Source organism: Carassius auratus, unplaced genomic scaffold, assembly GCF_003368295.1.
Source record: "Carassius auratus strain Wakin unplaced genomic scaffold, ASM336829v1 scaf_tig00040184, whole genome shotgun sequence".
Taxonomy (NCBI): Eukaryota; Metazoa; Chordata; class Actinopteri; order Cypriniformes; family Cyprinidae; genus Carassius; species Carassius auratus.
In genome coordinates, this window is record NW_020526576.1 from 6,124 (window position 1) to 78,212 (window position 72,089).

At 36.8% G+C, this 72,089-nt stretch overlaps 3 protein-coding genes across 4 annotated transcripts in view; all 3 read right to left on the reverse strand.

Annotated features, from left to right (window-relative positions):
* Positions 1 to 13,971: 13,971 nt before the first annotated feature.
* LOC113084555 (choline transporter-like protein 1) lies at positions 13,972 to 18,601 on the reverse strand. The gene is made up of 3 exons (XM_026254883.1): positions 18,093 to 18,601; positions 14,802 to 14,888; positions 13,972 to 14,311 (listed from the first exon to the last, which is right to left on the reverse strand). The coding sequence occupies exons 1-3, from the start codon at positions 18,114 to 18,116 to the stop codon at positions 14,102 to 14,104; spliced, it is 321 nt and encodes a 106-aa protein (XP_026110668.1). The 5' UTR covers positions 18,117 to 18,601; the 3' UTR covers positions 13,972 to 14,101.
* A 1,008-nt stretch (positions 18,602 to 19,609) lies between these two features.
* On the reverse strand, positions 19,610 to 52,861 carry LOC113084554 (ATP-binding cassette sub-family A member 1-like). Of its 2 annotated transcripts, none has more exons than XM_026254882.1 (50): positions 52,702 to 52,861; positions 51,062 to 51,161; positions 50,377 to 50,470; positions 49,485 to 49,626; positions 49,276 to 49,394; positions 46,015 to 46,136; positions 44,301 to 44,492; positions 43,152 to 43,241; positions 39,570 to 39,813; positions 39,336 to 39,475; positions 39,052 to 39,168; positions 37,797 to 37,991; positions 37,208 to 37,413; positions 36,945 to 37,121; positions 35,562 to 35,784; positions 35,260 to 35,481; positions 34,376 to 34,580; positions 34,173 to 34,286; positions 33,836 to 34,007; positions 33,619 to 33,750; positions 33,366 to 33,505; positions 32,828 to 32,965; positions 32,515 to 32,747; positions 32,348 to 32,420; positions 31,461 to 31,663; positions 31,311 to 31,359; positions 31,105 to 31,218; positions 30,207 to 30,355; positions 29,997 to 30,121; positions 29,814 to 29,912; positions 28,903 to 29,089; positions 28,713 to 28,807; positions 28,590 to 28,622; positions 28,398 to 28,503; positions 28,194 to 28,268; positions 27,304 to 27,473; positions 27,038 to 27,215; positions 26,837 to 26,952; positions 26,153 to 26,297; positions 25,932 to 26,055; positions 24,975 to 25,104; positions 24,777 to 24,897; positions 24,544 to 24,606; positions 24,336 to 24,442; positions 23,994 to 24,135; positions 23,767 to 23,901; positions 22,777 to 22,880; positions 22,606 to 22,698; positions 22,271 to 22,514; positions 19,610 to 21,211 (listed from the first exon to the last, which is right to left on the reverse strand). In XM_026254882.1, the coding sequence occupies exons 2-50, from the start codon at positions 51,125 to 51,127 to the stop codon at positions 21,071 to 21,073; spliced, it is 6,804 nt and encodes a 2,267-aa protein (XP_026110667.1). In that variant the 5' UTR covers positions 51,128 to 51,161; positions 52,702 to 52,861; the 3' UTR covers positions 19,610 to 21,070. The 2 variants fall into 2 exon arrangements, with proteins under 2 accessions (XP_026110667.1, XP_026110666.1); XM_026254881.1 differs by having other exon boundaries at positions 28,903 to 29,092.
* A 10,503-nt stretch (positions 52,862 to 63,364) lies between these two features.
* Positions 63,365 to 72,089, reverse strand: part of LOC113084556 (neuromedin-K receptor-like) — a 10,234-nt gene continuing 1,509 nt past the window's right edge. Inside the window, exons 2-5 of the mRNA XM_026254884.1 lie at positions 71,371 to 71,559; positions 70,750 to 70,900; positions 65,488 to 65,684; positions 63,365 to 64,693 (exon numbers count right to left, since the gene is read on the reverse strand). Coding sequence (XP_026110669.1) covers positions 64,408 to 64,693; positions 65,488 to 65,684; positions 70,750 to 70,900; positions 71,371 to 71,559 — 823 coding nt within the window. The 3' untranslated portion in view covers positions 63,365 to 64,407. The remainder of the gene's footprint in view (positions 64,694 to 65,487; positions 65,685 to 70,749; positions 70,901 to 71,370; positions 71,560 to 72,089) is intronic.

A 72,089-nucleotide genomic window follows, 5' to 3' on the forward strand; every position in this document is an offset into this window, starting at 1 on the left:
AATAATATTAGAATAGCACAACATATTGTGGAATACTATATTAAGACTTTATATATAGGCTTTATGAACAGATAGGTTTTGAGAGATTCTTGAAGTACTAGCATCACCTCCTCTTGTACGACGGTTTGAGGAATATATTTTCCAGATAGTACCGCCGCTCCCTATATGCAGAATACGCAGTCTTCGTAGGGCACCAACTCCCAGAGGGGGCACCATCCCAGTAGCTAAAAAAAAATAAAACATGCGCCATTCTCCCATCCGCGCTCGCGACCGCTCGGACATTTGCGGATGAATGTTCGTAATTGATGGATGGACATCTATGCCCGGGTAAAAGATATCAGCAATCCGGCACAGAGAAAAGAAAAATAAAGTAAAAAACAAAACAAAAACAGGCATAAAGTTGGCTTGGCATTGGACATTCGAGAGTCTCAAATTAGGGCCGTCTCTAAAGTTCATGTAATATTGTTATACACTTTTCTAACGTCAGTAGCATTTGAAGAGAATGACTTACAGTCATAAAAACAACTGTAATTGTTCATCTAGGTGACAGCTATAATGCACCATTAAATTGAATGTTTGATATTTATTAAAACAAACTGTAAGTCATATGTAAATTATGCTACTTTTTCACATGGGCTCAAAAGCAAATTTGAAGCTCAATAGCATTTGAGGAGAAAGACTTGCAGTCATAAACCAATTGTAATGTGTTCATTTAGGTGTCAGCTACGATGCACAACTTATACATTTTTTTATATATATTAAAATAAAGTGTTACTAAAGTTATATATATTGTTCTGTGTATGTGATTTCAAAGTCTAGACGGGTCGGATTAACCCTTTAACTGCCATATCCCTTAAAATTTGATTGCCAGAGGGTTACTGTAAATGCTTATGCCCGCTGGGCACAGTTTTCCCGATGCCACCGGGGTGGTGTTGCACTGACGGCTTGAGCCCGCCATCGCTGCTTGCAGCTATATTTTAGGGCTCAAGCCCGAAGGAGCGAAGAGCCCTATTGTTCTTCTAAGGATTATTCTTTTATTATTATTATTTTTTTTATTTTTTATTAAACCTTCCGGGGGGTTTTGGGGGCCTTAACATGCTCAAAAACTCTTGAAAATTGGCACACACATTGGAATCTGCGGCCATCAGGACGCCGCAGAGGCTGGGACCCGGGCGTGGCACAGGGGCTCTACAGCGCCCCCTGGAACACAGTCAGAAATCTTGAACCATAGCTCACACACACTTGCATATATTTATATGAAACTCAGTACACTTGTAGATCTCATTGAGCTGAACAACTTTCACGCTTTATGTCATAGGCTCCGCCCAACAGGAAGTCAGCTATTCAGGGCTGTTTAAAAAAAGCATGTTCTGGAATTTGAAATACTCCTCATGAGGTTTTTCAACCGTTCGCCACGAAACTCGGTGAACATGATCTCAAGACATTGTGGATGAAAAATTGCGAGGGGATTTTTGATATCTCGAACGGTTTGCCCGTGGCGAGGCGTTGAAATTATGGCGAGAAAGTGAGGAACAGGAAATGTCTAATAACATCCACATACATTGCCTGAATTTGATCAAACTTCATGGGTTTGTTCGATGTATGATACTGATTGTATATATGTGACTATTAAGAGTCAACGTTATAGCGCCACCAACTGGCAGCAGGAAGTGTGTCATTTTCCAAAATGCTTTGAATTCAGCATCTTATTTTTACTCGATTTACTTCAAACTTCATCAGAATAATGACAAAACACGGCCGATGTAAATCTGTTGTGGGGATATTGATATCTGATATATTGTTGCCATGGCAACGTGTCAAACTTGAATATTCTGTTATGGTGATTTTGAGGCAGACAACAACCTCAGATTTACATGAAACTCAAAACACATATCAGTATTCTTGATAGCTAGACAATGGAAAAAGCTTTTAAAAGGGCGTGGAAGAGGCACTCTATAGCGCCACCTTTTGTCAAAAGTGGGGGGGTTAGTTTTAGCTACAGACACCAAACTCGGTACAAAAATTGTTCTTATCAACACGGACAACTTTCTAATTCACAGTCATCAGCTACGATCAACAGGAAGTCAGCTATTTTGATTTGAATGTGGATTTTTTTTTTACATTTAGCTGTGAATTAATGCATACTGCTCAGAGGAGAGTAACACTATACACACCAAACTTTGTCTACATGATGCCAAAACATTTTAAACAACTTAAATTGCCAATGGATTTTGGATAGCTTGAACGGTTTTGTCATGGTGATTTTTTTAAATGACAATAAAAATGGAATTATTAATTGTCCTGCATTTTTAAATTCCAAACACTTCAAAACCTTTTTTCATACAGAAAAAAAGTCATTCTGAGTAAATATGGATAGTTTCACGACTTTACAACACTGTATGGATAACAGAAAATTAAAAAACTGTCAGACATCTCATCTCACTCTGTCCCTCTGTTTGAGTATATGTGCTTCAGACTTCCATTGTCTGAGAGAAATAGCGCCCCTACAGGTGCAATTACCGGACTTTTACTTTCACTTTTAAATCGGTTAAAAATACAAATACATACTTAGATTTAATTCACACTGACAAGCTAAACCAACATATCTGATTATTACCGGTTCAGGGCTCATGGATAAATAATTTATGGCCAGAGATACGTGAGAAATAGGAGAGATGAATCACCGCTCTGATCACGAGCGTCTGGAGTAAAGAGCTCAGAAAAAACGAATTTATTCCTGTTTTAAAGCTTTTAAAAATAAATTATTACAGCGATATCACACAATCAACCAATTAGAACACACCAAGAGCTAAATTCAGATGTTTTTGAACTGTTTGTGTGAAAATGAAATATTTGTGGCTGCCTATCTGAAATCACCGCCTCCGATCAGCGCTTACAGTGTCGAGCTCAAAACAAACGAATTTATTCTTGTTTAAGAGCTTTTTTAAATAAAATATTACCACAAATGCACACAATAAACCCATTGTAACACTGCAAGAGCTAAATGCAGGTGTTTGTGACTCGTTTAAGTGTGAAAGACTATTTGACACCGCGACTGGCAGAATAACATATATCTCTCGAGCTGCAGGATTCTGCCTTTCGTCGTACGAACGAACACATCACGGACAAGATTATTTCAAAAAATAGCTTGGCGAATATGAACGAAAACAGCCAATTGAACATAAACTGTTGAGAAATAAATCTGAAGTGGATCTACTGGATTTGAATATTAAGTGACCGCATATACCAGCTGCTTCTGTCTTCAATTTGAATCTATAAAAAAAATGAAACTCATTCATCTTGGCTGCTTTTTTAATGTGTGTACGTATGTATTTATTATTTTGCTCTAACAAGAATTAATCTATATTTAATTAAATCAATTACATTTTATTTTACATTTTATTTGTCCATTTCTGCATCTAAACGCCTAAAAACATAAAACATGATCTATTATACTATTGTTAGCAATTTCTTTATCGTCCAATTTTTCTGGTGTACACACTTTTATTTTCATAATAAACTTGTTTGTTAGATTATACACAGTTACAGTGGTCTATAATAAATATTGACAGGTTTTATTCAAGCTGTTTAGAATGATTGCAGTAGGCTAATTTTTTTAAATGTAAATCCAAAAAAAAAAAAAATAATTAATAAAAAACATTGGAAAACAATAACTGTTGTACTTTTTTTATACATTTTGTATAATTTCATAGTTTATGCATTATAGTTATAAAAACAAATAAATGTAGCCACTCACATAGAAATAGGCCTTATCCTTTTCTGACAGTTTTAGGGATTTTTAAAAATCCTAAAAAACCTTATTTGTGCTGCAAATAATAATTTCAAACTCAAAAAGTAAATAGTCAGTTCATGCTTTATAAAGCCTTGTCCCAATATTAATAGTCAGTAGTAAGCAGTTTATAAATACAGCTATAAATAGCTTGTTTTTGGTTTATAAGCACATTTGTTAAAAAGGAGAGTAAAGGGTCAGTTATCTTCCTATGAAAAATAAAAAAATAAAAATAAACAAACAACAACACTGATTGATACAGAACTCAGAAATTCTATTGTGGATTTATGATAAAATCAGCCTGTAAATGATTTCATACTCCTCCAAGAAGACACAAGTAGTTCACACCAAACTTTTTTTAACATGAAGCCAATATACTGAGATGTTAAATTGTGAATGGGTTTAGGATAGCTTAAATGGTGTGGTCATAGCGATTTATTAAAGTAACATAAAAAAAATACAATAGTTATTTTACTATATCTTTAATTTTTTTCATTCCAAACTCTTCATATTTTTTATATACGTAGAAGTCATCATTTGAAGGAAGCACAGTAAGTTTAATAGCTTTATCATTTTCAAGAGCCAGCATAAAATTAAAACTATCATAACTTATAAATGAAGCTTGCAATTCTTAGTACCAATAATGGCCACCAGATGGAGGTATAGGATTACTTTTAAATAATTATTGTAGAAACAAGTATGATTTAAATCATTTATAGAAATCTTTCAAAGAAAAATAATATGAATTTTATGTATTTTACTGATAAAATGACCCTCACTTAATTAGAATAACAAGCTGAAATATTGTGAACTGTATATTAAGAATAATTCTTTATAGGCTTTATGGACAGACACGTTTTGAGTGACTCTTGAAGGTTCAGCCCCACATCCTCTTTTACCACTGTTTAAAGAATTTATCTTACAGAACAGATGCAAATTAATTTTGGATAGCTTGAATGGTTTTGTCGTGGTGATTTTTTGAAATAACAGTAAAATAGTAACCAGTAAATGTCTTTTATTTTTTTAAGTGCAGCTTCTAAACACTTCAAAAAAATATACACATAGAAGACAAGTCATTCTGAGGAAATATGCATAGTTTCATGACTATACAACACTATATGGATGATAGAAAATTAAAAAACTATCATAGATCTGATGTCACTCTGTCCCTCTGTCACAGTGGGTAGTGTGTGTGTGTGTGTGTGTGTGTTTGTGTGTGTGTTTGTGTGTGTGTTAAGTGAATTAGGTGTGAAACTATCAGGGAGCATTTAGTCTCCAGCGCCAACATTTTACAGAACTGACACTTTCCTGGAGTCTCAGAATTACTCGGCGTCCGGTTCTGAGAGATCTAAGATTCCAAAAAATGATTTAATTAGAATACCATGAAGTATTGTGAAATACTATATATTAAGGCTTTATATATAGGCTTTATGAACTGATTAGAGTGACTCGTGAAGGACCAGCACCACCTCCTCTTGTTCGATGGTTTGAGGAATATATCTTCCAGAATCCAGGATTAAGATTTAGGAGCTCATTTTTATTCCACCTCCTTTCCTGAAAAGTCTGGCTTGCAGAATTGACTAAAAATTAATCTTTTTTCACATTAATTCCTAATTATTTTGCAATTCTTTTTGTCAGTTCTTCTTGACCTGTTTTTCTTTTCCAGCTTTCCTGGAGTATTGTATAGCACTCATAAATGATTAAATAAAAAATAATGGTAGTTATTAAGATTGATATGGTTTGGAATTGGTAAAATGTGCTTGGAAAAAAATCACAATAAAACAATGTTTTAATGTTTAAGTTTGGAATATTAACTGACATGAATGAATGCTATATAAATATTGTTCATGTTAACATAATGTTTATAAATGGAATCTTATTGTAAAGTGTTACTAAAGTTATATATATATATATATATATATATAATATATATATATATATATATATATATATATATATATATATATATATATATATATTGTTCTGTGAATGTGATTTTAAAGTCTAGATGATTCGGATTAACCCTTTAACTGCCATATCTTTTAAAACCACACTGCCAGAGGGATATTGTGAATGCATGTGCCCGCTGGGCACAGTTTACCTGATGCCACCGGGGTGGCGATGGCATTGGTGGCTTGAGCCCGCCATCGCTGCTTGCAGCTATATTTAGGGCTCAAGCCCGAAGGGCGAAGAGCCCTATTGTTCTTCTAAGGATTATTCTTGTTATTATTATTTTTATTTTTTATTAAACCTTCCGGGGGTTTTTGGGGGCCTTAACATGCTCAAAAATCTCTTGAAAATTGGCACACACATTGGAATCTGCGGCCATCAGGACGCCACAGAGACTGGGACCCGGGCGTGGCACAGGGGCTCTACAGCGCCCCCTGGAACACAGTCAGAAATCTTGAACCATAGCTCACACACACTTGCATATATTTATATGAAACGCAGTACACTTATAGATCTCTTTGAGCTGAACAACTTTCACACTCTATGTCATAGGCTCCGCCCAACAGGAAGTCAGCTATCCAGGGCTGTTTATAAAAAGCATGCTCTGGAATTTGATATACTTGTCATAGGTTATTTACTTGATTGCCACGAAACTCGGTGAACATGATCTCAAGACACTGGGGATGAAAAATTGCGAGGGGATTTTTGATATCTCGAACGGTTTGCTCGTGGCGAGGCTTTGAAATTATGGCGAGAAATAAGAAACAGGAAATGTCTAATAACATCCACATACATTTCCTGAATTTGATCAAACTTCATTGGTTTGTTCGTTGTATGATACTGATCGTATATATGTGACTATTAAGAGTCAACATTATAGCGCCACCAACTGGCAGCAGGAAGTGTGTCATTTTCCAAATGCTTTGAATTCAGCATCTTATTTTTACTCTATTTACTTAAAACTTCATCAGAATAATGACAAAACACGGCCGATGTAAATCTGTTGTGGGGATATTGATATCTGATATAGTGTTGCCATGGCAACGTGTCAAACTTGAATGTTCTGTTATGGTGAGTTTGAGGCAGACAACAAGCTCAGATTTACATGAAACTCAAAACACATATCAGTATTAGTGATAGCTAGACAATGGCAAAAGCTTTTAAAAGGGCGTGAAGGAGGCACTCTATAGCGCCACCTTTTGTCAAAAGTGGGGGGGTTAGTTTTAGCTACAGACACCAAACTTGGTACATAAATTGTTCTTCTCAAGACGGACAACTTTCTAATTCGCAGTCATAAGCTACGACCAACAGGAAGTTGGCTATTTTGACTTGAATATGGATTTTTGGGAATTTTCTTTTGGGAATTAATGCATACTCCTCCCAGGGGAAGTACACTATACACACCAAACTTTGTCTACATTAAGAAAAACCATTGAGGAACTTAAATTGCGAACGGATTTTGGTTAGCTTGAACGGTTTTGTCGTGGTGAATTTTTGAAATGACAGTAAAAAGGGAAACATTAATTGTCTTGTATGTTTAAATTGCAGCTTCCAAACACTTCAAAGCATTTTTTCATACAAAGATCAAATCATTCTGAGGAAATATGCATAGTTTCACGACTTTACAACACTGTATGGATAAAAGAAAATTAAAAAACTGTCAGACTTCTCAACTGACATGATCTCACTCTGGCCACCCTGTCTGTGTGAGGGAAGGGAGGGGGAGAGGGAGGGGGAGTGTGAGGGGGTTGGTGACTGTGACAGTGTGTGTGGACTGTAGGGAGGGGCTGTCTGGCAGAGAGAGAGAGAGAGAGACCTAATCATCCCTTTAATAATCAGGAAAAAAAAATCTATATTTTAAATTGTTATTGTTTTTGTTGTTGCTAATGGTGGTGTTTTTTCCTTTCATTACAGGTTAAGAAATCTCTTAGGCCTTATCCTTTTCTGACAGTTTTAGGGATTTAAAAACATCCTAAGAACCCTAATTTGTGCTGCAAATAATAATTTCAAACTCATTTGATACTGACCTATGACAACCTGTGACGTGACATGACATTTATTAATCTCATGGATGTAACAGTAAAACTCTTCAACTGACAGATAAAGCTGCAATGCAAGCAAAACTATTTCACAAATGCTTATAGGTCATTAAAATCATTACAAAACACTAATACATTATTTAAGGATTTGGTAACACTGTAAAATAATGTCTAATTTGTTAACATTAGTATATGCAATGGTAACACTTTATAATAATTGCACTCATTAGCTAAGCATTAGTAAATAGTTCATGATTATAAAGCCTTTTCCCTTAATAATAGTCATTATTAAGCAGTAATACATCCATAAATAAATTGTTCTTGGTTTAAAAGCACATATATTACAAAGGAGATTAAAGTCTCAGTTGTCTTATAAAATAAATAAATAAACACAACCCAGTTTGATTCAGAATTCAGAAATATTTATTTCAAGATGCAATAAAAGGAAACTGTACACTTGAATAGCTTTTATGCGATTCTTGAAGGATTAGCATCACCTCCTCTTGTAAGATGGTTTGAGGAATATATCTTCGAGATTGTACCGCTGCTCCCTATATGCATAGTATGCAGTCTTCTTAGGGCACCAACTCCCAGAGGGGGCACCATCCCAGTTGCTCAAAAAAAAAAAAAAAAAAACATGCGCCATTCTCCCATCCGCGCTCGCGACCGCTCACACCTCATGTTTGCGGCTGAATGTTCGTAATTGATGGATGGACATCTATGCCTGGGTATAGGACATCAGCAATCCGGAACAGAGAAAAGAAAACTAAAGAAAATAAAACAGGCATAAAGTTGTCTTGACATTGGAGTTTCTAGAGTCTCAAATTTAGGGCCGGTCTCTAAAGTTACATGTGCTATTGTTAAATAATTTTCTAACGTCAGTAGCATTTGAAGAGAATGACTTACAGTCATAAAAACAACTGTAATTGTTCATCTAGGTGACAGCTATAATGCACAATTAAATTGAATGTTTGATATTTATTACAACAAACTGTAAGTCATATGTAAATTATGCTACTTTTTCACATGGGCTCAAATGCAAATTTGAAGCTCAATAGCATTTGAGAAGAAAGACTTGCAGTCATAAAACAATTGTAATGTGTTCATATAGGTGTCAGCTACAATGCACACCTTATACATTTTTTATTAATATTAAAATAAAGTGTTACTAAAGTTATATATATTGTTCTGTGTATGTGATTTCAAAGTCTAGATTGGTCGGATTATCCCTTTAACTGCCGCATCCCTTAAAACTTGATTGTCAGAAGGTTACTGTAAATGCTTATGCCCGCTGGGCACAGTTATCCTGATGCCACCGGGGTGGCGTTGCACTGATGGCTTGAGCCCGACATCGCTGCTTGCAGCTATATTTCTTTTTAGTTTTAGTCAAGTTTTAGTCATCTGATTTGTTTTAATTTTAGTCTTATTTTAGTCGACTAAAATTGCTTGGTATTTTAGTCGACTAAAATAAGACTAAAATCAATAACAGATTTACTAGTCAATTTTTTACAGCTGGTATAGGAAACAAACTTAACCAAAATATATAAAACACAAATTCAACTTTATTTCAACACAACTGTGTCTTTATTTCGATTCAAAAGCTTTTATGCAGCAACAAACACTGTCATGATAATGTAAACAATAACTAGCTGCCAATTGACCATCAATAAAAGAAAAATAAAGTTAGGTCCAGGACCTTAAAGCTTACAGCTGAGCTGAACAATAAGTGGATACATTTAAAGTAAATATTTAATAAGTTGGGTGGATAAAAAAAGTTACAAGATTTTATAAGGTATTCATTTGTCTAGCAATATTGTATGTTTTAAATACTAAAATATTGCTAGATTTGTATGTATAATGATAGGATGTGAACATTCACGTTTCACATGACTAATATAGAAATATTTGTGATATTGTCAACAAGTAGAACATTATAAAATATACTAAACATTAGTATTAATCAAATGTATTAATCATAATATTACGTATTATTATTGTGCTCTCATCTAACTTGAAGAAGGTGCTATTTTACAGTACTTTTCAGTTCGTAATATTTAATGCTACAACATCCACGCACTGCAGTCTTCCAATTTTGCTTAGCTCAATAAACAAAAGAACATTGTTGTGAAATTACATTTGAGAAAATGTCCAGGTGGCTCGTCTGTAAATGTCTTTTCAAATTGGTTGTGTTCTTGCCACGAATGAGCTCTCCGCGTGCTTTACACTTTGTTTTGTTTTGTTCGTCGTCAAACGTGAAGTGAGCTGTGGACATTTTGTCGCTCTTTTAGACATCACCTCTTCGAATGACGACTTCCCGGGAGCTCATTTAAAAACCTTCGCTTCACGTCTCAATAAGTCAGGCTCGGATTGGTTCTCTTCTCTCATGCAGTCTCGCCTGTTCTGTTTTGCTGGTTCTTTTGTTGATTCCTCGTATCTCTCCCGTCTGGTGATTTGATTTTCGTCACAGTCTATTTTCGTCTCGTCCTTTATTCGTTGACGATAATGTCAATCAATTTAGTCATAGTTTTAGTCTCCATCAGTGCCTTCTTTTTTAGTTTTCGTTTCGTTTTCGTCCGCAAAAATATATTCGTGACGAAAATATTTATTCAACGAAATTAACACTGTCTCAAAGCGCTGTACAGAAACAATTAAAACAACAAAGAAGAAAGAAAATACAGCACACAAAAAGATGTAATACACTGTAAAATAAACATAAAAGACAATAGATCAATTAAAAGCAAACCTAAAAAAATGAGTTTTAAGCTGTAATTTGAAAATACCAAAAGATTTAGCTTGCCTAATCTCAATCGGTAGAGAATTCCAAAGTTTTGGAGCAAATGAAGAAAAAGCCCTGTCTCCCATTGATTTTAAACGAGTTGAAGGAACAGTTAAAAGACCAGATTCCGAAGAACGAAGATCACATTTTGGAGTATATGGAGTTAAAAGCTCGGTCAAGAATTGAGGTGCTAAACCATGCAGTGCCTTGTAAGTAAGCATCAGAATTTTGAAGTCCACCCTAAACCTAATGGGAAGCCAGTGCAAAGTCTCCAAAACGGGAGTAATATGATCATGTATATTAGTTCTAGTAAGGATTCTGGCAGCTGAATTTTGTAAGACCTGCATTCTGTTTAAGGTAGCTTTTGACACGCCAGCTAACAAGGCATTACAGTAATCAATACGGGAAAACACAAAAGTGTTTATCAATCTCTCAGCAACATGTCCCTCTGACCTCTACTACTATGCTCTCTATTCCAGTTGGTCTCTGGAACTGCCAGTCTGCAGTTAACAAAGCAGACTTCATTTCTTCTATTGCTACTCATTCCGGTCTCAACCTCATGGCACTGACAGAGACTTGGATCAAACCTGAAGATACTGCCACCCCTGCAGCCCTCTCCACTAATTTCACTTGTTCCCACACTCCTCGCACCACTGGGAGGGGTGGAGGTACGGGTCTCCTTATATCCAAAGAATGGAAATTTGATCTTCAGCCATCACCTACAGGTACTGGTTCATTTGAATCACATGCCATTACTGTAACCCACCCTGTTAAAATCCACTTTGTGGTCATTTATCGTCCCCCAGGTCAACTGGGAAACTTCTTGGAGGAGTTGGATGTGCTGCTATCAAACTTTCCTGAAGATGGTACTCCTCTGGTACTGCTTGGTGACTTCAACATCCACCTAGATAAACCCCAGGCTGCTGACTTCAAAACTCTGCTCACCTCATTTGATCTCAAGCTAGTGTCTACTACAGCAACTCACAAATCAGGCAACCAACTGGACCTCATCTACACGCGCTGTTGCTCTGTGGACACCTCTTCAGTTGCTCCACTGCACACCTCTGATCACTTCCTCATTACTGCTAACCTAGCACTTACTCCTGAAGTGGCACACACTCCAACGCAGGTCACCTTTCGACGGAACCTACGCTCACTCTCTCCATCTCGCCTATCTGCTGTGGTTTCATCCTCTCTTCCACCATTCTCTCAGTTTTCTGCTCTGGACACGAACAGTGCTACGGACACTCTTTGCTCCACTTTAACATCTTGCTTGGACAACTTTTGCCCACTGTTGTCTAGACCAGCACGCACTGCCCCATCTGCCCCCTGGCTGTCTGAGGTTCTCCGTGAACATCGCTCTAAACTAAGGGCTGCAGAGAGGAAATGGCAGAAATCAAAAAACTCTACGGACCTCAGTGTGTATCAATCTCTCCTCTCTTCCTTCTCTGCAAATGTCTTCACAGCTAAAACATCCTACTACCACAACAAAATTAACAGCTGCAGTGATGCTCGGACACTATTCAAGACCTTCTCTTCTCTTCTTAATCCGCCGCCTCCGCCTCCTCCATCGACTCTTACAGCGGACGACTTTGCAGCTTTCTTCACAAATAAGACAAGATCCATCAGTGACCAATTCTCCACACCGCAGACCGAGGACAACGTCACAATGACGGATGCACACACTTTATCCTCCTTCTCCCCACTCTCAGAGATGGACGTCTCCAAAATTCTCCTGTCCAATCATCCTACTACTTGTCCACTTGATCCAATCCCCACTCACCTCCTTCAAGCGATCTCTTCTTCAGTCATACCTTCACTTACTCACATTATCAACTCCTCTCTTCACTCTGGAACATTTCCCTTAGCATTCAAGCAGGCTCGGGTAAGCCCACTGCTCAAGAAACCATCTCTAAATCCAGCGCTTCTTGAAAACTACAGACCGGTATCCCTTCTTCCATTCATTGCAAAGACACTTGAGCGAGCTGTGTTCAACCAGCTTTCTATGTTCCTTGGACAGAACAACCTCCTGGACAGCAACCAATCTGGCTTCAAAAGTGGCCACTCAACTGAGACTGCTCTGCTCTCGGTTACTGAAGCCCTGCGACTAGCAAGAGCAGCTTCAAAATCCTCGGTACTCATCTTGCTGGACCTGTCTGCTGCTTTTGACACTGTTAATCACCAGATTCTCTTGTCCACCCTCAGAAAGATGGGCATCTCTGGAACTGCTCTCCTGTGGGTTAAGTCCTACCTCTCTGACAGATCCTTCAGTGTGTCTTGGAGGGGTGATGTTTCAAAGTCACACCACCTTGCTACTGGGGTTCCTCAAGGCTCAGTACTTGGACCACTTCTCTTCTCCATCTACATGACATCTTTAGGATCTGTCATTCAGAAGCATGGCTTTTCTTATCACTGCTATGCTGATGACACCCAACTCTACTTCTCATTCCAGCCAGATGACCCGACGGTAGCTGCTCGCATTTCAGCCTGTCTGAGTGACATTTCTAGCTGGATGAATGACCATCACCTTCAGCTTAACCTTACAAAGACTGAACTCCTGGTGATTCCAGCTAACCCATTGATTCATCACAACTTCTCTATACAGCTGGGCCCGTCAACCATAACTCCTTCGAGGACAGCCAGAAACCTAGGTGTTGTGATGGATCATCAATTAAGCTTCACTGACCACATTGCTACAACGACCCGGTCCTGCAGGTTTGCCTTATACAACATTAGGAAGATTAGACCCTTCCTGTCAGAGCAAGCAACCCAACTTCTTGTCCAAGCTCTTGTTCTCTCCAGACTGGACTATTGTAATGCTCTCCTGGCGGGCCTTCCTACATGTACTGTCAAGCCTCTGCAAATGATCCAGAATGCAGCAGCGAGGGTTGTCTTCAATGAGCCAAAAAAAGCTCATGTTACTCCTCTCCTCATCAGGTTACACTGGCTACCAGTAGCCGCTCGCATCAAATTCAAGGTACTGATGCTTGCCTACAAGACGACCACTGGCACGGCACCAACTTACCTAAACTCACTGGTTAAATCCTATGTGCCCTCCAGAAGTTTGCGCTCTGCAAGTGAACAACGCCTTGTGGTGCCATCCCAAAGAAATTCAAAATCACTCTCACGGACCTTTTCCTGGACTGTGCCCAGCTGGTGGAATGACCTCCCAATCCCAATTCGTACAGCTGAGTCTTTACTAATTTTCAAGAAACGTCTGAAGACTCATCTTTTTCACCTGCACTTAACCTACTAACACCAGTACTTTTCATTTTCTTTGTTCATTTAATTAAAAAAAAAAAATCCTGGCTATGCGTTCTATACTAGACTAACTGAGACTTGTCATGGCACTTGTATACTGTTGTTGTTCTCCTGTTGACCTGACTGCTTCTATTGTTCTCATTTGTAAGTCGCTTTGGATAAAAGCGTCTGCTAAATGATTAAATGTAAATGTAAATGTAAACAGTAAACGATAGCATCGGATGCAATCTGGCAATATTTCTAAGATGGAAGAATGAAATTTTAACAGTATTCAGAACATGTGGCTCAAACATTAGGTTGGCATCGAAAATTACTCCTAGATTCCTCAATTTTACTTTCATACTTTACATACTTTCTGGACGTGTGGTCGAGGCCGCTGAGCTCTATTCCCGGGATTTTGGCGTTCTTCTGACCGCAGGTGTTCCCGTAGCTGTCGTACCCTGATATGAGTCTGGACGCGGCCCCTGTCGCAATGGCAAAGCCACAGATGCAGAGCTGCCACAGAAACACAAGATGATGATCAGCACATGGATCACAACTGGTTTTATGAAGATTTGATCTGAATATCTGAATAAATAATATTTCCATTGATGTATGGTTTATTAGGATCGGACAATATTTGAAGTTTTCCAAATGAATTCTTACCAATGCATATTACTAATCAAAACATAAAGTTTTGATATATTTATTGTAGGAAATGTACAAAATATCTTTCCTTAATATCCTAATGATTTTTGGCATAAAAGAAACATAATAAGATAATTTTGACCCATACAATGTTTTTTTGTTTTTTTTAGCTATTGCTAAAAATATACCCAAGAGACTTAAGACTGGTTTTGTGCTCAGGGTCACAAATAAAGGTATTTTTACCATATAAAACAGACAGCATACCATTTAATTCAAGTAGTTAAGTTGAACAAATGAATTAAAAAACACTTAATTTAAAATTAATTTTGTTTTTAAATATGTGAACTGTATTTCCTACCATGCCGATATTGAAGAGGATGAACAGAAGAAGCCATGGGATATCTGTGCACTTCCTCTGCTCTAAGGGTTTCCACTCACGGCTCTTCTGTAAAGGGAAGTTGACATAGTTGACACATACAAACTCTCTTTTAACATAAAAATATAGCTAAATAAATACACGCATGCATAAATAAATGTTTTTTTTTTTTTAAGTACCGGTCTATGTATGTATGTATATGTATACATATACATATATATACATATATATATATATATATATATACATATTAGGGGTGTAACGATACGCGTATTCGTATTGAACCGTTCGGTACGACGCTTTCGGTTCGGTACGCGGTACGCATTATGTATACCGAACGGTTCGTTGGAGTAATTAATTATATTTGAAAAAAAAAAAAAAGAGAGAGAGAGAGAGAAATATAATGATATGCGTTCAACAAGGTAGCCCAATAACCCAAACAACGTAACAGGCAACGCCCCTGACACTCCCGAAGAAGAAAAAAACACCATCTTATATGTTTATGTTAGGCTACTCAGCAGGCGCTCGCTCACTCAGTACACGCTGAAGGCTCGTTGCAAAATAGCCAATGCGTTTAACAGACTAGAAATGAGAAGATCCTCCAATAACCAACAGGTCTGGTGTTTGGGTGCACTTTGGATTCCCTTTAAGCTATAATGGTGATGGCAAGAGAGTGGTGGATAAAAAAACAACGGTATGTCGCATCTGCAACATGACAGGGTACACCAGCGGGAATAAAAAAAAAAAAAAAAAAAAAAACACCAGCGGGAATATCTGGGATATATGCGTCAGTACTATCTGGGAAAAGACGAAAAAAAGGAGAAACATGCACGCAGCAAACTATCCCTGCAGCATTTAGAAACTATAGCTTACAGGGAATCCAACCCAAACACCAGACCTGTTGGTTATTTTAGGATCTTATATTTCTGGTCTGTTAAAGGCATTCGACATTTTGCAACGAGCCTTCAGCGCGTGCTGAGTGAGCGAGCGCCTTAGGGGCCGTTCACATATCGTGCCTAAAAACGCATGGAAAACGCTAAGCGCGTCTTTCTCCTGAGGCGTCTGTCTTTGCTAAGCAACAATGACGTGCTCTCTCCATGAGACGCGGAAATTTCAGCGAAGGATAAATGGATTTGCAGCTCTAAAAATCGCTTGCAGTAGCTCTGCTACTAAATTTATTTCAAAATTGCAATCCATATACAACTATGATCAGCTGTTCCTTCATCTTGGCTGAGCTCTCAACGTTGTTACGGGAAAGGATGAAGCTGATTGGTTAGTTCTTGTCACATGACCCGCGGTGCGCTTGCGGCATTCTGAAAAGTTGAGATGTTTTTACATTTTGCTGTATCTAAAACGTATCGAACCGAACCGAACCGAACCGTGACATCAGTGTATCGTATCGAACCGAACCGTGAATTTTGTGAACCGTTACACCCCTAATACATATATATATATATATATATATGTGTGTGTGTGTGTGTGTGTGTGTGTGTGTGTTTATGTCCTTATGTATGTTTTAGTTAATTTTTGTGCTTTTGTTTCATTTATTAATTTGTTTTTATTAATTATGTCTATATATTATTAATTTTAGTAGTTTAGTACTCAACTTAAACATGTTTTATATCAGTTAGTTGCAAAGTTAAAAATTTTTAACCATTTTTTTATTTAAAGCTGCAGTCAGTAACTTTTGATGCTCTAGCGGTTAATAAACAGAACTGTTTGCGTCTTGTGGAAAAACATCGTAGCCGGAACTACTTCTCTCTGTTTATGTCTATGAAGAATCACAAAGGTACTGGGTTACTACGCCGCGGTACCCCCGAAGCAATCTAAAATAGTCCGAATATAAACACTTATTATAGGTGTACCCTAGTGATTCAGGACAAGCTAAAAACACGGTTTGGAAAATGGATTCAAGGTGTCCTCGCTTATTATATACATATTGTATACTTTGAACACAAAAAAGTTACGGACCGCAGCTCTGATTGGTTGTTTCTTACCGGGAGCATACTGTTTTTGAAATAAAAATAACAACCAGTCGCAGTTTCCAAAATTGTAAGCTCCTTTTTTTATCCTAAAATCTTGGGGATACTTCAAAAAGTTCAGCAGCACAAAGCAGGAATTAAACAGTGGGAAAGCACCGTAGTGAGTGAATGGGACTGTCTGAACACACCGGACTCGTTCTCAGTGAAACCCGGGGCCTGTACCATGAAGCTGGTTTAGCTGGCTATCCAGGTAAGTTTCAGTTTAGTTTGCACCAATCCTGGGTTTTAAGAACCATGAAAGTGGCTTGGCTTGTAGTGGTGTTAATCACCATAGTACTTATGTTACGTTATGTTCTGGGTTTAGAGATCGCAAACTGAAATTTGACCAATCAGCTTCAAGCAAAGTAACACGTCTGATGCAATAAAGCCACTCCCCCAGTTTCTCTTACTCCAAATTAAAGGACGCTAACAGACGCAACATAGTAAAACAATTTTAAAGATAAAATTGTCTGATTTCTAGAGATGAATATTTTTTTTTAATAATTTTTTTATATGATTTATATAATTATTATACCCTTAATACACAAGCAAGTTTAGTTCAATAATAATTATTTAAAAAAAATTTATTAATATAAACATACAGATTATATATAATAATAGCTTTAAACGTGAATATATATGATGTTTTTTTAAGTTTCCCTCTTTCATGTATAGATCATGTCATCTTGTAAATGTGTTTAAAGTCTTCATATTTTTCAATCTTGTAATCTTTGGTAGTGACTCTCTCGTGAGAAGGGAATCACAGATTCAAGGCATGTGATTGGCTGTTCATTAATGAGGTCACACTTTCATGTGCACTCCATTAACTCCGAATTAAACCTGAGTTTAAAGAGAAAGTTGATGATGGGCTTCATGGTACCAACAAAGCCGGATTGGACCGGTTTGGTTTTGTCAACTCAAAACTAATCCTGTAACCCTGGGTGTGTTCAGCCACCATCATGCTACCGGAAATGAGCTTTACACTGTTGACAAACAAAGCTCTGCATTCATTTATCGTTAGTTTGATGTGATGAAGGCGATAGGCGCAATAGCTCGCTGTATAAAGCACACATCTTTCTTTTTTATAAATTTAGAAGACCCTTGCTTGTATATGAGTGACTTTAATGTGAGTGTTGCGCTCCTAACACTCGTAACTTCATGCAGTGCATGTTCTCGTTCAAGTCAAAAAGTTTCCAGACTCCAATCCGCATGCATTTGCTCGATGTATTTGTTGTGTTTTATGATGTCTTACCTGTGTGCTACCGCAGCATCCCATAATTCCTGAGTTGATGAAAATCACAAGCGCGCGCGGGAGTTAATCAGGGAGTAGACAGCGCGCGCTCAGCGTGTCCTGCTGCAATTTCCGAGGAACGTGGTGTAAAAGTTGCACATAGGTAATTAATACGCACAAATGCCCTTAGAAACAAAGATACGTAGGTTGTAGCAATCACGCAAGAATATAAACACACTCGAGCCGCTAACGTGAGTGTTAGTAAATAGATTAGGGTCTGTTTTTTCAGGATCTGACGTGCAGTAATTCTCTCGTGACAAGGTGAACAAGGCGGAGCTGTCCTCTCCTCCTTTTCTTCGGTCACACGGAAACACGCAACTATGAACAGAACTTATTTCACTCTTCAGCTCCCTCGGTGTGACATTAGCGCAAGCTACTGGGCTCTGACTGTCCAAACTCGAAGATACGTTACTATTAGCACACGTTTCACGTCTGTTATGCCTAGTTAACAGTGAAGGAATCTTGAATGCTCGTTTGAAGAGATTCTTTTGTAATGATTCGGTTAATATGATTCACAAGGAATTGCGAATCACTCGAATGCATGGGATTTATCAACGGTATTAATCTCGGTAATGTCGTTACCAAAATTGTTGCAATACACAAACGTGGTCTATAGTAACCTGATCGACAACAGTGATAAGCTGTAATATAATTTACAAAATAATAACCTATTAACCGTACATTAAAATGCCGCTGGGAACACTTAACTTACCTGGAAAGAATTAGTGAATCACGTCTTTGAAGAGGTTCATTAAACGAGTCGTTCGAACGAACCGATTCTCTACAACGATTCGGACTGTTGAGCTCGTTTTCTGTGACTTTAGCACCATCTATCGAGAAGAAAGTAGTGCGAAAAGTTTTTGGTGTCTGCGACCATTTTATGGTCACATTATGGGAGACATTATGGAGTTCCTACGCAGAGATACAAGACTGTAGAGTTAACTGATGTTACAGTTTGTTCTGATAAACACGTTACCATTGTTTTTGTTTTTTTCTTCGTGGAAAGAATCCAAAAGAACTTAAAATGCAACATTTTCTTTATAGATCAATCAGTAAACCGATTAATCTATCTGTTAGGAAACTACACTTTTTTGAGTTAAGAAAGAAAGACAAAAAATATTTAAAGTTTTTTTCCGTGATTGTGATGCAATTTAAGCCTTTCACTTAAAAGTACACTTTGTGGAAATTATCAACATTTATGTTTCTTAAGAAAACATGCATTAAGCCATATTTTAAAAAAGGGTTTAATTTTTCTTTTCTTTTTTATGCATGTTTGGCTGCATGTTTCTTAAGCCTCTTCTTAAAAAATAAATAAATAAAAATCAGTCTATATGCATCAATATATATATATATTGAAATCTGCATTTATCCTACAAGTGCACCTCCAGAAAGTTTGTCATCGACTAACATTTCAGTAACATTATTTATTGCAATTCTCTCTTTTTTTCTACTCTCATAACAGAAAAGGCACACAGGACTGACTGAAATAGCTTTTTAATATTTAAAATGTAAACACATACATTGTCACACAGAAAATAATGGCCACGGTGGGACATCTAAAATTGTCTGTTAACCTTTTGTTACACACAAAATGTCCTGTTTGTGAATCGTGAAGGTCAAGACCAGTTTAACATTATAAAGTGCTTCAGTTTTGGACCAAGGAAAGTATGCCTTTCTGCTTCTTCCATGTCGTTCAATGTGCAGCAGGGATTGTTGCTTAATTTCTGAAGGTGTTTGACTGAAAAGCACCTTGTGGATTTGGAAAATAATCTCAATCTGTAGCACCTCATTGCTTTTGGTCACTTCACGCTGCAGGCGAACACTGGTGCTATTGGTCGAGATCTTAAAAGTGGTATAATAAACAAAACTTAAGCTTTTAGGATTGGGAGGCACATCCTGAAATATTAACTCCAGCACTAGAGGCCTATGAATGTCATTTCTTTGTCTCTCAAGGCCTTATTGTACGATAAAACTCGTTTCAAAACACATGGTGTAGAAAACAATTTAAAAAAAGTAACATTTAGTAGCTTGCTGAGAGCCACTATACCATAACATCCAACACTTGATCCTAAGTTCATCTGCTATGATTTTAAACCACCTGACCTGGTTTGGCACAGACATGATTTGTTTCTGTATGAACACTCTTCTGCTTTCTGCCCATTGTGGACACAAAACAACCACGAAGTCCCACTAAACTCGGCTCAAGATCAGTGAACATCTGTTGAAACCCATATAGAAATACATCAGGATGACAAAGCTGGAACATGCTTGAGCTTACGATGGAGTCCTAAACACGTCATCCACGTAAAAAGCATGCAATTAACTTCTTAAGTCGTCCGCTCCGTCTTCACAGTAGACGTTAATACCACCGAAGCTATGATGACAGTGTGTGCTCCACGCTTCGAGTCCATTAGCGGAGTGTTGTTTCAAGGCACGACACTCTCAAACACTTGACAATAATAACAATAGTGAAACATTGCACGTCGTTGCATCAAAATATCTTATGGTTATAAAATGCATGTCTAAAAAAAGTAAAGTACAAAGAACAAGAGTAGTTGCTGAAATGCAAAGTTTGAAGCCTGCGCCAAATGAGATGAACTTCGGCCCTGAATTAACATTAGATCTCATTGGCAGTGTTTGCTTGATATTTTCGCAGATGTCTTTTCAATCAAACAATCACTGCGAACAGCTTCAAGTTTCCTCTTGACGGAGAGACGAGCACCAGGCTCTGCCTCGCTGTCATCAGCGTTCATTTTACTTCAATCTTCTTTTTTTTGCATTGATTTGCATTGTCTGTTTCAGTAGTGTGCTTCAGGTCCAGCGCCCTCTTGTGGGCACAAACACACAGAGCTGAAAATTGAACAAAAAACTAAAAAGTAGTACAAAAAATGACACGCTAGTCCCATGAAGGTGGATTGTTGTATTCATCGAACAGCGTATCACACCACAGTCTCTTTGGCCTTCTCGTCCACGAGGAAGGCATTCAGATGAGACATTTCCACGATTGCATCGTTTTTGTTAATGGAAATGTCTTTTAAGTGGTCCTCGTCACTTTGGTCCTTGGCAAAATTGACAAATACCTAAAATGAACAGACAAACAGAGTGAGTCACAACAGATTACACTTAGTGCGGTAATTTTAATTTAGTTTTTGTTCCATATTTTACTGCAAATTTGTAGGTTTTGCTATTCAGCAAACTTCAGTTTTTTTTAATTTATTTTTTTACACTAACGTTCAAAAGTTCGCAAGATGTTTTAATATTTTTGATTGCAGTTTCTCGTGTTCACCAAAACTGCCTATATTTGGTAAAACAAAGTAGAACTATATTATTGTGAAATAAAATAACTTAATTTTTGCTTCATTAATTCCTTTTGCTTATTATAACAGTTATATTACAAAATATAAAATATTACCATTTCAAACTAATTTTATAATTGCCTTTTTTGCTTAATTTTTTTGTTTATTTATTTTTGCTTATTATGACAGTAATATTTTAATAATATTACAATTTAAAATAATGTAATTTTATAAAAGCTTTTTGGTTTAATTTTCTCCTTATTTGAATTGTTGCTTTTATATATATATATAAAAGCAACAATTCAAATAAGGAGAAAATTAAACCAAAAAGCTTTTATATATATTTTATATATATATGAGTGTGTGTGTGTGTGTTTGCTAACAACAGTAATATTATGAATTATTGAAATATTAAAATTTAAAAGAAATAATAAATAACTTAAATTTTATCATTTGTTTTGCATATTATAACAGTCATATTATAAAATATTGAAATATTATTAGAATAACTGTTTTCTGTTGTAATATATAGACATGTAATTTCTAGCATCATTCCTCCAGTCTTCAGTTTCACATGATCCTACAGAAATCACTCTAATATGCTGATTTGCTGCTCAAGAAACATTTCTTATTATTAATGTTGAAACAAGTTGTGTAACTTAGTATTTTTGTTGAAACAGTTGAAACAGATTTTTTAAAGACGTTTAAAAAAAATTGAAAAATAAATATTTTATTATAAATGTCTTTTTGGCACTTTTGATCAATTGATGCATCCTTGTGGAAAGAAAAGTATTGATTTCTTTTAAATATATATATATTTAATATTCCATAGAGCTCTCTTACTTGATCTAAAGTGGTCTGTGAGACGGAGTAGTCCTCGATGTGGAGCTGCTCTTTGTTCTTGGAGAGGAGGCTGAAGATGCGGGCGAGGGATGTCAGCGACGAGGGCAGCTGGTACTGCAGCATGTTCCTGTGCTTCTCCTTCAGCGTGCTTCCCGGCAGCTCCCGCTCGATGAACTCCATCACCGGCTCCAGCTGCGGATCGGCCCCCGTCACCCGCAGGATGATGGTGTACCCGTCACCGAACCTAGAACAGCCCCAGCAAAAGAGCTCAGCCAGCTGATTCAAAAGAGTCGATTCTCTGGAATGATTCAAAATGCTGTTGTGTAACTGCGTACTTGTTCTTTAAGTGCTGCACACTGCCCAGACAGCGGAACCTGCCGTTCACCATGATGGCCATGCGAGTGCAGAGCGCTTCACACTCCTCCATACTGCAGAAAAACACAGCAAAGTCATGCAAAGAAGTCAGACTGAAGGAATAGCTCACTCTGACTGAGGTACTCTCTCACCTGTGTGAGGTCAGGACAACCGAGCGTCCCTCTTTAATGATGCTGAGGATGCAGTTCCACAGGGCCCGCCGGGCTTTGGGGTCCATCCCAGTGGTGGGTTCATCCTGTAACCACATCGACAGCCAGGTTAACCATCGCCCACAAATTGAGCAGGAAACACAAGCAGAACACCATAAAGAGCGGGAAGAGCGTGATCATGTTCCTCTGCTCTGATTGACGGCCAGCAGGAAACTGGAGCACTGCACTGCCTCGCTTTAACTGCTAAATGCAACCCGGTTCCTTGGGAATTAAACGCTTTATGGTGTATTAAAATGTGCCAATGTGTGGGTATCGCTTTTGTTCTGGGAAAACTAGGTCTGCCAAAAGGCCAATCTGTTACACAACAGCACTTAACAGCACATAAGATCTTTCCATGAAATGCAAATGACCTATATAGACCCGTGTTTTGGGGAGTTTTTGAGTAAAAATACATATTTTTTAGTGGTTTTGAATTCAGTGAAATAACGTTTTTGATGGATAATGCTCTTTGCAGCCAATAATTCACCTGACAAAACATAGCTTTTTTTATTTTATTCAGCTTTTCTATATTTTGACAGCCATGTACAATTTCTTTAGTTTCTTTAAAATGTTGATAATACTTAGCTTTTATTTTTATTTTTTTATATAGCTTATATTTATTTTGCTATACTTGGCAATATGCACAACTGCATAATTTGTCCTTCCTTTCAAATGTCAATAATACAATATAATATAATAATTATTGAATGAATAATTCAAATGAATTTTTCATTTTGCTATACTTTTACTAATTATGCACAATTGTATAGTTGCGTCTGCAATGCATTTGTATTTTATTTGGCATTTTATGCATTTTATTATTTACATGTAGCCTTCTTCCCTGCTCTCCAAATCATTACAAACCTGTGATAAATTTTTGGATTATGATGCACTAAGCTGAATAAATGATCATACAGTTAGTTGCACACTCACTAAGAACACCACTGGCGGTCCTCCGATGAGAGCCATAGCGGTGGAGAGCTTCCTCATGTTTCCTCCGCTGTAGCTGCCAGCAGCTTTGTCTACATATTTCATCAGGCCCAGTTTACGAATGCCCCAATCTGCCACCTGCAACCAACAAACAACCAATCAGATCCCTCGATAACCAGCTGCAACATCAGTAGTCAGACTTTCCCTTTCAATAGCAGCTACAAACGGACCTCGCACACTTCCTTCTCTGGGACGCCCCGCAGAATGGCGTAAAACTCCAGATGTTCTCGTCCAGTCAGCAGGTCGTTGATGGCATCAAACTGCGGACAGTAGCCCATGTTCTGATGCACTTCATCGATCTCCGTCAGCACGCTGCAGAAGACAAGCCAAGAGTTTGGCGGTACTATTATGAAAACTGTCATGAAATACATTTTTTGAAATGTTATGTAAGTGCCACTAATACTGGAACACAATGTGAGCATTATTTTTAGGATTACTCCATCATATTAACAACCTCAAAGTCACAAGACCCAGTGTTTAAAGTATTAATTGAACCGTTTTAATTTATGCACCTCTTTCCTGCCAAGTAGGCCTCTCCGCTAGTGACAACCGAATCTCCTGTGAGCATCTTGAAGGTGCTCGTCTTTCCAGCTCCGTTCACACCGAGCAACCCAAAACACTGACGAGAGAACATTATATAATCAGCATTGGTTTAATCATACAACACCAGGCTGAAATAAACAAAAAGCTATTATTTATTAGCTAAGAAGATGATCTCACCTCCCCTGGTGGGATGCCCACACACAGTCTGTCAACAGCTGGCTTCTGCTTTCTCTTATAAACCTACAGGATGAGCGATATTATTATAGAGCTGAACAACAACACTGATGCAATAATTACTGGCTTGAGCCACCTTAGTAAATGTCAGAAAAATAACTGAAAAACAGAATGTAGATGGAATCTTCTAGAAATACATGTGTGTGTGTGTGTGTGTGTGTGTGTTTGTCACAGACCTTGGTAAGCTGTTTGAGCTCCAGGATATCAGTGTGTCCTCCTCCGCACAAGATCCTCTGCCTCTCTCTGGCCACATCCTCATCCTCCTCTCCGATCGGCTTCAGTTTAGTGCTGACCGACCTATATCAATACCAGAACATTACATACAATACAAACACATGCCCTTGTTTTGCACTGAAGTATGAACGTATCATCACCTGGCCTTGATGCAGAAACGGTACTGGATAAGGACGGTGATGCAGAAGAAAATCACGCCTTCTATGGCCATGGCAAAGAGATTCTTGCCCACCATGTCCCACGCCAGAGGAGAGCGGAAGCGATTCTCGCCTGAAAACATGCACAAATATGTCAGTAGAAGCAGAGACAGAGTATGATGTGTTGCGTGCATGCTGCTGAAGTAACGATGCAATGCTCCAGTAAGTATAGACATACACAGCACACACAAATATGGTTAAAAAATGTTCAGTTTTCAGTCAGTCAGTAATTAGACTGAACTTTTGAGTCATTATTTTTTGGTATTGAAAAACACTGCCAAAGTAGGCTGCTCGCTAGGTTTTGGAAACACGCCAAGGTCTACAAATTAAATTCAGCTTCATACGGCCTTGATGTGTTTCTTAGAATGCGACTATGTTCCGAGGAAAACGTGTTTGAGCAGCTGCAGTCCTAATGCCTTTCCATGGAAATGATCCAGGACTTGTTATGTCCACATCTAGATGTCCCTTTGACCTGGGCCTCTAACCAAATCAATATCAGCAATCATTTAACAAACAATATCTGTGGGAAAACACTTTCAGCTGTCTGTTTGTGTCACGATCATTAGATGGAGTGCCCATGAACTTCAGTAGAGGGCACTCCAATCCGGACAATTCCACATCAACCACCAGATGTCACTCGGACTCTAGCACCTCTCATCTGTTGCACCACACCCGAACTACATTCCCCATGAGTCACTGCATCACAATCACCCTGCCACACCTGCACATCATTCCTCAGCCAATTTCCTTGCCACACCTGCACCTCATTTACACACACATAAAAGCAGCACACTCTCTGCAGAAATTCTAAATGAACATTCTAAAAAGAACATTATTCAACCAAATGATAAAGGTTTGATTAGTTCTACTAAAGAGTGTATTTGTGAGAATCATACACACCGAATCTCTCCAGAGCGTCTGCCATAGCTTGGTTCTTCACCATGTCAATGAGTCCTCTGCCCAGACAGAAGTGAGGGAAGATCAGGAACACGTTCTTCAAGATGTCGTTGATGCCGCCAATCTCCTGAAAAAACAAAACATTGAGGAGAAACCACGGTTAATTTAGGGCTTTGAATTACGTAACATATATAATCCAGGACATCTGAGAAATATGAATTTACATTGCTGCCGAAAAGCTCCAGGACGAATGTGGATACGCTGCCATTTATTCCAATGAGGATGTTAACGCTGGTCAAAACCACATACGCTGTACTGGGAATCTTAAAGAAGAATGATGCTGGGTACATCAGGGGTGTTATGGACCACCTAGATGGACACAAACAAATGCACATGGCCAAAGCTTTCATATTAGTGACATATTTTTAGATATCTCATATATATAGTCTATAAAAACCTAATCTATAAAGTTTGGGGTGTGTAAGATTTTAATGTTTTCTAAAGAAGTCACCAAGGTTGCGTTCGTTTGATCGAAAATACAGTAAAAACTGTAAAAATGTGGAATATTATTAAGATTTAAAATAACTGTATCTTGTTTGAAAATATTCTTAAACTGTAGTTTATTCCTGAGATGCAAAGCTGAGATTTCAGCATCATTACTCCAGTTTACATGATCCTTAAATAATTCTACTATGCACTTCTGTCTATCAATATCTGTGGAAACCTTGCTACATCTTTTCAGGATTTTTGATGACTGGAAATTCAAAAGTCAACATTCTTTCAAATAGAAATCATCTGTAAAATTAATTTTGATTTCTTCCATAGAAAAAAACTTACTGACCATAACCTTTTGAACAGTAGTGTATAATAAATAGTAAAGGCTACTGGGCTGATGTTTTGTGTCTTACCCATAGAGCAGCAGCAGGAGGGCGAGAACAGGAAGATTGGTGGAGGACACGTAGGCCTCTTGCTGGAAACAGACGAAGATGATGATGACCAGGGTCGCTGGGACAATGTAGTTGCACTGAAGGACAAACATGCAATCAGTCAAAGGGTATTTGAACAGATGTTGATACGTTTGTAATAAAAACACTTGACTTGATCCTCACCATGTCCCACACAAAGTTGGCCAGCCAGTAGAGGAAGGGCTGCACTCCGCTGATGAACTGCATGTGTTTGGCTTTATTCACTCTCTCCTGGATGAGGAACACCACAAAGCTGGCCGGGACGAAAGACATGGCGAAGATGACGCAGATGGACACCAGCACGTCGACTGAGGTCGTCATTCTGGGAAGCAGATGGGGTCAAAGGTCAGAGATGTCAAGACTGTGTGTGTAAATGGAGTGGAGCATGAGCTGCGCTCCGGGTTACTTACAGTGCCACCTGTGAGAGCTGCTCTTTGGTGAGGTTGAGCGGATGGTTAAATGCTTTGATGCCGAATTTGGACTGATCCAGGCCGGGGGGAAGATTAGCACGCAGGACGGCATTGTTCATGACATTGAGGAAGGCTCCCATACTGTGCCAGCCCTTGTTATTGAACCAGATCTGCAAAAGCACACAATCGTGTCACTCTTCTCACTCTTATAAACCAACAAAAGCCCTTACAGCTGCTTGACATTGTGCTATCAGCCATGTTTATGAGGCATAATAATAGACTGTCCATCTACAAAAATAGATTCACTTTGGCCTCAACTGACAGTGTTTCATTGTGTCTCTAACAGCCTCCACCACTATAAAGGACATTAAGACCTGTGAATAAATGTATTTTCTTTTTGCAATTTTACACATGCAGTTTTTATTTATTTTGGACATTTAATTTTTTATGTAGTTCTTTATTCTATATTTAGTGCAGATGCAACTTACAATTTAAGAAATATATATATATATATATATATTAATCTATACTTTATCTATATTTATATATTCATGTAATGTATAAATAAATATATTTAAAATATAAACATCAATTTTTTTCTAAAATTTATAAATGCATGTGTGTGTGTATTTATATATATATATTTTTTTCTATCAAGTTATTTATATACTTTTATTTCTTTATATATTTCGATTATTTAAATATCAATAATATTAGTCATTATAGACTTAAAACAAGGACATAAATACCTTACATAATCAAGCACTAGTAAGTTTTGTGAAGTCTTTATTTTACAACTTATAAAAAAATGTGTGCGCTTTCATCATGCCCATGACAAACATGACATCTATGTCAGTAAGGTCAGACAAATACATCCAGTCAGTACTCACCTTCACATTGTTCTTGGTATCGAGACCTCGGATGAAAGTCGACAGGCTTCCCAGAAAGCGGTCAGCCGCGGTTCCCTGTGGGTTGCACAATAAAAACAGGTTGAAAGCTGGTAAATCCCAAACATTGGGCAACAACTGCTTTAATGTTTATGACCACTAGCTGGTGTTTAAACATCAGTCATAAACCTAAGACGGGTGACATACCGTTTGAAGACTGAAACGGTTACGAATGTGAGCGATGGCAACAGTGATCTCATCGCCAGGGGGGAGGGCCTGAGAGCTTCTAGCACCCAATGAGAATCCACCATACCTGCAAAACAGCCAATGAGAAACAGATTAGCGGCCCAGATCTTCCACTGGATTCTCATCATAATAGATCTGCACTGATAAGTTTACCTGAATTCGTTGACCCAGAGCTTGTTCTTCAAGCTGAACAGACAAAACAACACAACACAGAGTTAGGAGAATGAAAACCAGGAGCACCATGCAAGCCTTCACTTCTGGATTGTCTTCATTTACCTTTTCCCAATAATCTGTGCATATGTTTTCACCAAGTAGTCTGAAATGTTTCTGCCGGTCAGATTCTGCAGGGTTTCATTAATGGTGACTTTGATCTAAGGGAAATCAGAAGAGATCGTTGTACTGTCATTGAAACGTAATAAAGCGATACTGCTATAGAAGAAGCACAGTATTTGGTGAATATGTCTACCTGAGGCGGCGGCAGACCCCCTGCGCCTGGCGGACACTCGGGAAGCATCTTTTTGCTTCCTTCACAGCTGCACTCACACAGAGGCGATGGGTTTTCCATACTCCAGTTCCCTTTGACGAAGATGTCCTGAATGGTCCTAGGAATCTCTGGAACCATCCAGTCTCCATCTTTAATCGGACATGATTTGCTACTTTTCACAAAAAAAAAGAAAAAAAAATATTCTACTTATTGGATACTTTAAAAGATTATGAAAGCCTGTTGCTGCCACTGAATAACAAATATAAAAGGCAACTGTGACTTCTTATTTGACAATTCTGACTTTTTTCTTTCAACTGAACTTGCAATTGCAATAGTTTATATCTTGCAATTCTGACTTTTTTTCTTGCAATGCTGACTTATTTTCTCAGAATTGTGAGATAAAATGAAATTTGCGAATTTTACAGTCAAATATAGATTTTTTTTAAATTTTGTTTAGATTTTGTTTATATCTGTGAGTTTATATCTCACAGTACTGACTTCATAATTCGCAATTGCATACAAATTCGCAATTCAGATTTTCTTTTCTCACAGTTGTGACTTTATATCATGCAATACTGACTTCTTGATGCACAATTAATAGTTTGAAAATATCTAGAAATTCAAAGGTGAAAAAGTCAAAATTTTTATTCGGTGGCAGAAACCAGGTTTCATGCAAATCTATATAGATCATTTCTGATAATTGATAAAATCGCTAAATAGAGAGATCTCTGATAATAACTAAATAATTTAAATAAAGGACTGGGAATTTTCATAGTTGATTTTCAAATAAAATAAAGATTCAATTAAATATAAGACTCTTCTAGATGCAAGTTGATTCATTAATATTTTTCATTTCTAACAAAGTAATATTGAAAAAAAAATTGATGACTCACGCAGCGTTTTTCTGGTCTGTACATTGTACATTGTAAGCGGGATTGTCCATCAGAGCTTCAAGTAACTTGTTCGTGTGTCTGTCTTCTGGTGCGTCATTGCTGTAGTCAGAAACCAGTCATTAGATTCTCAGAGGATGATGGGAATTAAAGCACAGATGCAAGTGTGTGGATGGTAGCATATACCTGATGAAGGAGAACTGCTCCTCATACATGCTGGGCTCCAGAGCAAGACTGGGATACTTTCCGAAAGGAGGGACAATGAGGCTGAAGACCAGAGCGATGCACACGAACACAGCGGGAAGCACAATCTGGAAACACACGTTTTTAAGTAGGTCTATATTACATTTAAAGATCTGCAAACAGACAACACAGAATATTGTATGAAGACCATACCTGAGCAAAGAAACCTTTCCGGGAACGTCTGGCATACAGGAAGCGTTTCCAGAGCAAGGCTACAAACTGCTGTCTCTTCAGACTCCAGCCCTTCACCTGGTACGACCCTTTCCCATCAGCACCACCCAGCCAGTCCGTCTCACGAGATTCTGCAGGTGCACATCAACCACAAACTGTTTAAGAATCATAATATTACTTACCAAATGCCCTATCTTCCAGTAAATAAGCAAAAGGAATATTAATATATTTTCATATCATATGAATGCACCAAAATAAGAATACATAGCATTAAAATGAAGGAACAAATTAATCACTGAATCAGTTTCAAACTAATTAACTAAAACAGACAGTTTGAAGTGAATCACAGAAATAAAAAGAATGAACAAATAAAAATAAACAACATTTAAAAAAAAAAGAATTTACAAAAGCGCATTCAAATCAGTACTGTTATAAATGTACACTAAAATAAACATTAACTGCAATAAAATAAAATATAAAAATAACATTATTTTAGTTATTTGCCAAGGCACTATTTATAAATTTAGCTTTAATTTCACAAAAAATGCTAAACAAATCTGACATGAAAAAATAAAAACAACAAAATCAAAAACTAAATTATTAAAACATGAACTAAAATTTTATTAAAAAAACATAAAAGTAACTATAAAAGCAAAATTAACTATAAAACAGTAAAAATGAATGTGGAAATTAAAAAAAATGAAACAGTACAATAGTGTAAAATAACATTGATTCAAATGAAAAAGTAAAAAAATCAAATTGAAAATACCAGCCATGCTGTAGAACACATATGGAGTGACATCAAACGTGAGATGATGGTTCAGATTTCAAAATATATTTAAAGTAAGTGGGATGGATGAAGGATGGGTAAAGTAACTACCTGGATCACCTTCAGAGTCATTGAAATCAAAGTCATCTTCAGTGAAAGGCTTCAGGCAGCTCTGATGGTCACCAAAAGCATGTCTGCGGTTCCTGCGTGCGGGTATAATCCCATCTGATCCACAACAAACGGGAGTAAGTCATGTGTTTCCAGAGACACTACTGCTAAATTTTTACATAAACCATTGACAATGTGTTCGGTTTCACCTGACATCTCAGCATCAACACCGTTGTCCTCTGCCACTTTGAGGAAAATCTGCTCAACATAATCAAATGCAAATCAATTATAATCGCATTCTTGCATGAAACGAACCCAACGAAGTAAAGAGATTTGAAATCTTTGCAATGATTCGTTACCTCCTCCAGGGTTGTGTCAGAGATGCCGTAGCTAGAAATGCCGAGGTCAGTGAGCCGGTCGTCGATCTCATGGAAGAGCTCCACAAACGCTCCGTCTTTGGCCGACTCGTAAGGCAGAACGTAAGTGATCTCGTGCCCGAGATCTTCAACCAGTCTGGCTGTAGGAACGTGCTTGAAAATCACATTGGAGATCAAGGAGATGTCTGTAATATGGAAAGAGTTGAGAAAACATTACAAATGCGTGTAGTACTAGTGCTTTGCTCCAAAACCAATGGGATAGAAATAATATTATAACAATTTTTTGATGAACTACCTCTTTAAGGGTTTATTAACTTTATATATAAGTGTAATTTTTGTATTCTTTATAGTATTTTAATTAAATATTTTTAATTAGATTATAATTTTTTGATTTTTGGTTTTCAATTACTGGTTAATTTCCAGTAAGTTTTTTGCACTTTTAGTTATTTAGTAATTTTAGTGCTTCAGCTTAATTTCATTTCGTTTAGCTGCCAAAGCAACATTTAAATTTTTTTAGATTTTCGTTCAATTTTTAGTTTTAATTTTTCTTAATTTCACTTTTAGTTTTATTATAAGTTCAGTTTTTTTAGTCAGTAAGCACAGTGATTGAGCTTAAGCTTATTTCAGTTACTTGCTCATCAACATTTCAAATTTTAGTTTTCCATTTAATATTTATTTTTATTTCAGTTTTATTATTATTATTATTATTTTAAGTTAGTAATTTTAGTGATTCGGTTAGTTTTTTGGTTAGTTTATGTTTTCCACGTAACATTTCTATGTTATTTACATGTATTTATTTTAGTTCAGCTTTATTTTAATTAACAAAGTAGTGGAATAGTGTTAGTTATGATAATGGCCCAGCTATATACCTATTGTGGTGGTTTCACTTTCATGGTCGCTGCCCAGTCCAGCATCAGAGCTGCTGTCAGATACACTGTCCTCCTGCAGAGACAATGCAAATCACAAAATATGGCACCAAGAAAACTTTAGACTGGTTCAGTGATATAAATATGGAGATTCTCTAATAGCCAAATACCTTCTTAAGGCTTGCTTTGGAGTAGGAGACGGTGCTGCTGGAGGTGCGGCAGGAGCTGACCGAGAGATCGAAGTCCTTCTTCACCAGCGTCAGGTAATATCCCGTCCCCAGCTGGGTCTTGAGGAACAGAGAGGAGCCCACACAACACAGCTTCCCGTGGGAGATGATGGCAATGCGATCCCCCAGGATATCGGCTTCGTCCATGTGGTGGGTGGACAGGATGATGGTGCGTCCTGAAGGTAAAACCACACGACTTAATGGACGTTTCAGGAAGATCAACACGACAGTGTTTGCTAACACAGAATCTGCCTACCTTGGCGATACTTGAGCAGCAGGTCCCAGATGCCCCGGCGAGCGTAAGGATCAACTCCAGCTGTGGGCTCATCCAGGATCACGACCTTTGACCCTCCAACAAACGCCAGTGCTACTGATAACTTCCTCTGCATTCCTCCTATAAGGACAATAACACTTAGTTCTGTTACAGTTTCATCATAATGTAACGTCCTCCCTAGTGCTACGAGCCTCCAATTTGTTTGTAAAGAAGGACAAAACAAATCGGGGGCTCGTCCGGGATATGAACCCGCATGGAGGAATGAGAAGGAAACGAAGAGAAACAAAACTATACAAAACATAGCAACAATTTAATTTACATACGCCAAACATAATACATAAACATTACGTCCAGGGGTGTAACACTAGTGACATTATATGAGTACTTTTCTACTACAGTACAGTTATAGTTTTACTGTATTTTTTTATTAAATAAATGCAGCTTTTATGAGCCTAAAAAATAACAAATCGTATAAATGTTACAGCAAACTCTCTGCCGTTACACAGTCTACTTTCCGTACCTGAGAGCTGGCTGGTGCGAGATTTGCGTTTATGAGGCAGGCCGAGGTCCATCACGATCTGCTCCATCTCCGACTTCACCTTCTCCTCAGACAAACCCTTCAGACTTGCATAAAACCAGATGTGCTCCTCCACGGTGAGCCTGAAACACATTAACAAGAACATTGTCTAAAACTTAAAGCTGCTTATTATTTATTATTTTGTGTTGCATACAAAAAACCTGAGCTATTAAAATCAGTTTTTGGTGTAGCGTACATGCTAAATAGGACGTTATGCTGCGGACAGACGCCCAGGTTTTGGCGTATAGTGTTCAGATCGGTGCGGATGTCTTTGCCCTGGATGTAAGCGGTGCCCGAGGTGGGAGGAAACAGGCCAGTGAGGATAGACCTAAGGAAACAAGAAATATCGAGCTTATCTTATTTACAGCATCACATTATTAACGTCAGATATAAAAGGATCCGAGTTGTCGTACATGGTTGTGGTTTTCCCAGCACCGTTGTGACCCAGGAAGGAGGTGATCTGACCCTCATAAAAACCCAGAGTCAAATCGTCCACTGCTAGTTTGCCGTTGCTGTAAACCTTCACCAGGTTCTCGATGTAAACACCTGGATCCAGGTGAGCCGGTTCTTCTTCAATGCACACAGCTAGAACACAGATCAAACTTTCTTCAGTCTTTGCATGCAGTATTTAGATTTTTCATGTCAACCAATTTTATTTTTCTCCATCATGAAAATGTTAGTGTATATAAGAGCATTCTGGAATGTTAAGATATATGTATATATATACATTTTAGTTTTTGGTTTCTCTACCTTCAGCATTTTCTTTCTTGTTGGTCGGTGCTGATGTTATCCCCCCACATTTCTCTCCGCACCAGTATGACTTGGTGAAGGGGAAGTACCAGGGTCGAGGGATGCCGTATTGACCTGTCAAAATGTGACGTTTTTAGAAACCATGAGAAACTTCCCCAAGCTGTCAATGTCTTGAAAGTGCATCTGTTCAAATAGCCACGTACCTGGAAACACAGCTTCAATGTACCAGGTCATGACGGCGTAGAGCAGCGAATCGAAGAACATGAGCGAGATGGATGTGGTGAGACTGTAGCTGTCCTCCTGCATGGGGCTGGAGAGCAGGTTACTCCACTGGATGCCCACACCCTGCTCCTCGAAAAGAGCAAAGTACTCACAGCCGAAGCCGAACGCCACCGGGGACAAGAGGCTCTGAGGAAAGATGGACAGAGGCGTTCAATACACGACAGGAAACACCCATAAACTGCAGAGGTCAGGGGTGTAGAAAATGGAATACAAGTGAACAATAAAAAATAAGATGAAATAAAGAATAGAAATTGATTAAAATAATAAAAATAAACAATTAGATGAAAATAAATGAATAAAAATGTGATAATAAATGTATAAAAACTAAACCAAAAATAATTTGGATGAACTCAATAAAATGTGTATACTGTAGAATTTTTATAAAATTGTTAATAATAATAAAAAAGTAAATAAATACTTAAAAAATACATAAAAATGATACTGAAATAAACATTAATAAAATGAGATTAAAATAAAACAATAATATATAATAATAAAAATAATAATAAATAATACATTAAATAAATTATATTAAAATAAATATGCAATAAACATATAAATATTAGTTTGAAATAAATGAATAAAAAATTAATTTAAAATAAATGTTAAAAAATGTATAAATAAATATTTGTTTAATCATTAGTACTTCTAGTATCTACAGTAATCTAAACATCTTACAATTACAATTACAATACAAGTTGTTCACAGTATAAACTTTTTTTATTCTAAAATGTTGAAAACCCATGGCGCTGGGTATCGCAAAAGGCAAAGCAGATGACATTTAAGAAATAACATCTACACTCACCACTACTAGTTTGGCTCCAAAGCCGACGTAATCCTGCCAGGCCACGCACAGCACATAGGGAAGGTAGAGGGTGAAGTATATGATGCCCCCGCAGGCCGCGGCGAGGTTAGCGCGGGAGAACAGCGTGCTGATCAAGAAACACTGCATGATGGTCACCACCGCAAACGAGGCCAGGAACAAGTAGACTACACCAGGATCACTGTACGGCAGCAGATTCCCCATCTGAGCAAGACATGACAAGCAAAATCATGTTAAATAGTTGTTAGGGTTATATTTTTATGTCAGTCCTTGACAATACGCACCTTCAGGATGAGCACCAGCAGGGCGGCGCTGATGAGCAGTGGGATCAGACTACTGATGAACCAGCTCAGCCACAATATACCATTATCCAGACCCATAATCCTCATGGTCTCCTTGAGCCGGGCTTCCTTCTCGTACACCACACCCTTGATGATGATGGCCACCGAGTACATCCAGGCCAGAGTCATGAACAGAGGCATGGAGCGGCTCATCACCCGCAGGAAACTAGGGCAGAGCAGACAGCATGGGTTACACCTTCAGCATGAAGATAATCAACAGTTGATTCGGTGCAAGAGCACGTGTGTTTCAAAATATTTAGTTTAGTTTAGGTTTAGTGCATAATCAGCATCATGCGCGTCTCTTAATCTCACAATGCACTGAAACAAGCTCAGTATGGTTAGTAATTGGCAGTTACACCCAACATCTGTGTTTTAATGTTTATTATAATATCACATTATTATAGCTTGGCAACATCCTAACTCTACTGAAATCAAATGTATAGCACACCAGATTGGCCACTTTTGAGGTTTTACTTCAATTGGTATGAGATAACTTAGTAGTCAGCTGACTTTAAATGCATTAGAGGGGTGAAATTAATGAATGAATAAATAAATTATTTAAAAAAGATACTTTTCAAAATAAATCAAAATAAATAAATAATTAAATTTAAATAAATAAATACATTTTATAGTAAAGCGAATAAAAATATACAGATTTATATTCAAACAAATAAATAAAAGTAAAATTAAAGTACATTAAATAGATATTTAATGTATTAAAAAGTACAAAAGATTTATATTTTTAAATGAATAAAAATGGATAAACAAATGAAATAAACAATTTGATTAGAATAAAAAAATAAACAAACAACACAAATTAGATTTAAACAAATTTAAATGAGTTTTAAATAAACAAACAAACGAACAAAAAAATTAAAGTAAATGAAAAATATTTAAAATTAATAAAAAATGTAAACAATTTTAAATTGAAATAAGCAAATAATAACAGCAATTTGATTAAGATAAATAATAAAATAAAATGAGACAAATTAGATTTTTTTTTTTTTAAGTAATTAAATAAATAAAGTAGAAAGTAGAGTAGGAAAAATAACTAAACTAATAAACACATTTTTCACATTTAACATTGAAATATAGGTGAATAAATACAGCTGCCTCTTGAGGATATTAGGATGGGGGTCAGTCTCTTACATGAAGACGATCATGTTTGGGAACCTGTGGCATCTAAGAGACCGAAAACCCTTTCAAGACAATGCAGCACAGAGCCTAATTGTTACTGATTTGTTTTTGCATGAAACTGTGAATGAAACCCGAGTTTCAGAGTTCATTTCAAGCTCAATTTAAAGGCTGAGGAATGCTGTTTCTTACATGTCATCCACATAGCAGGGATACGGCATCTGCTGGATGTAAACGCCCGTTTTCTCCTTGCTGCCGGTCAGAGCTCGTATGATCCCATGTTCAATCACGTCCTGCAGGTAGGAGAAGCCACCCCAGATGTACCGCAGGTCTTCAAACGGGTCCGCTCGAGGACCGGGATCCCAATATCTAGAGCGAAACACAACCATCAGCTCTCAAAGGCTTCAGTTCAAACCCCTCCATTTCCTCCATAATCAGAAACGCATGTCTCCTACCCGTCCTTGATCTTGTTGGTGCGCTCCACGTTATCGATGTCCATGCGGATCTTGTAATTGACGTTGGGTGGCAGGTCAGATGTGTTGGCCTGCATGTCAGGAAACACTATCCCCGCCCAAAACTTGCGGTCATCCAGTAGATGCATGGACTTGTTTACCAAACGCTCCTCATTAGCCACCGGCTCCAGCTTATCCAAGTTCACACACTTCAGGGGAGAATGAAAATAAACAGTTTATTGGACAGAAGTCGGGGGCAGGATGACCGAATGATGCAATTCTGGCAATCGAACAAATCCGGGCCAGTTAACACGAGTATTTAATGAAATAATCAGTCCGTTCAGCTAACTTTGGACTGGCTTGACCTGCTTTGGTGGTTTGCAGCATAATTGATTTAAACTGAGAAGTGTTTCTTTAATCAACAGAGCAACACAGTGACCGAGAAAAGTAAGACATGAACTGAAAACACAGATTCAGTTTTTCTAGATCCGTTTAATTGATTAGCAGTGAAATCAGTGGCATTATCAGTCAAGTCAATTATACTGAACAAACCAGTGAGATCTGATGAAGACGAGTGTGTATGCATGCATACCTCCATGAACCGTGAGATGGTCTGGATGGCCTGATCCGTCTCGTTGAACACTTCTCTCCATGTGTACGCTGAACCATGGGGACGCGTGTCCTCTGAAGCTTTGGACAGAAAGCTGGACACGTCCTCCACACGCCAGTTCGTCCCGCTCAGCTTGGCGTTAAAGAAGCGAGCGCTAGCGTTGTTCTGGAGGAGCGTCTATTTAGGAGAAATAGCATTCAATTCATTACTGAAATATTATGTGGCCATACAAGACAAATGGCTTCTGGTAGTATAAATTAGTGCATTAATATATGTAGACAAAAAAACAAAAAGTTAAAACTATGATATAATATTTTTTTTTCTTTACACATTTATACATGTAAACTTTACACTGTGAAAAGTAATATTATAAAGATGTCTAAAATATTATTTGGAAAATACTTATTTTATATTAAGTTAAATTATTAAATTTTTCCATACTTATCATACTTTTAGATGCATTATTTATCTAAATGTTTATTGTAATCAAATTTTCATTTATTTATTTATGGTACTATAAATGACTGCACTGCAAATATAAAAGTAAATGTAAAAAAAAAAACTAAATATTAAAATTATAATTAAACCTTTATGCTGTGAAATTTTTATACTATAAAAATATAAAAAATATTTGGAAAACATTTTTAAGGTAAACAAAGTTTTTTTCTATAAAGTCTTACATTTATTACATATTTATTATATTTTATAAAGCATTTCATTAGGCTATTGTGCAGTACTGTAAATTAGTGCATCAGTAATTAAATTAATAACAGTTTAATAAAAATGAATCCAATTTATATTTGTTTTTATCAAATGTTAATTATTTATCTACTTAATTGCTTGCTTGCAAGCAGGACCTTGCATTAAAGTCATGCACATAGCAATGTGACAGCGAGTTTTTGTGCCTATAACAACAAAACACCTAATGCAGCTCACTTTTTCATTCGTTTAGCTACAAACTGGTCCTGAGAAATCTCCAAGGATATGGAGATCTCCAGCAATAAGTGTGCGTCCTGCAGAGCGCCACACGTTGTGTGCCATGTGAGTTCAGTAGTGAGGTTAAAATGCAGTATGGCTCTTTTCCAAAAGATGGCAGTGTGATGTTCACCACTGGAGCTTCTCGCAGCACGGTCATGTGCTCAGAGGCGACTAACAGGAACAGTGTCTTTTGTTACAGGAAGGTTATCTGTGTTCAGACAGGTGTGTGTGTGTGTGTGTGTGTGTGTGTGAGACGCACCCGAACGAGGTCCATCTCCTCACTACTCTCCATGAAGTTCCATACTTTGGGTCTCATCTCTTCCCACATGCCACCGAGGTCCCTGAGCACACCGAGCTCCTGAAACGTCTTATTGACCTGAGACAAACAGAGAGACAGTTAGGATGCTCCTCTAGATTCAAAAAGACATATAAAATATGCAATGTGTACTTTACTATTAGAATAAAATATTAAAAACAGTAATAATACAGAATGTGAATGTGGTCAACACTAAGCATTGGTTTGTCTCATCAGTGTCTGCTGACCTCTTGAATGATCCTCTGGGTGGCAGGGGTGTCTGGGGTGTACAGGATCTTCCCCATGAGCAGCGGCTTCAGAGCTCTCCAGATCATGCGGGATATGGGACTCGACTCCAGGCCCTTCATCATGCTGTTGCAGTAGGGCGCTAAAGAAACACGTTTTTTCCTCAGTTTAGCAGGGTACGTGCAATATTCAGTATTTGTAAACCATGGAAGAAAGAGCAACACGGCTTCTCTTACTGGAGGAGTTGTCGTAGACGGAGACGGGCTCGCTGTCGCTGTCATTGCCGTAGTTTCCGAACAGGGCCTTGTAGTTGTTGTCCTCGTACCAGTTGAGGGACTTGATCTTCAGGCCTCCGCCCTCCGGGTGACCGCAGACGATGCGGGACACGGCCTGATACATGTGGTTGGGGGACTGCGAGCTGTTGCCCGTCAGGTACTGGATCTCATTGCGCATGTCCCGCCAGCTCTTCATACTCACAAGCTGAGAGTCAGAAAAAAAGAGTCAAAACGTCCTTACATTTCAGAAGACTTTATATAAACAACCATTCAAAAGTCTGCGCTGATACTGTTTTTTAATGTCCCATCTGCTCACCAAGGTTTATTTAATTAAAACACAGTAACAACTGTAATATTGTGAAATATCATTTCAATTTAAAATAACTGTTTTCTATTAGAATTGATTTTAAAATGTATTTATTCCTGCGACGCAAAGGTGAATTTTCAGCATCTTTTTACGCCAGTCTTCAGTGTCACATGATCCTTCAGAAATCATACTAAAATACTGATTTAATGCTAAAGAAAAAACATTTATTATTAGTATCAATGTTGAACACAGTAGTTTTTTTTTTCAAGTTTCTTTGATAAATAGAACGTTCAGAAGAACAGCATTTATGAGAAATAGATTTTTTTTGTGACATTCTAAAGGTTTTTACTGTCACCTTCAATCAATATAATGTCTTTGCTGAATACAATTTTCAATTTCGGACTGATTTTCCATGAAATATCATGAAATACCTTTTTATTTACAGAGATTTGTGCATTTCCAGAACCTTATTGGTCTGAATCTTACATATTTTAAACAAAAGAATAAATAAATGACGTCAAAGAGACACGGATGAGTGAAGAACTGCGTGATGGTCGAACGTCACAAAACGTTTGCTTATGCTAAAGAATTGATTAAAACTGTTTGTCTGACGCTGAGAAAAGCAAACGTTAACACCGCAGCACCTTGGACTGTGTTTATTCAGTTCTCTTAAATTACGTCATGCGTTGTTACAGATGCTTCAGGAAAGAGAGAGACTAATATTCATTTCAAAACACAGTCTTGTTCAGAAGTGACCTGAGTGTCACGTGCCTGCCTGCATCTGGGACATTAAACCTCATCATACCTCGAGGTGTCAGAGGGTGTACTCTTATGAAGTGTTGTCACTGTCAGCTGAAGGGTGTTACTGACAATAATAATAATACAGAAGCATGCTTATTGCTCCTGGATGTTTGTATTGTGCAGTCATTTTTATTATGTCATTATTTCCTCATCATAATCATGCTATATACTGCTGTTTTAATGTGAAACACGAAAAGAGAAATGTGCACATATTTCACGGTTTCTAAAGGAACAAGGAACTTCTCATTCACTTTCACTGAATAACGATTTCAATTTCAGTCAGCTGATGGTTAATTTTTCTTAAGTACTGAGAGAAAAACCGAGCAAATGTATAAAAATAGACGACGAATATAAGTGTCTCCAGGGTAATCCTCAGCGTGGAGAGAAAGGGAGTTTATGATAAACCGTATCTTATGTCGCTCGCCCGACAGCAAGAACAGAGGCGCTGCTGTGATACCTGCTGAGGACGAGGTTACTATCGGTCGTTCTCCTGATGAAACCGAAAGAGACCTCAAGAGCACAAAAGATATCCTACTTTCTAACATTTCCAGCACATTAATGGATGCACGCTGAAAAAGTGCATGCATGCTGGATTAATGGATGCACGCTGAAAAAGCAATGAGAATTATGGCACGATGATAACGAAAGCGTTTCCATTTTATGAGATAAAAGCATGGCTTTACGTGGTGTTACATAAGCATTTGTGTGAGCGGGTTATAGTCGGACAGGTTTGTAAAAGATGAGTCAATATGATTCACAGGGCTGTAAACACTTATGTCATGTGCAATTTCCAAAATCACCATCAACACATCTGAGAAGCAAACAAAGAGTTTTACTGCCCGGTTAATTCACTTAAACACAAATGTACATTCACTTCAACAGGGAATGAACATGAGCCCGTCTAACCATTAAAAATTATATTATAATTGTATTTTCTTTATATTTTACTATACATATTGTTATATTATTTTCTCAAATAATATTATATTATATTATTTGAGATACATTAAATGTTAACTGAAATATATTTTAAAAAATAAACTTTAAAAAAAAATGCAGTTTAGCTATAGGCCTAAGTACTAAAATATCTCAAATAAAACAAATACGTTTCATGGAAAAAACGGAATATAAAAAATACTAAAACTTTAACTAATATTACAATGAAAATGGAAATAAATATAAAAAAACTAGTTCAAATCTGCAAAAGTAAACATTACTGCAGTATATCCGTCCTTTAATCCGAAGCGAATGTGTATTTTTGCTAGAAGAATGAGATGAGTTTGCCCACATCATCCAGGGGTCTCATTAGGAAAGGATTCATCTGTTCCCTGTCTCGCACACGCGACTGCTAGTCACAGAAGAGATCTATTGTTATAGCTGTCTCACTGTAAGCTATCATGAGGTGTCTGAGGAAGCCCTGGAGGCCACACAGACATGCAAACAAGAATAAAGCACGACCTGGAGTAACCTCTCTGCCGCTGGCTTTAGCGAGGGTTACTGGAGTTCAGCTCGCATGTCTGCAACGCTTATGTGAGAACAAAGAGGAACTAAAGCCGGTCAGGGCAGGGTTGGCGTCGACTCGATTTCTGTTTCTGCTTCAAGAGATAAAACCGGGAAGAGATTGCTTGTGAGGCACCAAATGCCCTGTGAGATGATGTGGAAACAGAAGTGTGTCCCTGTTTCATTTCTAGAGCAAGTAACTTACATATTTGCCGAGCTCTGCACTTTTTGCCCAGCGCTGACGGGAACTGGGAGTCTTATGATGGGCCGAACTACTGCTGCTAACTCACTTAACACCCAGGTTTGGTTTCTAAACGCTGGACACCAAATACATGCGAGCGGCAACACTGAGTGTACGGCTGAAATGTCAAGCGTCAGCTCTGTGGTTTAAGGGACACAGACGTGTGGGATGCTAACCGAAATAGCTATTAACAGAACTGTCTGTCTCTTTAAGCAAAAAAAAGTTTGGTGTGAAACCCAAATAACCTTTCAGTGAACATTTTTTAAAAGAACCTTTTTTTATTATTATTAATGTGAAGAACATTTGAATCATTTATAGAATCTATAAAGAATCTTTTGTGGAATGAAAGATTCCATGGATTTGTTTAAGTTCTTCATGGAACCATCATTAAAGATCCTTTCTTTTTAAGAATGTTGGGACAAAACATCGTAATGACTCGGTAGACCAAAGCACAAAATATTAACTTTTTCAGGACTAGCATAATGCAACATTGCACATCAAAAAACAGTCGTTAAACAGTCATTGATGCTTACTGCATTTTAATGAATCTGTTTTTTTCTGATTAGCCGGATCCACTGGTCTAATACGGGATAATGAGATTTGGGAAGATGGGGGTGGGAATGAAACCCTTCACTCTGGTGGTGTCCAGTTCAGTCCCTAAAAGCAGCGTTAGAGATATTTCCGGGGCTCTTACCTCCACCGCTAACGCTCCCAAACTCTCCAGAAGACTGTCTGTTGCTATAGACACATCTTGGAAAATCTTCGGGTCAGACTTGACATCTTTCTGCATGACCAAAATATAAAAAAACAACATTATTAGCTAATCAAAGTAATCATATTGAATTACACATTTTACTGTCAAAATTATGCTGAGAAATTTACTGCAAAAATAGCAACTGTTGTTGCCAGAAACTCATTGTAGAAATACTGTGACAAAAATACTTGATACTTTATCATTTATAAACATAATATAATGTTAATATGACAGTACCAATTCAGTAAAGCAACATGATGAATTACAGTACATTGTAAGTTTCTGTCCATACGACATGAACAAGTCTTGTATAAACAATTGGCAGCTTACAGTTTAACCAATTATCAGGTTTTTACTTTAGCTGTGAAAATGACAAACATCTTTCACAATGTAGGAGGATACACATTCGCGTTAACATGCATTAAGCATCTTTTTAAGTCGTGAGCTGCTAGTGAGGCAATGTTAATGCATGCAAGCCACATACACTAACTGTGTAGTGGACTATAACGTTGTGATTCAGGAAAAAATGTCAAAGCCCTCAATGTCCCCTTGCTTTCGTAACTTAATCGCCGCGCAAAGATAGCAGTGACCTGGCATCTTGAAATCTCATTACTCAAAGACAAAGAAAGCATTGAGTCTAAAGCGAACATACACAAAGACATCAATATGTGAAGACTCCTGGCTGATGGCCATCACCGTTCCCTTTTCATGCACAAATATGCTGAAATAATTATTCTGACTGGAAAAAACATATTATGTAAAAGTGACCATTATGTGACCACAATGTTATTCTGTTATGCTTGAAGATTGCAGAGTTCACTGGGTCTAAAATACAAAAATAGACACTTAGTCCTAGTTCGTGGGTAATTGGTTTACTGAACTGGTGGATTCCTTTGTTTATCATAGCCTTTATTGCATTATTATACTCCAGTAAGCAACTTCTATGTGAAATATAAGGGACATAAAACACATCTTCAAAAGCAATCATTAACATGGTCATTTTCATTCTTGTATTCTAGTTCCTGTGATGTTGGTTAATAATGAAGTCCTATGGAAGGGATTTGTTATTTAACACTTGTATTTACTTACCCGTATTGGCTTCAGGAAGTCCAGGTTGGACAGGAAGTGGCTCTCTGCGTTATTCAGCCATTCAGCAGACGACTGACAGATGATGTTTTGCGTCAGCTGAGACACGTTCTTATCGGCTATAGTCACGAAATCCTCCAGAGAGGTGGTATTGCACAGGTCTCTGAGATGAACACCGAAGCCTTTAATAAGAACCTGTGGATCACAAATAGCAGATGAAACCAACTAAACAAACTCTCTGCAATCATATTCTCAAGTACAAAACCTGGAAGCTACCATCTTTGTTTGATGGGCACTTTTTAAGCCAATCATCTGAGCTATAAATGCCATGTGACTATTAAATACAAGTCAGTCACATTTGTGAGACTCTCAATCAGGATCTTATATTCACATGATGCATTTAAGCCTGAAGATCTCCAGAGAATGGGTGCAAATGATTGCTTGAAAGGACATTACGTGACCATGTAATTACAGGCTCTTACTTTTGTGAACAAGACAATGGACAGCCTTTGCCTAAAAGATAGGTTAAAAACACAGCCTGTCCAAAAAACAGAAGGCTTGTTCTGTACGTTATTTGTAAGATCGTGACTCTCTATCAGCTCCGTTACTCACCCAGAGACTATGAACAGGATGTTAAGGCTAATTTGGAAAACACTTAAGACTACTTTCTTATATGCACATAATATATGCATATACTATGTGGTTCAAAAATGCAATAAATAAATGAAAAGCAGCAATGTTGTGAAATATTATTGCCTTTTAAAATAGTGTTTCTATGTGAACATGTTGTAAAATCAGTATCCCAGTAATGCAAAGCTGAATTTTCAGCATTTTCAGTGTCACACGATCCTTCAGAAATCATTCTTCTTTAAACATTTATATCAATGTTGAAGAAAATTGTCTTTAGTGTCACTTTTGATCAACTGAATTGGTCCTTGCTAAATTAAAGTATAATTTTTATTGAATCAAAATCTTATCTTAACATATCATTTTTAAAGTAAGAGAATAGAAAAAACTTATCACTTAAATTATACAACAATAGATATGATATTCATTATTAAGATTAAAACTATTTTAACACTTTCTGGTAGCCAAATGTTAGAGAATATGAATCATTGCAGCTTATGTATCCAATATTTTTTGGAGCCATTGTTTTTGGTTTTATCTGTGCAACATGGGATGGATCTATTTTAAGACTTATGCTATGTGAAGAATGAAATGCTGGGCATATTTTCAATCAACTGAACTGAAGTGTTATAAAAGCTGTCTCTATCTTGCTGGGAATCGGTCGGCCTGTGTCAGTTTTCCAGGAATTGTCCTGTGGCTGTGGTTCTGCAACAGTCATGTGACTCCGCCCCAGCACACAGCAGCACGTGCATCATCCGCAGCATCCCCATCTCACACCCCTCCACACCAAGGTCATCCACATGTGAGAGCACACGGGTGCATGTACAGGGCTTTGAAAAACAGATCTCTTCATATCTGCACGAACCAGTGCATTACATAACGGTCCCAAGATAGATGACGCGCTGCAATTTAATGACTATGCCAGATGGTGTGTGGAATATTTTAAGTGCTGTCTATACATGTGTGAAGGTAATTAAACACAACACCGGGAGGGCAAACAACATACATTTAGGAAATAAAAAGTTCCTGATGTCTGATGATTTGGTCGTTCAAAGGTTTTTAAACAGCTGGTGTTGTGCAGTTGATTTACCTTCTCCAAGTTGACGTTAGCCTCCACTATCTGTTTCACAGCATGCTGGGGCAGGCTAGCATTATTCTCAAGAAACTCAGACAACGTTTCATTATCACGGAGGAAGTCCTTCAGCTTGAACCCTAGGAGAAAAGAAAAAAAAACTTTAAGACTAAAGATGTAAACATGAAATACCATATGTATATTGTTTTTATAATAATTTAAATACACTAATAAATAGTACTATATATATATATATATATATATAATACTATAAAGTATATAGGATCTATAATACTAGAATTTATGTAAATATGTATAAATTGTGTATATAACTACTAATTAAAATTTTTGAGTTTGATAACATCACATCAGAATACTGCTGACAAATAAATGCATGTTATATAAATAATAATAAATATTATTAATAATATTAATATTATAATAAATATTGTATTTACATACATAATTACATTAGCTAGAAATAATATAAATAAATAATAATATAAATTGTAAGTTATTATTTAAATATATATACATAAATTATACAAGCTATTTATATTATTATTTATTTATATTATTTCTAGCTAATGTAATTATGTATGTAAATACAATATTTATTATAATATTAATATTATTAATAATATTTATTATTATTTATATAACATGTATTTATTTGTCATCAGTATTCTGATGTGATGTTATCAAACTCAAAAATTTTAATTAGTAGTTATATACACAATTTATACATATTTACATAAATTCTAGTATTATAGATCCTATATACTTTATAGTATTATATATATATATATATATATATATATATATATATGTACTTGATAGCACCATGTCAGAATAATGCTGAGTAGCACAGGTCAAATTTTGATTTTAATTGAACTCATCAGCAGTGATTCACAATTGCACCGTGAATAATATTATTTTTAACAAAGGGTGTCGTTCAGAACATTATGATAAGTATGACTCCATCGCAATTCCTAACTCAATGATAGAGCGAGTGAGGTAATGCAGCTGAACTATCGTGTTCGGTTACTGCTGCAGTCATGAGAGAATTGCTCATTTAGCTCTCAATTCTGAGTTCATCATGCAAGATGTCCATGGGAAAGGACGGAGGAACAACAAACGCCAGAAAGCAACTACAGCAGAGTTCCTCACAAAGCTCTTTGTGTTGCGTGTCAGAACATTCCAGAAGAGTTATCGGTATGAACTGGTTTGAGTCAGTCTCTTTCCTCTGGGGTTAACACAGGTCATTCCCCGGCCGCTTCTCTGAAACCACCAGAGAACACTTATTGTTGTTTAACTATTCAGGATGATTTTGGGAAATGAGTTATGCAAGATTTCAGAGGACGCAGAGTACAGAATTTGTGCAAACACCCATAAATCCATCTGCAAACATACACGCTTGAAAAAGAGGTTTTCACAGGGATTCCATAAAAGAACCTTCTTAAAAGAACAATGCAAAGAACATTTTCCACTATATAGAATGGAAAAGTTCCATGGATGTTCAAAATTCTACATGGAACCATAGTTGGCAATAAAAAAAGGGTATAGGGCTATAAAAGAAAAGCTCAAAATATAGCTCAGATCATTTGAGTCATGTTTGAGAAGCATTTTTGAAACTTTTACGAAACTCCTTGAGACACGTAGGATTACTAACACTTTTCCTCTGAAGACAAATCTCACAAATATTTAGATCAGAATCACATCAAATCCATTAAATGCATTTCTCTTCAAGAAGTAACAATTAGGATATCAAAGACATCTCATTTGCAACAGACTCTTTTTTTTTTTTTTGCATCAATGCAATCATCAGTTTCATGACACAAGCCCCTCCTCATACAGTATGTGCATTAACACATATGAATCGTAAGCATCTCTGTGGGATGAAATGAACATGTTTAACATTGTGACTTTTGAGGCTTTCTAATCCATGTGGACAAAGCCAGCATCCTATTCCTCAAGCCCCAGGTGCCAACAGCAGCCCCTCCGGGAACATTAATTAAATGCTGTCAACTGTGAGTACATGCAACTCCCTCAAGCCTCTTTCAGCAACCATTACGGTGAGCTGTCTGTCTCAATAAATGTCACAAAGTTATCCATTTATAAGCAAGTGTATTGTGACTGTTAGTGGTTTTTGCAAGAAACACTTCTGCAAGTGGTCCTTGAGGTTATCAAAAAAGGATCTAAAGACCAAAATATAATACAGATTTATTCAGGCAGTAATGCAACCACCTGTCAACTGCATAGCAATGTATCTAAACGATCCTAGTCATAGATCTATATATAATGCTATAATGAAAATCTTCTAGGCAAGAGAAAAAGATGAGCAGATACTAATGACCGCTTTTGTAGTCTTCAACAGTCAAAAAATAACTAATACAGTATGTTTCCTATTTGACCTTCAACACTGCATCTCAAATGAGGAACCAGACCTAATCTGATTATCAGACAGGAAACAGACAAGACAGACAAACCCCCCTGTGTTTGTTTTTTATTGAATACACTGAGGCTTATTGGAAATTAGGGTGTACGGACTCACTACTTCAACTTAATTGCACACTGAACCAACTAGTTAAACCGAGACCAATGTGAGAGTAAACATTGCTAAAGTAGTAGAGTGACTTTAGAAACTGAAACCAAGAGAAGCACGTATGACCTTTTAATGCATATTACTCAAAAAAGACATGAATCCCAACATAAATGAAGGGAACCCTAGAGATTCTAATTCCATGTATTGATTCTGGTTCATTAATGAGACCATAAATGATCCTTTTATTACTTTTAGCACAACATTCACTAAAAGTATCAAACCTAAAGTTACACACACTACAGTTCAAAGGTTTGGGGTTAATAAGATTTCTTATCAGCAAAGATTCAAAGTCTTTCATCACATTACCAAAAGATTTATTTTTCAAACAAATGTTGTTCTTTTAAATTCATCAACACAGGTCTTGAAATACATTGTATAATGGTTTCCAAGCAGTGCCAAGGTTTTTAATGTTGATAATAAAAAAGAAATGTTTATTGAGCTCTGGATCAGCATTTTTGAATGATTTCTGAAGAATCATGTGACAACAAAGACTGGAGAAAATTCAATAATAAATTATATTTTAACATATATTCAAGTAGAGATCAGTTCTTTCCATTTATAATAATATTTCACATTATTAATGATTAAGTTAATGCAGCCTAAAAGTCTTCATTCCAAAACGTTTGAACTATAGCGTATGTTGAAGATACTGAAGGTGTTTGAAGGTGACGTACCTTCAGTGTTTCTCTGCAGTTTTCTCAAGGCCCGGACCAGTCCTTTAAAACCGTCAAAGCTCTTGTCCTGTTGGCTGTAGAGGAGAATTTTCTTGGCATCGGTGAACAGTCGGGAGATGCTGTAAATGATGAAAGTGAAACATATATGAGGGAAACTTCCATATATAGTCTGTAAAATCGAATGCAGGCCCAAAACCTGAAATACACACATGGAGTCATTGAAGTTGCCCACCACCCCGGGGGTCTCTCCAGGGGTGGGGTAGCGAAAGCAGGGGTTGTTGGCATTGCAGATGATGCCCTGTACCCATGGTAAAGTCCCTGCAGAGGGCATGGCCTTGTTGGGAAAGTGGCCTGGAAAAGGAATCAGATTTAGAACAAATGTGTGATATTAAATCTTCAACAAAAGAAATGCCCATTGCAACCACATTTCAGCAATCAATGCATTTAATGTAATGAAATGAAGTTTATTTTATTTGGAGAATAATTAGGCAAATGTCATGCATTTTCCACATCAAAACGACAGGTTGCACACACAATTCCTGGAAACATCCTTGGAGAAATTCTTTCCCTTAAATAGATTCTGCCTGTTTGAAGAGCGTATGTTTTTACTGTAATACTGTTTTCTTTTTCCTATTCGGCTGTCCTCATTTTCTCATTTTGAACTAAATCAAAAATAGTTAACATTTAGTTAAGTCAGTTCAAAGTACAGGAACTGACACGCAGCCAGAAAACTGGGTTTCAGAGATCTTGTGATATATGTAAAATGTCATGCTGTTCTTGGAGCTGTTTTGCTGTCCATGACCTCCCCTGTTGACTGTGTGATTTCCAAAGAGGAGCAAATATTGACGCTTGATTTAAGTAAGATGTGGTGACACAATGCATTCAGGATCTTTTTTAGTGCAAACATTTTGCAAAAATAGGCTTTAGAAAAATACAATCAAAATGATATAAACTAGACCAACGGGTGTTTTATTATTCTAATGTAATCAGATTTATATTGAACTCTTGGGGCAAGAAAGACACTATCTAAACTAAGCTCAAATCACATTTGCATTCATTTTATGCTTGTGTTTTGGGGAAAAACCATCTCAGGCCACTTACATTCATGTTGCTCGAATGGAGGATAGTGGAGTCTGACAGATATCAAGATGAAAAAGATGAAGAGTGGCCATATGATCTCGATCAGCAGCTGAATCTGGAAAAAGAAAGTGTGTATATTTGTGTGTGTACGCAGTTGTTCATCATCCTGAATTGTTTTGGTTCCTCCCTTATGAACTTGAATCTGAACTCAACACCACAACATATCTGCTGCTCACATATCCTGAATTAACTATTCTAGCGAAGTCCAGAAAATCCAGTTTATCGTGACGGTTAATGGCTTTCCTGTTGCTAAACCTGCTGTTCATATGTTCAATGCCAAGAGCATGTTTTCTGTCATCATCAGCTTTTTGAAGTACTTTCACTTACAGGACATTGTTGCTTTAAGCAAAGGCTGATCAAAACAGAACTCTGTTTGGTTTGCTATCATTTTACATTGAGGATGGTAAGTGAAAAAAATATATATTAAAATCACTTCACAATAAAACACACTGAATGATCACAAATCCTAAGCAACTGGTCTTTTTATTTATGCATTTATTCATTGCTTTAGATGTCGCCACCGAAATAATAAAAGGAGCCTGGCGACTCCATAAAAGGCATTCATTTTGTTGCATTTTTGTTTACATTGCTATTTTTGGTATATGACTGATTGCTCAGTTGCTCGATGCATGTGATATGAACTTACAGTTTGTCTCCGTCGGTAAGTGAAGTTCTTCCACAACAGCAAACCCAACTGAGTGGAGACAGCCATCTTGCCACGGATCCCAACTGTCCGTGGCTCCTCTCTGCAAGACAATAAGATAAAGCTAATGATGGCAAGCTGTTTTTGATCAGACAGTCGCTTGATCAGTTATCCCATGCCACCTTTATCCAGATGGGACTTTATAATATACAGTGTTGCATTCAGTAAACAAGACATTTGGATGAGTAAACACTGAATGGATGTTGAGAATTTCCCATTAACATTTCAGCGGATTTTCTTGTGTATTTTATATAATTAAGGCAGATAATTAAGTAGTGTATAACAATGAAGATTTTGGCTTGGAGGTGATTTAATATAGCAAGGTAAAATATTATTTAAAAAAAAATGTTTTGGCATTGATATAGTATATTCAAGCCATTCATCTTATCTTGTAGAGGAGACTACAAGGAGTGGGTGGAAATGTGGATGTGCTTTGAACTATAAAATATTTCTGCTTTTATTTATTTGTCGCTGAACCATAAAGTCTCTGTGCCTTCATTAGCAGCCAATGTGTTTTGCCTCTGTCATTTTTGTACAGTTTATGCAGATATGACACTCTGCTAGGTAATCTGATACTCATGCTTTTGCTGTTCATACACAACATTAAAAAGAGCGTCCCTTGCGGACGTTTCCATTTTCTTATTTTTCGTCTTGTTTACCATTTTCTTCATCATATCGCTTCTCTCGCGTCGTAGCCTTCTCTATCATTTCTTGCACATACATCAAAGATCAGTTTATTTTAGGCTTACTGTGCACTTAAACCTGTGCGTCAAGACTGACTTAAAATTTGTCCTAGAAAGACATGATAAGAGGAGTCCCCCATACATTTGTTTACTATACACAATCTTTGCCACGATTTAGCCTACCTCTATGGAACACAACACGCAATGACACCGACTCAAGACACTGAACTATACATCTAAGCTTTTGTTTTAACCATCAAACGTGTTTATAATCGTGGTGTTTTAAAGATGCAGAAGAGTTGGAGAGCTCCGTGTTCTTTGTCATTGTTCCGCAGAGGAGAGGTAACTCTCGGTCATCTCGCGCAGACTCGGTGACGAGCAGATGCTGAAGCGACACGCAGCACTTAGTCTTCTTTGTTCCTCTGTTTTTAAGTTGTCATTTTCTCAGTAGCGTACGAATGCAACTAACAGTCAATAATCCACAACTTTTCAACATGCACATCTGCCACGAAGCATTCAAAATAACTCATCAAGTGTTTGCGATAAAACACGCGATCGACAACAGCGCGTTCCTGATTAAAGAACTGGCAAGTTAAAATATTCATATACTTATCTAGCACAATTACTAAACGATCATACGTGACAATTTGTAATAAGATTAAAATGCCACAAAGCTTTCAGAACATCGCAACTCAGCAAGTGTTTACGATAAAAAAAAATGACGCAAATGCGTCGCTCGCCTATAATTTGTGGAAAAACAATAACAGCGTGCATCTGGTCACAAAATGTGTAGGTTTATGCAAAATGATGTATCCATGAATTAGTATAAAATTAAACTTGGCACAGAGCTCACTGCTCAAAAAGCAAACAAACAAAAAAAAAAACCTCTACGTTACTCACCGTTATTGCTCTGAAATAATTATTCCTTATTTCATATAAACTGTAATTCCTTTTGAGACGAGAGAAAAACAGCTGTTCTAACTCTCTCAAAGCGATATTGTACCGGTGGTGCTTTGTGCTCTTATGGACGGACCTTTTTCCTCTCCTCCGAGCTTTTATAGCGATGCGCGAGCGAGGTTACTGTCGGTCAAACTGCTGTTTGTCTTCGAGCCTCCATATATGGAAAGCACGTGCGGACCCAAAACAGCTCTTAAAAGGGCAACGCGGATTCCCTCAAAATCCGTTATTTTACTTTGTTTTGAGCTTTTTGTAAGTTTATACCACACATATTATGTATTTAACAGTAATTATATAATCTGAATGAAACAGGGGTGTCCAGTGATTGGATGGCACAAGGTTAACTGGTTCATAGTTGCTACACAGATACAAGTGTTTGGTGTGTTCAGCCAAACTGATTTTCAGACATTTATAGATGTTGAAAAATGTTAAAGTGAGTGTAAAATAGGTGTATTTCATGGAAAAGAAAAGAAAGATGGTTTGCTGGTTTAAGATGGTCTTACGGTCTAGCTGATGTTCAGCTAGTTTGCAAAGTATATTACGCTGCTTTTCTTTCAGCATAAACCAAATCTAAACAAAGAAAATCATGCATTTTTTTTTATATTAATAAATCCAAAATAAACTAAGTAAAACAGCCATGTCAAGCAAATAACTTAAGTGTTTTCTGTTTTCTTCTGTACATATCAACATCTACCCACACTGATTTCCACCTGGAATGAAAGGAATGGAGAGAGAGAGAGAAAGAAAAAACTTCTCTCCAGGTCATCAGGACCTCTGGGAAATGAAGGCTGGCTGTAAAACACTTAGACAGAACCGACGGAAGATAGTCAGCAAGAACGGATATATAGCTCGAGCTTAGGAATTTAATTGACAACTGCCCTAGAAACCCACTAAACCGCTCAAAATATAATGTATAGTACTAAAACATGCAGCACAGGTGAGTAAAGTATGCATTTTAACACACAGTTTCTGCAATAGCCAAGGTGGGTTTTTTTTTTTTTAGTTTTTTTTAAAATCTTAAGTGATGTTTGGATTGTCTATTCTTAAACTTACAGATACAGGAAATGTATTCTGTTTATCTATTGCCTGGACTTTCTGCATCACTGGTCTGGATAACCATGAAAAGTCATCCATTAATTAAATGTATTTGTGTAGTTGAAGCACTCTTCATATATCACTTTGGAGGGCATTATTCCTTTCACTATGATAAAGGAATTAATAAAAGTACAAATATTCCATTTAGTTTTTAATGTGAAGTGATAAAAAAGATAATGCATTATAAATGTATTGCAAAATGCACTTTAAAATAGTGTTAAATGGAATATAGCTTCTAATCTACCAAAAGTATTTAATGAAATATCATGCAACTACATTTCTGCATATGATTTTATATCGCCATAATCTTTTTCTATTCCGTTTTCTTTTTATTTATTATACAATTAACAAATGCAAAAAAGACCTCTAACACTAGCTTGCTTCATTCTTTTTGTATTCTATCTGTTTTCTTTTCATTTATTATAGAAAAAACAAACTTGTACTGTTTTTAGCTAACTGAGACTTGTTATAAGACTTGCATTACATTGCTCTTTTGTTGATTTTGATTGCTTCCATTGCCCTCATTTGTAAGTTGCTTTAGATAAAAGTGTCTGCTAAATGATTAAATGTAAGTGTAAACATATGTTGGAGTTCCTTAAACCTACTGTATAATTAATAGTCAGGGCAACAAGGGTGAAGCTAAATCAACTTTATACTTTGTCTAACCAGTAAGTTTTTAGTTAGCCCAACAAGAAAAGACAAGAAAGTTGTGCCAACCTAAATCCAAGTTGATACAACATAAAATTACTGAGACCAACAAACGTTTAATTGTTTAAACTAAGCATTTTGTTGAATAAATGTATTTTTGAAAAAAATTATTAAGCTTTCAGATTATGTATAAATCTCAAGTTAAAAAAAAATTACACTTAAGACTGGTTTTGTGGTCCATGCTCATATATAATATAGATAAGATATATCTATATTGATAATTGTTATATATTTTCACTATATCCAGTGAAATTGTGACATTATATATATTGTGAATCCATGAAGCAGAATCTGGCCGGTCAGTTTCTAACCACAGTCCAAAGGGACACTGTGACTCTGATTTGACCGAGGAAAGGTAACATTGTGCCTTTTGTATTTTAGGTCATATGATCAGCACTCTCATCCTGTTTTTCATGCTGTTCACCTCTTTGTGTTCACACAGGCCATGAGCTGCCAAGTGAATACCGCTGCTGTCCTCCTGCCCCAGTATCCTCTGCCAGGATTGTGGAGTCGAGCCTCAGGGGCGAGCGACACTGTACTGATGACACAGAGAACGAGAGCGAGGAATTAGAGAAAGATAAACAAAGCACCCGAGCGTGACATTTGCAGAAGAAACCACAATATGGTCTTGAGCGCTGAGACAGGAAGTTTAATATTCAGACTGTGGTAAACACAACAGACATGTGAGATCAGTTTATGAGTCTTAAAGGAGCAGTTCATCCACAAAAATTGAAAGGTTTGTCATTATTTACTCATCCTCAAGTTATAGAGAAAAACCATGTTGATTTTCTGAACTTTACACACACAAATAGGTTAATAATTCAGTATTACCATCCAATACCATTGTATTATAAAGGGTCATCATCACATCACCTGGCTGTTGTAAAGCAATGTCAGAGCACTCTGGATGGATGGATAAATATAGTTCTCGGTCATCATAACATCTTGCTTTTGAAAGCACATATTCATGCATTATACATTTTATTCGACGTTTCTTTCACGAGATCTATACTTTCATAGTTCTTTGACTTGCCATTGCGCGATAGCCTGTGGAACTCATTCCATATTGAGCTACATATTAAACTACGTGTATGTATAAGTCTATCTATCGAGTTAATTAAGTGCATGAAATGTATTAAACGCTCGTGTAAAGGCGTTGTTATTGTAGGAACGCGTAGAAAGATGCAGGTTTAAAGGGAAGCGTGGCAGTGCTGTAATGACCGATAGTAACCTCGCCTCAGAGCGCGAGCTGCAGCCAGAAACTGGGGGAAAGGGCACGTGACGTCACTCGCGACGAACCTTCTCGACTGCGGCGTTTACATGCTGATCATTAGCCGTGGGGGCATGCTCTTTACAGCTATGCATTCACCATATACAAGTAGCTAGTTCCTGGTGTGTATCTGTATTGAATTCAGGCCAGTTAACACAGGTAGCCGAAGGAAGAGCGCTGATTGGTCAGATGAAGGTGATGCTGAAAATATTACGTCATGATAGAAGCACACACAAAAACAACACTGAAATGCCATTCAAAATATTTCATTTTATATTATTATTTTATGCTGGAGTCTTTTGTCAGTGGTCAGCAGGCTATATTTGTGGAGCAAAATGGCATTTGTGTCCATGATCTGCTCACAGAGGAAAGATTTCATGGTATTATGGTATTATTATTCTCAAAGTTACAGTCCCGGCTGAACTATCTGCCACATAGGGCCTACTGATTCTGAGTAGCATCGATCAGATCTGTCATGTTGCATGGCCTTCAGAAGGTCAAGGGATATTTGTAAAAAATATATTTGTGACCCTGGAGCACAAAACCAGGCCTAAGTAGCAATGGCCAAAAAAACATAGTATGGGTCAAAATTTTTTGATTTTTCTTTTATGCCAAAAATCATTAGGATATTAAGTAAAGATCATGTTCAATGAATATATATTGTAAATTTCCCACCATAAATATATCAGAACATTATTTTTTTTATTAGTAATATGCATTTCTAAGAATTCATTTGTCAACTTTCTCAGTATTTGGATTTTTTTGCTCCCTCAGATTCAAGATTTTCAAATAGTTGTGTTTTTACTTTTTTTGTAATTTTGAATGTATTTTGAAATGTTTTGCTGTGAAAAGTGCTTTCTATAAAATTAGCATTTACATTTACATTTCGTCATTTAGCAGACACTTTTTTTTTTCAAATCGACTTGAAGACAATAAGGACAACAGAAGCAATCAAAACCAAGTCTTGGTTAGTTTAATGCAGTACACATAGCAAGTATTTTTTGTTTATTTTTTGTTTATAAAATGTGATTAACTTAAGGCAAATAAATATTGAGATTGACTGATGACTTATTTCATGTTGTGATACCTTATTGTTTAGGTTGGTTTACTTTCTTTCTAGCTAAATCTGGCCTTAATGTACTATAATTTTATCATGTGAATATTTTAGCAATACAAATATGAATTAAGAGATTACTATTATGCAAAATACTTTTTTTAATAATAGCAACACAGTTTGATAAGTCTTATGCAATCTGGAGGTTATTATTTTATTTTTTCCCCCTTCCAAACCATCCATTTTGGGCTCATAACACCACATTCCCTCTTAACTCTGCACCCCATTCAAGCCTTATTTCAGATGATAACAGAGAGTGACTTGAAAACAGTGGCTAAACTGACAGAAGTGAAGTCTGACAGCCTCTGTGTGACATATGTGCTCTCTGAAGGCCTAGCAGCTGGTGTCAGACAGAGAGAGACATTCATAGGGAAAACAGCTGTCATGAACACCCCGCTCACAATGCATATGATTTCCCTGCGCTGCCTTTTGCCTACCTCATCAGTGTGGGTTTTGAGGCCGGAGGGCTGGTGAAGGGCCCCTCAACAGGGCCCAAATGTGCTGACTGCATGCACCAACTGCTGCATCAACTGCAGCCTTTCCTGGATTCCAACTTATTGTTTAGAGAAAGATACATTGTATCTTATGAGCAATGGTCAGCTTGCTTTTGATTTATGAATAAGAATATTATCCTGTACTTCAAAAATGGGTTAGTCATGGAATTCTATCTAAAGTATGCATGCAAGCAGGAACCTCCAAGTGTGTCATTTTTAGCATTTAAAATAGGCTACTTTCTCTTAACCAAACCTAATATGTATTAGATTGATTTTCACCGGAAAAAAAATATTCTAAAAGCCATACAGCCATATTTCAGATTTTATGGGTTCTTAATGAGTTTATTTGGAAAATATAAAATATTAAGATCTTGGACTGTGGGTTGTTCGGTATATGGTTATAAAAATTTTGCCACATGGCATTTTAGGTTAATAGATGCAGTTCCTACAGTTCCATGTGATAAAGTGTATGTGTAAGTGTCACTTCACGTGAACCTCATCGACTTCATGTGAATCTGAGTATTGCTCAAACCAGACAAACATCGCTGAACATACATTACTGCTTGAACCTTTGATTCCCTTGTGTACAGGTTTTGAACATCCAGCTGAAATGCTACAGCAAAGTTCACCATCTGTTTGTGTGGATCTGTGTTTTACACTGAAGTCAAGCGTAGAGGCACTAACATTTATGATGTATTATATTGGTGAACAGTATTTAAAAAATTCAGCTGGATGTTCAAAACCAGTAGGTCATTACACACACACACACACACACACACACACACACACACACACACACACACACACACACACACACACACACATATATATATATATATATATATATATATATATATATATATATATATATATATATATATATATATATACTCTTTAAAAAAAAGGTGCTTCAAAAAGGTTCTTTAAGGGATGACATAAGAACCATAAAGAACAATTCAGTCAGTTAAAGTTTCTTTAAAGAACCATCTATTTCATACACTTTTATAATCAGAAGAACCTTATTTCACCACAAAGAACCTTTTGTTTAGCAAAAAGGTTCTTCAGATGTTAAAGGTTCTTTATGGCACCATTTAGACAAAAAAGTTCTTCTATGGCATCACGACGCATCTTTATTTTAAAGAGTGTATATATATATATATATATATATATATATATATATATATATATATATATATATAAACACACACACACACACACACACACTCACTGGCCACTTTATTAGGTACATCTTGCTAGTACTGTGTTGGACCCTCTTTTGCCTTAAGAACTGCCTTAATTCTTCATGGCATTGATTCAACGAAGTGTTGGAAACATTCCTCAGAGATTTTAGTCCATATTGACATGATATCATCACACAGTTGTTGCAGCTTGGTCGGATGCACATCCATGATGTAAATCTCCCGTTCCGCCACATCCCAAAGCTGCTCTATTGAGTTGAGATCTGGTGACTGTGGAGGCCATTTATGTAAAGTGAACTCATTGTCATGTTCAAGAAACCAGTCTGAGATGATTCAAGCTTTGTGACATGGTGCATTATCCTGCTGGAAGTAGCCATCAGAAGATGGGTAAACTGTAGTCATAAAGGGATGGACATAGTCAGCAACAATACTCAGGTAGAATGTGGTGTTTAAACAATGCTCAATTGGTACTAAGGGGCCCAAAGTGTGCCAAGAAAATATCCCCCACAGCATTACTCCACCACCAGCAGCCTGAACCGTTGAGACAAGGCAGGATGGATCCATGCTTTTATGTTCTTTACACTAAATTCTGACTCTACCATCTGAATGTCGCAGCAGAAATAGAGATTCATCAGACCAGGCAACATTTTCCAGTTTTCTATTGTCCTGGTGTGGTCTTCTTCTGCTCTAGCTCATCTGTTTCAGGGTTCGACCTGCTGTGCTTTCAGAGATGGTATTCTGCATACCTTGGTTATTTCAGTTACTGAAATCTCTAACCAGTCTGCCCATTCTCCTCTAAACTCTGACATCAACAAGGCATTTTCACCCACACAACTGCCCCTCACTGGATATTTTCTCTTTTTTGGACCATTCTCTGTAAACCCTAGAGATGTTTTTTTTTTTTTTGGTAGCATTTTTGGTAATATTTCAAAAGATGAAACTTTCATATTCTAGATTCACTATATGTAAAGTAAATCATTTCAAAAGATTTTACAGCTTATGAAAGTCAAAAATGCAGTCTCTCAAATTATTAGATGATTTACATTTAAGTTTCATTGAATGGCCATCCCTACAGTATAAATTCTGGGTATCTTCTGTTCTGTGAAACCACAATAACAGGGAAGACTGCTGACTTGGCAAAGGTCCAGAAGATGTGGTGGCTTCTGCCACTGCTGTGAAGAATCATTCTCAGAATCTTGGGGTTTTGATTCCAGAATTAAATTGTATTATCAAGAGACAATAAAACCTAGAAAGCTCTGCAGAACATTTTCAGACTCTATGTATGCAGTCTTTTATACAGTTTTTCCTGAAGGTGTGTTCATGTTCAATACATTTTATACATGTGGTAATTGTTTATTAACTCTTTTACCTCTTTTGGCTGTTTCTCCAGCCTGCCACTCATCAGTAGAATTTATTTTAAATGAAACGAAGAAGCCTAATCATATATTTTGTCTAATGTCTAAACAGGATGTGCAACTTTACCATATACTGTATTTTTGTAATATCTGCACCATGAGAACTCCTAATATATTTTGTCTCATGTCCAAGTAGAGTGTGCAGCTCCACCACTGTACCCCTGCACTGTCGGCACATTCCAGTCTCATGCAGGCCTCCACACACACAGACAGATGCATGATTGTAAAAGTAGAATAACTTGATACATAAATGTCTAGATTGATTATACTTGATTAGATCATATTTTGATTAATGAAAATCTTCCTCAAAGACAAATGACTGACACCATCCACAAAGAGGGTAACTCACAGAAGGTCATTACTGAAAGAAGTGGCTATTCACAGAGTGCTGTATCAAAGCATTTTAAATGCAGAGTTGACTGGAAGAAATTACTTATGTGTATTATTTAAAAATTATACTATTTAATGATACTTTTTAAAATAAATGTATAAGAACAATAAGAAATCAGAATACATTAAAAGTATATAAGTTGTTTACATAATTTCATACAATTTTAAAACCCTCAGTAGTCGGTAGGACTACCTTTGCCAGAAGTTGCATTTTCCTTACTCAAGTCTCTATCGGCATTGCACATCTTGACACTGGAATATTTGTCCATTTTGCTCCAGCATTGCTCAAGCTCAATTAGACTAAATGGGAACTGAATGTGAACCATAGCTTTTACGTCATTTCACAGATGCTAGGTTGGATCATAGTCTGGACTTTGACTGGGTCGCTCCAGGACATTCCACTTTTAGGACTGAAGGCGTTTCTGTGGTCATCTTCCTGTTGAGATATGAATAAAACTCATATTCAGTCCCAGAGCTCATGCAGATTGACGCATAATCTTTTCAGGGAGTTTTTTTTTTTTTTGTACGTTTTGTACTCAAACATTTCTCCTAACATCCTTCTTCTTTCCTCAGAGAAGCAATTCCAGAAGCATGATGCTGTCAGTTCTATTGCCTATTGACTGTAGGGATGGTGTTTCTACAGTAATATGCTCTATTAGATTTGATCTCACAGAACTGAGGCTCAAAAGTTCAGTTTTGGGCTGATCAGATAATAAAATTGAGAGTCTCCCATGTGTTGTGCCAAACTCCAGCTGAGATGTAATATGAGTTCTCACAAAGGCTTTCTGTGATACAAGCCAGTTATTGTGTCATTACAGTTTTTCTAAATTGTGTCATGATTGTGGGTCCCTTAGAGCTTATGACACATTTGTTAAAAAAATAATTATATAATCATCTCTGAAATACCCTGTTGGTGATTAAGATACAAAATGATGAGCTTATGTTTGCTCAGATACGCAATGTCAATTCAATACATAGTGTGCCTAAGTTGTTTTTTATGTACCTTTTTTTAACATGCACAGTAGTGACTGTTTTTGTTTAACATGAAATTCAAGCTTTTTGTCCCCATAAATCATCCCATAAAATATTAGAGCTTAACATTCATGCCAGGGCTTTAAAAAATATAAATACTTATAAAATAATTAAGTATTATTATGCAACCAATAATATTTATTATAATTACTTACTTACTTAATCCTCTTTGTCCCATGAGAGACATAAGGCTAAATTAATTTTAACAGTTAATATTATACTAATTAATAATAGTAATAATAACAATGATTATTGATATTATAATTAATAATAATTGGCCTTGAAAAGCTTTAAATGATCCTTAAAAAATTAAATTAGAAAATAAAGTAAAATAAAATAAATACATATTATTATTGTTGTTGGTATTTATGATAGTGATAACAGTGGTCATTAATTATTATTATTATTACATATATTAATAAATAATAATAATAAACTAAACTGAGAAAATTAGTATGTATGAGTCTTACAATGTGAACAGTTTTCAGCACATAGACAGAATGCAGTAAAAGAGCCTTGGATATTATTATATATTCTTTATAAAGTCCAGGAAGTGACTCAGAATTTTCACAAAAAGGCCTGAGATTAAAGGATTATACAATTATTAGACCTGGCATTGTTGTTCAGATGAAGTGGGAGCTGTTGACCCATCAGAGCAATTTACAGACTGTACAAAGGCCTTGAAGGTTAGTGAGAGGAGTCCAAAATAACACATAAATCGATACCCTCCCAGACGGTCTGTGTGAGCAGACACTGGTGTGACGCTGCACTTTTTGTGAGCTGTGTTTGGATGGATGTACGAGAGGGGTTGGGTCATACAGTACATGTGCACACGTGACAGACTGAACTCAGCATCCCCTTCAGACACCCAAATTTGGCATCTTCCCATTTATCTAAATAACTCACCAAATCTTAATTGAAGGCAGTTGGTGCATACAACGATGCATTTGTGAGGGTCCTACCAAAACGAACATATTTTACAATATATATTTTTTTATGTTTCCGTAACTCAAACATAGATTTAATGCATGCATAAATATATGTATTTCTTTATGCCCGATAGCAGTAAGGCTCATTTTTCCTGTGTTCACCAGATCAGAAGTCAATAGATGGGCAGTGGTTCATTCAACAGGGAATAGGAAGGGAGATTTTGGAAGATATTTTAAGAAAGGGATGTACCGAAGATAAACGGGAAGTCATGTGAAACATGCCTTTCGCATTATACTAAAAAAGAGATATGAGAATACATTTTAACAGTCTAACGTTAAGCATGATGTTGAAGTTCTTATCTGTTGTATATTGCTGTATGCTTTTAAGGTTTAAAGGTTTATGGTACAATTTCACATAAACAACATCTTAACATTTAAGTTGCTGCAGGAACAGCGTGTTCCTCCTGGTAGAAATGTTTTTTAACCTAAAAAATTGCTTTCAGCAGCACAGAACTAAAAAATATAGACAATTGCGCCACCTAGTGGTTGAAATGAACTAAAACAAAATGCCATAAATGCCTAAACTGAACGTGCATTTAGCAGTTTTCCAAACCATCGCACGCTTGTTCAGTCTAAAAAAGTATATAATAATTAATTTTGAGTTCGAAAATATAGTGCATAGTAGACACGTGACTGTAACTGCACCATCATTATCGTTAACACTAAGCATAGCAACCATATAAGCAATGCATGCTGAGCTGAAAAGAAAGATCTATACCTATAACTTACACTCCAAATAAGTCACTCTTATTTGATTTTCAACTTAATAATGACTTCTGTCAGGTGAAGTTTATGCTGAAGCTTTGAAACCGCCATCCACCCTGCTAGTCCATTGCTTTAAACAAGTCAAATGTTGTTTTTGCAAAGAATATGATTCTAACAATGAATGTTTTGCTCATTTTTGACGTTCACTTTAATAAATCTATGTTCATGCTCAACATCAGAACGATGTGGCCATACCAACATGACTTGTTTTTCACAAATATCTTTAGTTTAGATCAAAGCAGGCTAAAAAGCTGGAAAAAAACAGCATCAGTGCATTTAAACGTAAAAAGCATTTTACCACATCCACTGTAGACTATACCTTTGTGATTTTAGGTAATAAAAGGTCCACTTTGCACATTATGTACAATAAAAACCAAGCACATTATCGTGGTGTTAACATTTACAGCACATCATAAATACAGCACAAACTGTCATATATCAAACATGAACAAGAAGACTCAAATATAAACTGTATAGTTAAGTTATTGTAGTCTTTTATATACATTCATTAGATCAAACAGCCAGAGCTTTGTGCACCAGAAAGGTTTTACATGACACTGATTCATTAAAATCTGGCTATATGATTGTGTTATTACAGTAAAAGTTACATTCAGTTCAACATTTGAAGTCTCAATTACAAAAGTTCAAACTTTCATTCATAAGGAGAAGTGCTGGCTATGTTCAAAATGCACAGAATGCACATGTGATTGTAATACAAATAAAATAGTTGTCAAAATGCAAGCATGATTTTTTAAGATCATTTTAGGATTATCTGACAGACTTTAGCAAAAAAAAAAAAAAAAGTAATACAACTGAAACAAATTTGTATTTCCTAGATAATCAAACAACACGATGAAGTGATGAATCTGTAGTGTAGCTTACCGTGTTTTCATGTTTTAAATAACATTTTATAATATGTACTATGCTGTGTTGTATTTCAAGAAGAAAGAACACACTGAGTAGCATGCTAGACCACACTGACAACATTCACAGTTCTCCACTTGGAGGCAGTATTACTTTATCATGCTGCAGGTTTGAATGCATTTAGTCTCAATGCATGCTCTGAAATTGACAGTATCTTGTTTATACAAAACCTGTGGATGTATTAAATTTTTTTTAGGAATGTAATGGAGCACCTCTAACAGAACCACAATCCGATGCACGTCTGGTCTGGCCCTTCAGCTGAGCTGCTCGGTTGGGAATGTGGGCTCTCTGTGAAGACAGAGTTTAGTCGCTGCACTGCTTTGGTCTCTGACCTCCACCTGACACTGCAGGGACCTGGTGCTCTTGCGGTCGCTGCGTCGCGGGTCATCATCGTGGACGCTGGTGTCGATGCGGGACAGGGTGCACATGCTGCTCTGGTTGCGTGGGTGGAGACGGGTGGGACGGAGCTCCAGTTCATCGTAGCTGGATACCTGGATGAAGGGACACCACCTGAAGGCCCGTTTGAAACCTGCCCTAAATCTGGAGGTTTGGAAAAAAGGATCTTCTCATTGAAATGCATTACATGTTCATCTCAAAATATTTTAATTCATATAACTGTAATTCTTAATAATGACTTCTTATGACCTAGGATAATAGATATTGTATGTATGTGAATTATGTAGATGGTCCCAAATTAATATTTGTCAGCACCTGTAAGTACAGTAAGTAAAAATGTATATATATATATATATATATATATATATATATATATATATATATATATATATATATATATATATATATATATATATATATATATATATATATATATATATATTTCAACATATATTCATAATTTAAAACAGTATATTAAATATATTATTAACAAATTATATATTGGTATATTTAATATGACTATATTAACAATATATTTAAATATTTATTTTAAAAATATTGAAAACTATTTAATTAAATGTAACATTATTTATTTTAATAAACTTTTTTTTTTTTATCTGTCAGTAGTGGTAGTAGTAGTAGTTATTTAAACAAAAAACTTACCAAAGTTACTGGTAAGTTTTTTTAAGAAATGCAAAATTACATATATATATATATATATATATATATATATATGTGTGTGTGTGTGTGTGTGTGTGTGTGTGTGTGTGTGTGTTATATTAAATAAGACCAACATACTTGCCAGTAACTACTACTTTTAGAACAATTTTTTACATTTTATGTTCAAAAGAACAGCACTTTGTATATGCAAATAATGCTTTACAAATTTTTCTAAGAAAGAAAGAAAGAAAGAAAACTTTCTTGGCCTGTTTCATTACCTGCCATTCAGACAGCAGTAAATGATGGGGTTGTACATGGTGGAGCTCATGGCCAACCACAGCACAGACAGATACACCTGCTGGATGGACTTCCACTTGTTCAGACGCTTGTTTACTCCCGTCACGATGAAATAGACGTGATAGGGCAACCAGCAGAGGGCAAAGGTCACCACCACCACGATCATCATCTTCACCACCTGAGGAGAGAGCAAGAGATCATTTAGAGACACAACGTGAAGCATATGCCAGCAACACATGAGTTTTTGGCTTCTTGTGTTGTGGAAGAAAACAGCATCAGGGGAAGTCACGGCTCAGCTCGCTCTCTGTTTGAAGTCTCCATCTGCCGACTCAAAGCCATCTGCTGCCATTGTTTAGCGAACAAAAACTCAAACCTGAAAACTGATAATGAATGATGAGAGGAAACCTGTCGGGTGCTGATTTGGCACCACACTGAAGGCTTTTGCACCGGTCATCAGACATTCGAGTCAACCTCAATTTAATGCTAGGTTTTATCATGAAAGAGCAGGAGGAGCAACACCGGAGGATACTGCAGTGTGCCGAAAAGCACATAATTGCATATTTCATATGCACCAAAGGACGCTACTGTGTTTTGATTTGTTGTTATCATCAGGTGAAGAGAATGGAGCAGACTGTTGAGGGGTCCAGGAGTCATTTGTTCTTGTTACACTGAACAGCCTCACGTCCCACACAGCCTGACTTCTGAACAGCAGCATCTGGCCCGCGCTTCAGCACATTCTAGAAAGTACAATCAGAAAGTGCTCACTAATTAGACAGGAAGAGACTATTTCAGTATTTCAGACCGAAATATGAGTGTGAAATATCCCATGAATTATTTCCTTTTTGTTCTTTGATAAATAGAAAGTTAAAAAGAGCAACATTTGAAACATAATCTTTTTGTAACATCACAAATCTCTTTACTGTAATTTTTCTGTAAAGTTTTAGTAATTTTTTGTTTTTGTCATTTTGTTGTTGATAGACAGACAGACAGACAGACAGACAGACTGAGAGATATAGATAGATAGATAGATAGATAGATAGATAGATAGATAGATAGATAGATAGATAGATAGATAGATAGATAGACGGACGGACAGACAGACAGACAGAGATATATAGATAGATAGATAGATAGATAGATAGATAGATAGATAGATAGATAGATAGATAGATAGATAGATAGATAGATAGATAGATAGATAGATAGACGGACGGACGGACAGACAGACAGACAGAGATAGATTTTATTAAATTTATTTCAGTTTTAGGTAGCTTGATAGATAGACAGACGGACGGACGGACGGACGGACGGACGGACAGACAGACTGAGAGATATAGATAGATAGATAGATAGATAGATAGATAGATAGATAGATAGATAGATAGATAGATAGATAGATAGATAGATAGATAGATAGATAGATAGATAGATAGATAGATAGATAGATAAATAGATAGATAGATAGACGGACGGACAGACAGAGATAGATTTTATTAAATTTATTTCAGTTTTAGGTAGCTTGATAGATAGATAGACAGACGGACGGACGGACGGACAGACAGACAGACTGAGAGATATAGATAGATAGATAGATAGATAGATAGATAGATAGATAGATAGATAGATAGATAGATAGATAGATAGACAGACAGACAGACGGACGGACGGACGGACGGACAGACAGACAGACAGAGATAGATTTTATTAAATTTATTTCAGTTTTAGGTAGCTTGCTTAACTTGCTCAAATGCAAAGTTTTATATATATATATATAAAATCTTATTTAAGCTAACATTTGTTTTATTTTAAGCAACAAAAAAGGTGGGGGGGTTAAAAATGGGTAAAAAGATATGAGTGAACCATCAAATAATTTTTTATATAAAGCAAATAATCTATAGAAGGTGTGATGTGCTTGTGACACATTTACACTTATGATAAATGCCGTTTTTATGAAAGTCTAATGTAATCCCTTTTGCTGAACATCATGAATGGTGTTGTAATCGGGTGATGAAGTCTGCTTGACGTCTAGTCAGTCACATGCTGAGTAGAAACTAGTTGTACCTTCTTGACAGCCAGGTCATGTTCACCTGCCCTCCTGACGACTGATTGAAGACCATTCATATGCTTCAAATGCAACTTTAATAAACTTTAGCTAAACCTGTGTCAAACTGGCACAAAAAGGCAGGTTCTCTGACACTTCTGCGGCATGTAGCTCATCGTATCTACTGCTAGGGTTACGTCATACCTAACCTTTCTCTGCTTTGTGTAACTGTCGATCAGCAATTATTCGCAGTGCTCCATTGCGTCTCATTAACAGCAGGTCTCTTCAGGGTACAAGACTCTGAAAGACACTGAAGGTGTTCACAGATTGATGACGGAAGGCATTTCTTTTTCTTTTCCAAAAGGTCCGTGTCAAATTATGTGCAAATTAATGAGGCAATGTAAGACGTTGTGAGTGGCTTTTCAAAGGATGCACTACAATGAGCAAAGGATACTGAGTCAAAAACATTGAAGGTTGGTTGTATAGTGTTTTCAGAAGCGTTAGATTAATGGCTTGAAACGTTAACAACAGAGATCCCAGTTTATAAAGTGTTTAGTTTTCAAAAGCAATGGGGAAAGATAGATCTCTGTGCTGTGACGTCACACTCACAGACTGTTCTTTACCCTCTGATGCATGTTGCATAGAAAAACCTGAAGCATCATCCAAAAAACACTGAAAATAAATTAGTGTAGTAACAGTTTTATTCAGAAATTGGGCTGATACAATTAAGTTGAATTTCTTATTTATTCATTTCTTATTATATTTTGCTGTTTGAGTTACACCATTAGTTAGTTAGTTAAAAAAAAAAAAGAAAAAAAAAAGATATGTAACTTTTAAGCAAGGATGCACTGCATTTGCAATAATTAAAATTAGCACATTCATGTTTTATATATTTATATACAGACATTAATTTGAAATCAGTTCTATATTAATTGATTTCTCTTTTTAAAAAAAACATTTGAACACAAACTTTTTAGAGAAAAAGACCCTTCAATAAATCCCTACAAATAATGTTTTTTTGTGTAAATGTTTTCACAACACCATAAAAACCCAGATAACTTTTAAAGAACATTTTATTATTGAATAAAAAGTTACTTTTTCCTTTTAGATTTATGGAAAATGACAGAAATGCTTATAATTCACATGTGCACATTTCTATATTTCTTTCTCTTCAAGAGTCTGAGAAAGAGTTCATACACATTACAAGACAAACTGAATTGCCTTCTGCAAGCTTTCTAGCCAATCAGCAGACTCTTAAAAACAACGTAGGGGCTTTGGGAAGCGAGGTTGTGTAGAGGTGAGTTAACAAGTGCTTTAATCCAGCGTAAACCTACAGTTCTATTTGAAACAATCCCATAATCTCCGCATCAAACACAAAAGTACTGGATTACATTGAGCGATCACAGTCATTAATATGAACCATTTTGGCACAATATGAGATGAATTGTCCTAGATTCATCCTTGAGAGGGAACTATCACTGTCCCACATGTGCGAGTGTGTCTGAACGCTACAGCTCACAAAAAGCTCAGAGCTGACCTGCCAGATAAACCAGACATGACCTTAATCTGTGGAAAAATATCAAATAGATATAGCAATACAGTGAGATTCCCTCAGGACAGGTAAGAGTAAATACATAGATTAATTTCTTTGATTTACAAATGCATGGGCTCATTTCTTAAACTCTGTCCTTTAGTCACCTCATTCTGAAGCTCCTAAAACAGAGGTTATACGAAATCAGTCGATTATTAAAAAACACATTTTCTATTAACAGTTTCATACTGTTTACATTAAGAAAACATTATTTCAGAATGTTCACCGAAAATTCAAAATATAGTTTTTAAAAATTCATGTTTATACGATTATTAGTGAAAACATTAAAAGGTTAGTTCACCTAAAAATGAAAACTAGGCTGTGTTTTACTCACCCTCGAAGCATCATATGTGTATAACTTTCCTCTTTCAGATGAATCCAATCGGATTTATATTTAAAATTGTCCTGGCACTTCTAAGCTTTATCATTGCAGTTTGCGGGTGTTTTAACCAAAAAAGTTAAATAAAGTGTATGCATCCATGATAAAACACGCCTCACATGGCTCCGGGGCACTTTTACTTTCAACTTTTTCACTTTCAATAAAGGCCTCCTGTAGCGAATCCATGCATTTTTTGCCAGAAAAATATCCATATTTCAAACGTAATGAACACTTTTCTCTCACTGCTGATTGTCGTATGCAGAAGCATTCCGGCAGATGGTTGGGTTTTATGGGTTTTATTGGTTTTGTCTCATCACGCCGTTTCCGTCACATGCTAGAGGAATCTGGCCAATCACAATGCACTGGATATCTGGCCAATCAACATACTCCTCGCTTTTCAGAATGATATGGGCTTTGTAAAAATTGACACGTTCCAGAAAGGCCATTGTGAGTGTGCACAGCGACGAGCAAATTGCCAGGTGTAAAAGTGTCATTTATTTGGTTCGATGCACTGCGTTAAAAAAAACTGGCCGACCAATGATATTGGCAATATTGTTCACGTGCCTGGAGCTACTGAAGTTACAGTAGCACATGACTCTGTGGTGCTCAAGCACAAAACGGTCTTGCTGAGCACACATTGATACCTAACGAAGAATTTAGAGTAATTAAGCATATGAAGAAGATGCATCAAGGCAAGTTGAATGTAAAGCTGCTGGTCTCATTGGTGTCTGAACAGAAAAGGCTTTATGACAAATGTGACAGCGACTACAAAAATCTCGATAAGAGGGAGTTGTTATGGAGAGGAATTGCAGATCGAACAGGAGTCAGTGTGTCCTGGGGTACTTTTATTTTTCATTAAGCACCATCTAATGTCAGAGAGTGAATTTGGACCCTCACTCAGCTCATCGCTAGTGAAAATCACTTTTGGTATGAACCCAGAAGATGCACCGAAAAATGCTGCCGATAAGCGCACGCAATAATCGTCCCGGGTGTGAACGAGGCTTTAAATTGAATAAAAACACATTGCATTACACCAAAATACACAGAATAATGTTCTTTCTAGCAACGTCATATGACCCCTTTAAGGGAACCTTGACAGAACGTTAAGTTTTAATGTAAAGTTTTCTTTAAAAGACATTATCCATGCAATGGATTATATATTTCTATTTAGCTTATTTTACTTTTGTTTCAGTTTTAAAATATGTACAAAATATGTTAGTATGTCCTCTCACCTTCCTTTTGGCTCGCAGTTGTCCAACATAATTGTCAGATGAGTCTCCAGGAATCTCTCCTCCCCAAAGTGTCACCCCGACTATAGTGTAGGTGATACCCATGACCACTAGGGGCAGCATGTACACCAGCACCGTTACGATGATGTGATACCTGCACAGGTGAAAGGATAGGAAGCCACCGTAAAAAAAACAAAAAACAAGTGGTTTTTATGTGCCTCGTCAAATGATGAACCCAAATAGTCCTATCTAATGCTTGGGGCTTGGGTGTTTAGACAATAAATTTGGATTGTGAATTCGTAAGACTGTTTGTACTTCTTACACACCATTTGTCCACTGGTAAATAGTAAATGTGTTTGGTCTTCTCGCCTCACTGCAGATAGCACTTAGTGTGAAGATAGCAGGCAATGTAAAGCTACAAAGAGCATTACCAGTATTTGAACACTGGAAGCAAAGCCTGAGAAGCACTGGCAGTAGAGAAATGAGCAATTACCAATCAGCCAGTGTGAACTCATCAGAGAAAAGCTTGCTGTCTTGGTTTCTGCAAATGCATCTGGTTTGGAAAATGAAATCCACCTCATTAGTGACTGATCTGGGACTGTTGGTAACACATGGATCTCTTACATGAACGAATCCTCAGAAGGTCTCGGCCAGGCGACGTAGCAGATGGTTCTGCGAGGCATAGTTCTCGTGGTTGAGTAGAAACACAGCGGGAAGGCCAAAATCACCGCCAGGGCCCAAATACAGACAATCACCACTTTAGTAGCAGTAGCTGACAGACGGGGCTTCAGAGGGTGAATGATAGCCATGTACCTGCATAAAAAACATGGTTTTAATAAAACCTTTTAGCATTTCCAAAGCTCTTGGAAAGAGAAGTCATCAAGTTTGGGTAGACTTCTACCTCTGAAAGGAATCTATAACAGATGTTATTTTTGTGTTTTTTATTTAAAAGGAATATCCAGTAGTCACAATCGGAGTTATAAATGTCCTAGCTCTTCCAAAATGTGTAGTTGCAGTGAATAGTGCTCGAGATTTTGATGCCCAGTAATGCACATCCAACCATCATAAAAAGTCCTCCACAGGCGTTTAATAAATATCCATATTAAAAACTTTTCTTTGCACACAAAAAGTATCCTTGTAGCTTTGTAAAATTATGGTTGAATCCCTGATGCCACATGGACTAGACCTGGGAACATTGCAGTTGCATTGCTGGGTCAGCGAGCTCTAAGATTTAATAAAAAATATCTTAATTTGTGTAAAGTTATAAGCAGTCTGTGCTGTGTATCCCAAGTTCATGGGCAGGAAATGAAGTTTCCTCTTTTTCATTGCAGTTAAATGACAGA

What these genes read in the sequence shown, in the direction of transcription:
- LOC113084555 (XM_026254883.1), bottom strand. Translation starts at nt 18,116, where the DNA reads ATGGGATGCTGCGGTAGCACACAG. An exon ending in GATGCTGCGGTAGCACACAG is followed by an intron (nt 14,889 to 18,092) that starts GTAAGACATCAT and finishes TTCCCTTTACAG; the next exon opens with AAGAGCCGTGAGTGGAAACC. An exon ending in TCCTCTTCAATATCGGCATG is followed by an intron (nt 14,312 to 14,801) that starts GTAGGAAATACA and finishes TTTCTGTGGCAG; the next exon opens with CTCTGCATCTGTGGCTTTGC.
- LOC113084554 (XM_026254881.1), bottom strand. Translation starts at nt 51,127, where the DNA reads ATGGCTGTCTCCACTCAGTTGGGTTTGCTGTTGTGGAAGAACTTCACT. An exon ending in CCAACTTTGTGTGGGACATG is followed by an intron (nt 26,953 to 27,037) that starts GTGAGGATCAAG and finishes TTTGTCCTTCAG; the next exon opens with TGCAACTACATTGTCCCAGC. An exon ending in CTCCTGCTGCTGCTCTATGG is followed by an intron (nt 26,298 to 26,836) that starts GTAAGACACAAA and finishes GTGTCCATCTAG; the next exon opens with GTGGTCCATAACACCCCTGA.